Genomic DNA, 72,089 nt, shown 5'->3' with positions numbered 1-72,089 from the left:
ATATCTCAGTAAATTTAGAGATATTTATTTAGACACATAAATAAACAAAGTAACAACACATGTTTATTTAGACACACAAATAAACAAGGTAACAACACATGTTACAACATGGAGGAACCTTGAAGACACCAAGTGAAGAAGCCAGGCACAAAAGGCCAAATAATGTAGGAGACCTTTTCTTTGAAATAACCAGAGTGATGGGTGATTTTGTGTGTAAACTTACCTAAGCTATGGTGTTCAAATTCTTGGCCAAACACCAATCTAGATGTTGCTATGAAGAGATTTTTCAATGTGATGAGCTCTTTCATCAAGAGACTTTGATAAAGCCAATTATCCTCCATAAAGTGGGTGGGCCTCATCTAATCAGTTGAAACTCTAAAGAGTAAACACCAAGAATCTCCAAGGTAGAAGAAATTCTCCTTGGAAGACTACAACACAGACTCCTGCCTGAGTTTCCAGGCTTCAGCCTTGTGGAATTTAGGCTCAAGGCTGCAATAGAGTTCTTTGCTGAATTTCTGCCAGCCTGCCCCACAGACTCTAAACCTGCCAGAACCTACAACTATAAGAACCAATTCCTAAAAATAGTTGTCTCCTTCAAAGGTCTTCTCTTTCTCTCTCCTGTCATCACTCTCTCCCTCCCTCCCTCCCTGCATCAGAAAGCCTGTAACTGGACATTTCTGCTTTCTGACTTTGCTTTTCTTCTCTATGGGTCTATTTTCCCACCCTGAGCCCAACACCACACTCTCTTAATAGGTGAGAAGACATAAATGTTCTTGTCAGTTGAGAGAGCAAGTCCTCCACTGTTTTCCTTCTCATAGTAGATTTTATTTGCTACTCCTAGCCATTTGCATTTTGATAAACATTTAAACACTTAAAATCAACTTCATGCACAAACACCCAGACACACAACACACACACACAAAATACACATGCGCGCGCACATACCCACAAGACCAGCTGAGATTCGGACTGAATTTCATTTAACTTCTAGATTAATCTTCACTCTGTTGGGAATCAGCATTCATAAACTTGGTGTATCCTTACTGTTTTAAGGATTTAACTTCAATAAAAAACGGTCCGTAGGTTGTCCAGAGGGATTCAGGATACTTTAGTCTCCTGATTTCATTGTGAGTCAGAGTTCACAGTGTTTTTCAGATTTTAGGCATTTCATCAAGATTGTGACATTTATCACATTTATAACATTTGATTTTTCATCAAATAAATTCTTTAATAAATTCAGTGAAAGAGCTAATCTATGCCTCCCATTCCATTTCTGATATCGGGTTTGAATATTATCTTTCTTCTTTGGTGGCTCTTTTCCTGATTAACATACTATGATTCCCTTCTATATAACCAACTTTGACTTTCTGGGTTTACCTCCTGTTCACGTCTCCTCTCCTCTTTGTATTTCCTTCGTCATGTCTTTGGGTAGGTAAGCTAGTCTGACCTAACTTCCTGAATGCAGGCTGAGAAAATTTTCACCCTGTTCTGCTAGATGCCTGTAACGTGATATACTTTCACTAAGCACCTTTTCCGCTCCTTTCCCTGCACTTCTAACTTGCGGTAACCTCACATTCCTTAGACCTTACTGTTACCCAGTTTCTGCTGGGGCCTCTCTTCTGTGTAACTGGTTTAGGACTAGTTACTAAGAATGTGGGGATTTGCTGGTTCTCTCTCGAGTAGTGATTCTCCCTCCGTTTCACTGTAACAGAGAGGGAACGCTAGTACTGTCAGTCATGGCAGACTTGTGATGCTGGGGTATGTCACGGCATGAACCTGCCCCGCCACGCCCCGCCACCCCTGCTCCTGCCCAGACCTTCTGGAACCGTCTCCCCGCTGCGTGTCCCCTAACACTTTCGGGCGTCGCCCTCCGCCGGGCAGTCTGAGGAGACTGCCCCTGGGGGCGCTCCCACCCGCGAGCACGGCGAAACCTTCTGGAAGCCGCGCAAAGCCTGATGGGGAGGCCGCTCAGTGCTTCCGGGTGGAGTCTGAGCGGCCTGTCCTCACACGCCGGCGGCAGCTGCACTACCTATAGCCTGTGGAACCGCTGGAGGTCGTGTCCGGAAAGGTGCCAGAAGGTTTGGACAAGACAAGGGTGGGGTCGGGAGGAAGTGGAAGGGAAATTCCACGGTCTGGCTGGGACACGGGGGCGGGGAAGTTCCACGGTTCTTGGCAGGACGCGAGGATCAGGGAAGATTCCAGAAGGTCTTCGCAGAACACGGGGACTGAAGGCTCCAGAGGTCTGCCGGCACATGGGATCCCCCCTGGGAACGTTGGGGCCGCCTGGGAAGGACATGGAGCGCGGAGACGTCTCTAGCAGCACACGACAGCTGTAGCACAGAACAAGACGACGGGTGGAGCGTGAAGTCAGGGGCTTGTGGAGGAGCTAGGTCTCCGAAGCTCTGGGCCGGACACGGGGAGTGTTGAAGGTTCTGGAAGGGTGGGCAGCGAACGGGAGGTGGGGCTGTGCTACAGGCCCGGAGTCGGCGTGAGATCAATGTCGGCAGATTCTGGGATTTGGCCCTGGCCCCTGGCCCCTAGAACAAGGTTGCGGGATCCTGCTGGTGCCACTCACACCGCAGAACCCCAAAGCACCCGGCGCCCATGGGGTGCCCCAATCCATCTAGCAGCCTCGGCCCTGGGTAGAGGAGCCTCCTCCTGACACGTAGCACTCCCTTCCCCTTTCCATTCTCGGCCGTTTTGCTGTCAGGTCCTTCGTTTCGGGTTGAATTGGCTGTCACTTGCTTGGCTTTTGAGATGGAATATGGGACCCCGGGTCTGCAGCATTTCCGCATCGCTAATGTATGCTTGTCTCCCTACTTTTCCTGCCGGGTCTTGAGGCTGCTTGGGTCTGGTTTTGTTTTGTAATATTTTTATTATCGTGGTGCCCAAAATAGGTTCTGTTTTCTACGGGGAGTGAAGGGGGTGGGAACTAGGGAGGGCATTATTACTTTGGAACTGTGTTTTTAATTTGCAGACGGGGGAGGTGACTCCTATGTTGCTTAATATTCCTGTAGTTACAATGGTATTCTTGATTGAGGTTCAGGGTTCCTTATGGACATGAAATCGCCGTCCTCCTTCATCTCTTAGGGCCTTTTTTTCCTGTTACCTTTTTTGCCTGCAAGTTCACTCTGCCTGATTTTAATGGAGGCGTTTCCACATCTCAGTTCTATTACACCCTCTGCTTCGGGCTCTAGTTTCATGTGTTTTGTTTCTAACTGGGATGTGCAGTTAAGGTGTCTTGTAGTGGGACCTGCTGGTAAGTAGACAGGGAAACTCTTCTTGTGTTGAAGCATATTCATTTTACCTTCATTTTTGACGTATCATTTCCCTTCATTAGAGTAGAGGTCCTGGTGCACAGTGTCTTCACCCTACAGCATTTGGAAGCGATTGTCCCTGAGGGACAGAAGTTTCTCGTGGCTTTTTGTGGAAAGACCAGACATGGCTGAGGTGGTTGCTGCCCGAAGGTACTGCCTGGGTTTCCTCTGACTCACGTTCAGATTGTCCCTGACTAAGAATCGTGCTCCACAGTTCAGCTGTGGTCCGTCTCAGATTGATCTTCCTTGTGTGAGATTTCCTGTTGACCTGCCACACTGAACTTTTTGGGTTGTGGGCTGATGGCCCAAGTCGTCTTGGGAAATTGTCGCGTCTGGCATTATTTCTTCAGAGATTGGCGCTGTCTCTTTGTCCTCTCCTTCAAGGAATCTGGTTACATGGAGGCTAGGTGTGGGACTCTGACCCATGAGTCCCCCTTTGGCACTTCTGTTCATTCCTTTGTTTTTGTTTCTCTGGGTATCAATTTGGATATTTTGTGTAAACCTTTCTTCACATTTCCTATTGCTCTGTTTTCTAGCATCTGGTTAGCTGTCGTCCCATTCCGTGAGTTTTCATTTTCAGATATTCTGTGTTTCTGTTCATTTCTTTCTCTTAGTGGAGGTTGTAATGCCTTCCAGGTTCATTTGCCTGGTGTAATCAAGTCGATGTCAGCCATGATATTAACAGAAGGAAAACCAATTTCATTTTGTAGGTGTGGAGGCCCCACAGCGATAGGACTTAAGAAGTGACCACGGGAGGCTGTTTATGTAGCCTTTTAGATAAAGAATTAATTATTTGAGAAGAATTTATAAGAGTAGGATTTCTCCTTGGTGTACCACATTAATGAAGAAGTAACAAAGTTTGTTTATGCCCCTGCTCAGTCTCAATATCTTCCTTTCTTTGATGATAAGGATGCTCTCCATCCTCCTAAGGTAGGTGGCATCCCTTCCCTGGGAGTTTTGCCTCTTGCTTTGAGGGGAACAAAGTAGGGTCAGAGCATGTCCTCTTGTACTGGGTATTTCTTAAGTCATATTAAACCAAAGTAATCATTATGCAGAGTTTGTGTATTTTGTGAAGGCCTGCCTTGAGCCTTCTTAGTGTCCTCTTCACCTTGCCTGGAATGTTCACACAGTAAAGCTGAGGTGGTAGGTCTCCCTATTTTTCATTGAATTACACTCTTAGTCTTGAACAGAGGTCAGTTAAGTAGTTGTAAGTAATTGTGTCTCATTTTAGGATGCAGTGATGCAGCTGACATCCCAAGTTAGCCCTTCATTGTGGGAGAAGCCGGGTGGGTACTTGATGAGGCATTGCCATGGAAACAAAAGGAAGTAATGGTGAATGATGGGAGCCAATGATAAACCAGTTTCTGAGTGTTGAGGGCGGCCAGTATAGCAGAGCTGTCATATCAGATTTGAAGCATTTACCTTGAGGGCAGGTGGTGGCAAATTGACAGATTTTCCTGGTTTGCAGTTTGATGGTCTTGAGTGCTGGTCCTGAGTGGCCCACAAGGCAACAGGCACCATGACTGTCTATACATGAGCTGTGGTAATTTCTGAGAAGTGTAGACAGAGTTGTCCACCTGTATTGCATGGCATTCAAAACAGGGCAGTTTTAGTTCTTAATGACTGCAAGTCAAGAGGGTGGGAGGGAAACAGGAAATGTTAGTTTGGAAGGATGTAGCCAAATTTTGAGGAATGGGACTAGAAGAATTCAGGGTTTAGTCCAGTTTACAGTTCAGAAACATAACATAAAAGGTAGACAGCAGAAGCAGAACCTGATATTCATTCAGCTGTATTACCAAAACATAATATTCTCTCTCCTTGGTCACCCCCATTTCTATTGGAGACAACCATAGTGAGACCATGTTTGCCAGTTCGTCTAGTTGCAGTCAGCTTGGCTTGATCATTCCAATGAGTGCAACAAGAATAGAGGTTGACCATGTAGAATTCAAAACACTGTGTGCTGGAACTTTTCATGACGAGTGACTGATTGGACTTCTAAAGCTTGCTCGAGGCTGAGGAGCCAGATCAGATAATTGCCATCAGACGTCGTGTGCCGTACCTAAGGTTTGGGTGGATTTGTCCTTTCTCGTGGGTCCCAGACCATCCTGAGGTTCCTGTGCTTGTCAGGAAGTGACCTTCTGTAGTGACCTGGGAAGACTGCCAGGAAGCCTGTAAGCAAGCTGGGTGCGTGCTCAGTCGCTCTGGCACGTGTGACTCTTTGCAATCCTGTGGACTGTGGCCCACCAGGCTCCTCTGTTCATGGAATTTCCCAGGCAAGAATACTGCAGTGGGTTGTCATTTCCTTCTCCGGGGGATCTTCCTGACTCAGGGCCCAAACACACGTCTCCTGCATTGGCAGGTGGATTCTTTTCCGCTGAGCCACCGAGGAGGCCTCATGATTATCTCTAGTTCCATCCATCTCTATTGCTGAAGATGGCATTATTTAGTTCTTTTATTGGCTGAGTAATATTGCATCATCTTTTTCGCCTCTTCCTTTGTCAGTGGACATTCAGGCTGCTTCCATGTCTTAGCTGTTGTAAATAGTGCAGCAGTGAACATTAGGGTACATGTGTCTCTTTGACTTATGGGTTGTCCCAGATCTATGCCCAGAAGGGGGATTGCAGGATGATATGCAGGTGTGATTTTCATTTTTTAAGGAACCTCCATTCTGTTCTCCCGAGTGGCTGCATCAGTTTACATTCCCATCAACAGTGTAGGAGGCTTCCATTTTCTCCACACCCTCCCCAGCATGTATTCTTTGGAGATTTTTGTATGATGGCCCTTCTGACGAGTGTCTCGTGATATTTCTTCAGTAGAGTTTTGGTTTCCATTTCTCTAATAATTAGTGATGTTGAACATCTTTCATGTGCCTTTTGGCCACCTTTATTTTATTTTATTTTTTTTGGTAAATACCTATGTGGGTCTTCAGCCCATTTTTCATTTTTTAATATCCATATTGTGATGTTGATTCTGTTTGTACATTTTGGAAATTAACCCCTTGTCTGTCTCATTGTTTGCAAATGTTTTCTCCCATTCTCTGGATTGTCTTTTCACTTTGTTTATGGCTTAGGTTGCCGCGCGAAAGCTTTCAAGTTTAATGTGGCCTGGTTTGTTTAATTTTGTTTTTATTTCCATTAGTGTAGTAGACAGATGCACAAGGTATCGCTGTGATTGATGTCAAAAGTGTCCTGCCTCTGTTTTCTTCTGGAAGTCTTATCAAGTCTGGTCTCATATCTAGGTCATGAATACATTTTGCACTTATTTTTGTATATGGTATGAGAGAATGTTCTAACTCCATTCTTTTACGTGTAACTGTCCCGTTTGCCCAGCAGCGCTTAGGAAGAGACTGTCTTTTCTCCATTTTATATTCTTGCCTCTTTCACTGTACATTAATTTACCGTAGGTGCATGGCTTTATTTCGGGATTTTTATCCTTTTCCACTTATCTGTATTTCTGTTTTTCTGCCAGTGCGTTACTCTTTTTGAGGACCGTAGCTTTGAAGTATGGCCACAGTCAGGGAGTGTGGGAAGTCTGGGAGTATGATTCCTCCAGCTCCACTATTCTTTCTGAAGATTGATTTGGCTGTTCCAGAACTTTTGTAGTTCCATGCAGATTTCAAACATTTTTTGTTCTAGTTCTCTGAGAAATACCATTAGTAATTTTCTAGGGAGTGTATTGGGTACATAGATGGTCCTGGGTATGAGAGTCAATTTGACAATATTGATTCCTCCAAAGCAAGAACATGGTCATATCTTTCCCTCTGTTTGTGTCATCTTTGATTTCTTCCATCAGGGTCTTACAGTTTTCGAAGTAGAGGTCTTTTGTCTCCTTAGGTACGTTTATTCCTAGGATTTTCATTTTCATTTTTCTCACTGTTATGTTATTATTTATTTTTGACTGTACAGCGTCTTAGTTCCTGTGCAGACGTTTCTCTGGTTGCATCAAGGGGGGCTACTGTCTAGTTGTGGTGCATGAGCTTCCCATTACAGTGGCATCTCTTCTTACAGAGCACGAGCTCTTGGTCTGGCGGAGTTCAGTAGTTGCCGCTCCTGGTCTCTAGAGCACAGGTTCAGTAATTGTGGCACACACAGACTTAGCTGTTCTGCGGCATGTGGGATCCTCCTGGACGTGGGATTCATCCGGTGTCTGCTGCATAGGCAGGTGGACCGTTTACTCCGTAAGCCACCAGGGAAGCCCTGGTGTGTCTTGTCTTTTTTTTGTTTTGTTTTGTTTTATTAAAGGATAATTGCTTTACAGAATTTTGTTGTTTTCTGTCAAATCTCAACATGAATCAGCCATCGGTATACATAGATTCCCTCCCTTTTGAACCTCCCTCCCGTCTCCCTCCTCATCCCACCCCTCTACGTTGATGCAGAGCCCCTGTTTGAGTTTCCTGAGCCATAGACCAAGTTCCCGGTGGCTGTCTTTTTTACATATGGTGATGTAAGTTTCCATGTTACCCTTTCCATACATCTCACCCTCTTCTCTCCCGATGTCCATAAGCCTATTATTCTCTATGTCTGTTTCTCCATTGCTGCCCTGTAAAAAGTCTTCAGTACCATTTCTCTAGATTCCATGTATGTGTGTTAGGACACGATATTTATCTTTCTCTTTCTGACTCACTTCACTCTGTATAATAGGTTCTAGGTTCATCCACCTCATGAGAACTGACTCCAGTGTGTTCCTTTTAATGGCTGGATAGTATTCCATTGTGTATATGTACCACAACTCCTTTATCCATTCATCTGTCGAGGGACATCTAGGTTGCTTCCATGTCTAGCTATTGTAAATAGTGCTGCAGTGAACAATGGGTCCATGTGTCTCTTTCAATTTTGGTTTCCTCAGGGTTCACGCCTAGGGGTGGGATTGCTGGGTCATTTAGTGGCTTCATTCGTAGTTTTGTAAAGAATCTCCATGCCGTCTTTCATAGTGGCTGTATCAGTTTACATTCCCCCAACAGTGCAAGAGCGTTCCCTTTTCTCCACACCCTCTCCAGCATTTATTGTTTGTCGACTTTTTGATGATGGCCATTCTGAGTGGTGTGGGGTGATCTCTCAATGTAGTTTTGATTTGCATTTCTCTAATAATGTGAGATGTTGAGCATCTTTTCATGTGTTTGTTCGCCATCTGTACGTCCTCTTTGGAGAAATGTCTGTTTAGGTCTTTTTCCTACTCTTTGCTTGGGTTGTTGTTTTTCTGGTATTGAGTTGTATGGGCTGCTTGTATATTTTGGAAATGAATCCTTTTCCAGTTGTTTCATTTGCTGTTATTTTCTTTCCATTCTGAGGGTTGTCTTTTCACCTTGCTTATAGTTTCCTTTGCTGTGCAAAAGGTTTTAAGTTTACTCAGGTTCCACTTGTTTACTTTTGTTTTTATATCTGTTACTCTAGAAGGTGGGTCATAGAGGATCTTGCTTTGGCTTATGTCATTGAGTGTTGTGCCTATGTTTTCCTCTAAGAGTTTTATAGTTTCTGGTCTTCCATTTAGGTCTTTAATCCATTTTGAGTTTATTTTTGCATATGGTGTTAGGAAGTGTGCTAATTTCATTCTTTTACATGTAGCTGTCCAGTTTTCTCAGCACCATTTATTGAAGAGGCTGTTGGGGCCTCATTCTATTTTCTTGCTTCTTTGTCACAAAATAAGGTACCCATAGGTGCCTGGGTTTATTTTCTGGGCTTTCTAGCTTGTTCCATTGGTCTATATTTCTGTTTTTGTGCCAGTACCGTACTGTCTTGATGACTGTGGCTTTGTAGTATAATCTGAAGTCGGGAAGATGGATTCCTCCAGCTTCATTCTTCTTTCTCAAGACTGCTTTTGCAACTCGGGGTCTTTTGTGTTCCCATATGAATGGTGACATTTTTTGTTCTAGTTCTGTGAAAAAGTGCCATTGGTAATTTGGTAGGGATCACATTGAATGTATAGTTTGTGTTTTGCAGTACAGTCATTTTCACAGCATTGATTCTTCCTCCCCGGGAACATGGACTATCTCTCCATCTGTTTATGTCATCTTTGATTTCTATCATCAGTGTCTTATAATTTTCGGTATAGAGTATTTTGTCTCCTTAGGCAAGTTTATTCTGAGATACTTAATTCTTTTTGTTGCAGTGGTGAATGGGATTGATTCCTTAATTTCTCTGAGTTTTTCATTGTTAGTATATAGAAATGCAACTGATTTCTGTGTACTGATTTTGTATCCTGCAACTTTGCTAAATTCACTGATTAGCTCTAGTAATTTTCTGATACTATCTTTAGGGTTTTCTTTGTACAGTATTATGTCATCTGAAGACAGTGAGAGCTTTACTTCTTCTTTCCCTATCTGGATTCCTTTTATTTTTTTCCCTTCTCTGATTGCTGTAGCTACGACTTCCAAAACTATTTTGAATAATAGTGGTCAAAGTGGACACCCTTCTCTTGTTCCTGATTTTAGAGGGAATGCTTTCAGTTTTTCACCATTGAGAATAATGTTTGCTGTAGGCTTATCATATATGGCCTTTACTGTATTGAGGTATGTTCCTTCTGTGCCCATTCTTTGAAGAATTTTGGTCATAAATGGGTGCTGAATTTTGTCAAAGACCTTTTCTGCCTCTGTTGAGATGATCATATGATTTTTATCTTTCAGTTTGTTAATAGGGTATATCACATTGTTTGATTTGTATATACTGAAGAATCTTGGCATCCCTGGAATAAACCCAGCTTGATCACGGTGTATGAGCTTTTTGATGTGTTGCTGACTTCTGTTTGCTAAAATTTTGTTGAGGATTTTTGCATCTGTGTTCATCAGTGGTATTGGCCTGTAGTTTTCTTCTTTTGTCTTTATCTGGTTTTGGGATCAGGGTGATGGTGGCCTCGTAGAATGAGTTTGGAAGTGTTCCTTCCTCTGCAATTTTTTGAAAGTGTTTTAGAAGGATAGGCGTTAGCTCTTCTCTAAATGTTTGATAAATTCTGTGAAGCCATCTGGTCCCGGGGTTTTGTTTTTTGGGAGATTTTTGATCAGAGCTTCAGGTTCAGTGCTTGTTACTGGGTTGTTCATAATTACTCTTTCTTCTTGGTTCAGTCTTGGAAGATTGAAGTCTTCTAGGAATCTGTCCATTTCTTCCAGGTTATCCATTTTGTTACCATATAGTTGTTCATAATAGTCTCTTATAATCCTTTGTATTTCTGCATTGTCTGTTGTAACCTCTGCTTTTTCATTTCTAATTTTGTTGATTTGATTCTTCTCTTTTCTTTCTTGTTGAGTCTGGCTAAAGGTTTGTCAATTCTGTTTATCTTCTCAACGAACCAGCTTTTAGTTTTGTTAATCTTTACTATTGTTTCTTTCATTTCGTTTTCATTTCTTTCTGCTCAGATCTTTATGATTTCTTTCCTTTACTAATTCTGGGTTCTTTTTGTTCTTCTTTTTCCAGTTGTTTTAGGTGTAAGTTAGGTTGTCTATTCGAGGTTTTTCTTGTTTCTTGAGGTAGAATCGTATTGCTATAAACTTCCCTCTTAGATCTGCTTTTGCCACATCCCATAGGTTTTGAGTTGTGGTTTCATTGTCATTTGTTTCCAGAAATTTTTTGATTTCTCTTTTGATTCTTTCCAAAGTAACCTGTTGGTTATTTAGAAACATGTTGTTAATCTCTGAGTGTTTGTGTTACTTATAGTTTTTTTTCTTGTAATTGATATCTAGTCTCAAGCGTTGTTGGAGAAGATGCTTGATACAATTCAATTTTCTTAAATTTACTGAGGTTTGATTTGTGCCCCAAGATGTGGTCTATCCTGGAGAATGTTCCATGTGCACTTGAGAAGAACGTGTACTCTTCTGCATTTGGATGGAATGTCCTGAAGTTACTAGTGAGATCCATCTCATCTAATGTATCATATAAGACTTGTGTTTCCTTATTAATTTTATGTTTTGATGATCTGTCCATTGGTGAGAGTGGGGTGTTAAAGTCTCCTACTCTTCTTGTGTTCCTGTCCGTTTCTCCTTTTATGTCTGTTAGTGTTTGTCTTATGTATTGAGGTGCTCCTATGTGAGTGCATAGATATTTACAATTGTTATGTCTTCCTCTTGGATTCAGCCCTTGATCATTATGTAGTGTCCTTCCTTATCTCTTGTAATCTTCTTTATTTTAAGGTCTATTTTGTCTGATATGAGGATTGCTACTCCAGGTTTTTTTGCATCCCATTTGCATGGAATATAGTTTTCCATCCTCTCACTTTCAGTCTATATGTGTCTTTAGGTCTGAAGTGGGTTTGTTGTAGACCGCATATATGTGGGTTTTGTTTTTGTACCCATTCAGCCAGTCTGTATCTTTTAGTCCATTTACATTTAAAGTAATTATTGATATATGTGTTCCTATTGCCATTTCCTTAATTGTTTGGGGCTTTGTAGGTCTTCTTTCTTCTCTTGCATTTCTTGGCTATATAAGTCCCTTTAACATGTGTTGTAAAGCTGGTTTGGTGGTACTGAATTCTGTTAAGAAATGAGATCCTTGCTGGGTTTAGTAATCTTGGTTGTAGATTTTTTTCCTTTCAGTACTTTAAGTAGATCCTGCCCTTCCCTTCTGGCCTGCAGAGTTTCTGCTGAAAGATCAGCTGTTAAGCATATGGGGTTTCCCTTGTATGTTACTTGTTGCTTCTCCCTTGCTGCATTTACTATTCTTTGTTTGTGTTTAGTCTTTGTTAGTTTGATTAGGATGTGTCGTGGCCTGTTTCTCCTTGGGTTTATCCTGTATGGGACTCTGTGCCTCTTGGACTTGATTGACTATTTCGTTTTCCTTGTTGGGAAAATTTTCAACTATAATCTCTTCCAAACTTTTGTCATACTTTCTTTTTCTCTTCTTCTTATGGGACCCCTATAATTTGAATGCTGGTGAGTTGGATACTGTTTCAGAGGTCTCTGAGACTGTCCTCAGTTGTTTTCCTTCTTTTACTTTATTCTGCTCGTCAGGAGTTATTTCCACCTTTTTATCTTCCAGCTCACGAATTTGTTCTGCTTCAGATATTCTGCTCTTGATTCCTTCTAGAGTATTTTTAATTTCAGTAATTGTGTTGTTTGTCTGTATATGTCTATTCTTTAATTCTTCTAGGTCTTTGTTGTTCGAATCTTGCATTTTCTCCATTGTGTCTTCAAGGTTTTTGATCTTTACTGTCATTATTTGGTGTTCTTTTTCAGGTAGTTTGCCTGTTTCTTCTTCATTTATTTGGACTTCTGTGTTTCTAGTTTGTTCTTTCATTTATGTAGTATTTCTCTGCCTTTTCATTTTTTTTTTTTAACTTATTTTGTTGGAGGTCTCCTTCTCCCAGGCTTCAAGGTTGAATTCTTTCTTCCTTTTGTCTTCTGCGCTCTGAAGGTTGGTCAAGTGGTTTGTGTAAGCTTTTATTAGCGTGAGATTTGTGCTGAGTGTTTCTTTCATTTTCCTCTGATGGGCAAGGCTGAGTGAGGTGGTAATCCTGTGTGCTGATGGTTGGGTTTGTATTTTTCTTTTGTTTGTTGTTTAGATGAGACGTCCTGTTCAGGGTGCTACTGGTGGTTGGGTGATGCTGGGTCTTGTATTCAAGTGGTTTCCTTTGTGTGACTTCTCACTATTTGATACTCCCTAGGGTTAGTTCTCTGGTAGTCTAGGGTCTTGGAGTCAATGCTCCCACTTCAAAGGCTCAGGGCTTGATCTCTGGTCAGGAACAAAAATTCCCAAGTGGTTTGTTATGGCATTCAGTGAGATTAAAACAAATATCCCAAAACAAGAAACCAAAGATGAAGCCCAGACAGATGGGGATTGGCAGTTACAAAATCAGCAAATAAGGATTAAAATAATGAAATATATACATATACACCCATGAGCAAAGTAAAAATAGTGCAACAAGAATAATGTACAGTAGACTGACCCAGCTAACAAAGGAAATGAAAAATTTTACTTACCAGTTGAGAACAAAACTAACTATAGCACATAGTGGAAAACAAAACTAAACCAAGGTACCAAGTGGGGAATAAAGCAATGGAAATAGAGCTAACAATATGTTGAGAGGGAAGGAAAGAAAGAAAGAATAGCTGTGCAAGGTTAAATAGAGGTAGATGAAAAATATTTATATACATTAAAGATGAAGTGCAAGGGGAAAAGAACAGTAGGAAAAGGAAAGGAATAAATGGAAAAAAAAACAGGCTTAAAAAAGTAAAATTAAAAAAAGAGAAAAAAGGAAAACTCCACAGAACTGCAAAAGCCAAGTGTAGAGGGAGAGGTTTAGAACAACTATAAAAAAAATGTGACTGAGTAGAAAAAAAGCTCAAGAGGTTAATTAGATTTTGTAGTGCCAAAAAAATCGACAACTACAGTGGAGAGGGGGGAGGCAAAGAAAAAAGAAAAATCCAAAAGAATCTCGCTCAGACGTGTCCAACTCTTTTCAATCCCATGGGCTGTAGCCTACCAGGCTCCTCAGTCTATGGAATTTTCCAGGCAAGAATACTGGAGTGGGTTGCCATTTCTTTCTCCAAGGGATCTGCCCAACCCAGGGATCGAATCCAGATCTCCCACACTACAGGCAGACACTTTATTGTCTGAGACCCCAGGGAAGCCCTAAAAGAATCTACAGAAGAAGTCAAAACATAAAAATAATAAATGTTTTTCTTGAGTCTCTGCTGTCAGAGTCCTGTCCCTCACTGGGAGTCACAGTCCACCTCACCTCCCTAGGATGCCCTCCAACACTTCGCTGGTCTCTGGACCTGCTGTGGGGGCATCTCATATTCTAACCTGGTCCTACTCCTGTGTGTTGTTCTCTTCAATGTCCATAGCTAGCAGAACTAGTGCGTTTTCTCTTGTGGGAGCTCTCAGTGTCCTTTTATACATACCATAGACACAGAGTCTGCCTTGTTGGTCCTGTGGGTTTAATCTGCAGCTTGTAACGCTGGTGGGAAGGTTTTGGGTCTTCTTCCTTTGCCACACTGCCCCTGGGTTTCAATTGTGGTTTTATTTCCACCTCTGCATGTTGGTTGTCCATTGGGGTTTGCTCCTGAGGCTGCCCTGGAGGACTTGGGTTTGCCCCTGTGAGGTCCAGGTGTGGAGGTGGTGCAACTGCTTGGGTCACAGGGCTTCTGGCAGCACCAGGTACTCAGGGGAGTTGGCGGCTAGGGCAGCAGAAAATATAGTGCCCTGGAAGGGTATGGCAAGCAGTATTAGTCCATACGCTCCAGTATTCTTGCCCAGAGAACCCTCTTCCCTGACGGAGAAGCCTGGCAGGCCACAGTCTACAGGATGGCAAAGAGTTGAACACTACCGCAGTGCCCCTGTGTGCGTAGACGCAAGACTTTTTGTGCCTGCGGCAGCTCTGCCCCAATGACAGTTAACCGTGAAGATGGCACACCTGCGTGGCGTGCAATGACCCTGGAAGCGCCAAGTGTGCAGGGACATGGACTGCCTCTGCTGCAGCAGTTATGGCCTTATCAGAGTTTTTTTTTTTTCCCAAGCCTCTTGTAGCTGGTAATCAGAAGGCCTCTTTGGCCAGTCTTTGTCCGTAGCTCTGCCCATTCAGGCACTTAGAGGGCTCCCTTGTCTGGGGTCCATCTCTGTTGTTTGGTGCATCAGGCACATAGAAGGGCCCGCGTGGCAGGGGTCCTACTCTGTAGATCGGCAGATTAGGCACGTAGAGAGACAACCTGGGTGGGGTCCTACTCTGTGGTTCAGTGCGTCAGGCATTTGATGGGCCAGTCTCTCTATTGTTCAGCTGCCCGTGCTGGTGCGTGGAGAGAGAGAGGCTATGGTGATGGCTTCATCCGCTACATGTGACTCAGCAGTATTGCCTTGCTTCCATGGCTGCCTGGCTTTCTTCCACAGGCATTTCCCACCACAATCTCTCCCCTCACATCCCCTCGCTGTGTCTTGCACAGTCAACAGTAGCCCTCGCCCTGGGGTTGCTCCACAATCCCTAAGCTCCAGCTCCCAGCCGACGTGCCTTCCAGGGGACCTGTGTCCGTGTCAGGAGTATATATGGCTGTGGAAAGGACTGTCTGGTTCTCATTCCATTTCGGCGGCCACATATCAGCTGTTACACTCTCAACCTTAAATGTTGCTGCTCAGACATTTCCCCAGTGTTGGGATCAGACCCCTGCTTCAGTTTCCCCACTGGCTGAGGGCTGGTCCAGTCCTGCTCTTAGTCCTGTTTATCCCTCTAGTTCCTTTGTCCTACTGAGTTTTCCATGGCTTTGTATATTCTGTTCCACTGGTCGGGCGCTCCTGTCTGCTCTCAGCTGGTGTTCTGGACGCATTTCTGTGTCTAAAGGGCATTTCTGTGTCTAAGGGTGTATTCCTGATGTATCCGTGGAGAGAGACATACTCCACGGCCACCTACTCCTCCACCATCTTGTTCTCTCCCTCGCTGTCCTGATGAGATGGTGGATAGGACAGTCTCCTCGGTTTCTCTATCTGAGGCTGCTCTTCGGGAGCACTTGGGGTGGTTCTGGGTCTGAGCTGCTCTCGAGACTGGCAGTGGGAGTACAGGTGGCCTGAGGGAAGGGACAGATGTAAGAAGAGCAGACAGCACCAGGTGGGAAGGGGTCTGGACATGGAGAGGGTGGTACCACGTGGGAGGCTGACTGGCTGGGCAGAGCAGCAGCCCCTGCAGGACGCTGGCTCTGACCCCCTCCTCGGTCTTGGTCCCCTGCACCCGGTGCTTCGGCCCGAGTTCACCTCGAGTGGGAGGACCTTTGGCCATAAGCAGGTTGAGGCCCAGCCATCCCTGAGAGAGGACACGTGACGAGAGCCAGGGGCCGAGGGTCAGGACACTGATGGTCCCCACCCGAGGGGTGTGGCTGGCTGATGCACAGTCAGCCCCCATCCTGGGCCTCAGCTGGTCCCGAGGCAGGTACCTGTCAGGGGCTGCCCCCCACCCTGGGTCTCCTCAGGGTGACAGGCAGCAGCAGGCGAGGCATGTCCCTCAGACAGGAGCCCCTGAGCACAAAGGGCAAATGCCCCGGTTGAGAAGGGAGACGGGGCCCCTGGGGGCGGGGAGGGAATTTCTGGAAGGACCCTAGACATTGGCAGCTTCAAGGGTGCTGATGAGTCCCCACAAGGAAATGTTTCAGATGTGGGCACTGCCTGGTGCTGGGGGGCTTTCCCTCCAGCAAGTGCTGGTGTGTGGGTCGGGTGACGAGCCGCAGGGCCTCCCCCTTAGGAATGTGGGGCCATGTGATGCCCAGTCCCCGCGAGACATGATGGCATGTGGTCCACGCTTCCTAGCACAGGCACTGGGCTCCTGGCTGCTTCTCCACTAGTTCCTGCACTCTTGTCACTGCCCTCTGCATTTTTCTCGGAGCTCATACAAGTCAGAATTACCGAATGGAGCATGTTCCAGCTCTTCACACAGGTCAGCCTTGAGGTCGGGACACCTCAGGGAGATCAGGGGGTCCATGCGGAGTGTGAGGGTCACGTGGAGACAGCCACAGACCATCTGAGCCTCGTGCTCTGCCTGACGGAGAACAGGAGCATGTTTTCATCTAGCATGAAGGCTTGAGCGGGGCGAAGCCACTGTGTGTGGGAAAGGGCTGCAAGCCCGTCACTGCCCAGAGCCATGCTCAGCCGAGAGCCAGAGGTGCCGGAAGGTGGGAAGGGTGGCCAGGACTCGTGCTATTCAGATGAGACACCAGACGTGGCTATAAGAGCCACACACTTGCTGACTTGTGCCCTGGCTTCCCTCACCTACAGGTTCAAGCCCCCACAGGGATGATGCTCCTCTTTGCCTTCCTCCTCTTCATGGGATGGCCACTGGGCTTCGTTGAGCCCTGTGAGTATCAGTGCTTCTGTTTCTTGACGAGGACGAGACCTGACTTAATTGGGGTCATTTTAAGGGTCTGAATGGAATTTTTGCCATCTTAGCCAGCTGAGATCTCCATCTTAGCAATTGTGCAGTTGGTGAGCACAGGGTGTCCGGGAGCAGGGGGAGGGTCAGGGTGGAGGAAGGCTCCTCTAAGGACCAGTGGACTCAGGGGCCGCAGAGTGGGCCCGGGGGAGTCTCTGGCTGTGGCCCTTCCTCACTGGAACAGGCAGGCATGGTGGGTGCAGGGAACTCAGGGAGCCTGTGGCCCCTCATGACTACAGGCTCTGCATGAAAAGGTGGGTCCCTCCACAAAGCAGAGGCTCACACCCCTGAGACACCGGGACCTTTCCTGAGAGCCTGTCTCTGAGAAGGAGAAAGCTCCTGGGTGTTCCTGGCATCCTGGAGTCCAGGAAGCTCATGCTGCCCCGGCTCAGAGCCCACTGTGGCCTGAGCTGTGCATCTTCAGGGAATCCTTGAGGCTGAGGGAAGGGGCCGGCTGTGGGCAGATGCGGTGAGTGCCAACGAAGGAGGAGTCTGACTCTTCTCTGTTTATTCCAGGGACCTATAACGTACAGTGCTATGAGTGTTTGGTGAAAAACACATTCGATTGTCCACATCTTAGAATATGCCCTTATCATATTAGGCGCTGTTTTACTGTCTCCATGCGTAAGTACCAGATTACCTTCTTACTCCAATAAACAAGTCACCCCACCTAGGCAGTTTCAGGGGACAGGGCCACACTTTGCTCTCTCTGTTCCGATCCTGAGAAGATGTTTCCAGGACGAGGCTCAGCCCCAGGAAAGGGCAGGCAGTAATAGCCTCTTGCAGAGACACATAGCCTGCCACGTGGGCCCTTTTGTCCTCAGGTGTCCTGCTGTGTCTCCAGGGCTGGAAGAACTGCTGCCACTCAAGGCCTCCGCTCCCTGGCCATCCCTGGTCAAGTAGGTAGATTCCCCAGTGCAGCTTAGGCAGTTCCTTGTTTCCCACAGGAGCATGGTCCTCTGACAAGGTTTTCCAACAAAGCAGGCCTAAAACATGGATGCACCTTAGGTCCCTCAGGAAACTGCTTACCACAGAAGGGGCTGATGTAGAGGTCCATCAGCTGAAGGCCATACTATAGGGGCTTTCTGGTTGAGGGTCTGTGTGATCTTTGGGACATCAGCAAAAGCGTATTTCCTGGTCTCCATTCATTTCTGGGTCCCTAGATTCCTTACGACAGATAATGAACAGAGCGACTCCTTTGTATAGCTTCCTGACAAGGGACTGTAAAATTACTTAGGGCTGCCAGATGCCTAGATAAGTTGGCAGTGTAGATGGAAAATCATCCCTAGGTGAAGGCGTTCATGGAGTAATGAGAATTCTAGTGGACTTGAATATTCTTGCTTACTCAAGAAGTTTAGGCACTGGGGACTTCCCTGGTGTTCTGGTGTTGAGAATCTCTCCTTCAGTGCAGGGGACATGGGTTCAGTTCCTGGTTTGGTGAAAGGTTGTAGCTGAACCATGAAAAGAAGCCGAGATTCTTGGCCTCCGGATGAGAAGAATTCAATCCGGGGCCAGAGACGAGGCTTGATCGCTCAGAGCTTTTGTGTAATAAAGGCTTATTAAAGTATAAAGGAGACAGAGAAAGCTTCTGACATAGGCATCAGAAGGGGACAGAAAGAGTACCCCCTTGCTAGTGTTAGCAGTGGAGTTATATACTCTCCAATGAATCAAAAGAATGTCTGGAGGTAGTAAAGACCTCACCAGACCTACTCCCATAATTCACATTTTAAGATAACAGGATTAGCCAGAAGGTTTAATCCAGAGACTGTCCTGAAGCATGATACTTTATTGTTATATAATCCTAAGGAATGTAGAGGAACAACAAAAAAAAGTTTGTCCTTTCTTCCTCCTTGAGAATTCCAGACCCCTCTGTCCTTGGGGACCCCTAGACTTCTTATCAAACTGCCTAGGAAATGACTCTCTCATGGGGAACTGAGATCCCACAGGTGGCAGGGCAATTAAGGGCATCTTCTACAACTACTGAGCCCTCATGCTCTGGAGCCCATGGGCCACACTGAGAGAGAAGCCTGGGTGCTGCAAGGAAAGCTCCCACATGCTGCATCTAAGACCGGATGTGGCCAAAACTATGTTATACGTAAACATTTTTCAAAAAGATTTAAGGCCTTGTGATAAATAAAGAGGAACAAGGGATCAAATTGCCAACATCTGTTGGATCATTAACAAATAAAGAGTTCAGAAAAATATCTACTTCTGCTTTCTTGACTATGCCAAAGCCTTTGACTGTGTGGATCATAGCAAACTGTGTAAAATTCTTAAAGAGATGGGAATACCAGACTACCTGACCTGCCTCTTGAGAAATCTGTATGCAGGTCAAGAAGCAACAGTTAGAACTGGACATGGAACAACAGACTGGTTCCAAATCAGGAAAGGAGTATGTCAAGGCTGTGTATTATCACTCTGCTTATTTAACTTATATGCAGAGTACATCATGAGAAACGCTGGGCTGGATGAAGCACAAGCTGGAAACAACACTGCCGGGAGAAATATCAATAACCTCAGATACCCAGAAGACACAGCCTTACGGCAGAAGGTGAAGAAGAACTAAAGAGCCTCTTGATGAAAGTGAAAGAGGAGAGTGAAAAAGCTGGCTTAAAACTCAACATTCAGAAGACTAAGACCATGGCATCCGGTCCCATCACTTCATGGCAAATAGACAGGGAAACAATGGAATCAGTGAGAGACTTTATTTAGGGGGGCTCCAACATCACTGCAGATGGTGACTGCAGCCATGAAATAAAAGACACTTGCTCCTTGGAAGAAAAGCTGTGACCAACCTAGACATCATATTAACAAGGAGAGACATTACTTTACCAACAAAGGTCCATCTAGTCAAAGCTATGGTTTTTCCAGTAGTCATGTATGGAGATGAGTCATGTATGGACTATAAAGAAAGTTGAGCGCAGAGGAATGGATACTTTTGAGTTTGGGTGTTGGAGAAGACTCTTGAAAGTCCCTTGGACTGCAAGGAGATCCAACCAGTCCATCCTAAAAGAAATCAGTCCTGAATATTCATTGGACGGACTGATGCTGAAGCTGAAACTCCAGTACTTTGGCCACCTGATGTGAAGAACCAACTCATTGGAAAAGACCCTGATACTGTGAAATATTGAAGATGGCAGGAGAAGGGTACGACAAAGAATGAGATGGTTGGATAGCATCACCGACTCAATGGACATGAGTTTGAGTAAACTCCGGGAGGTGGTGATGGACAGGGAAGCGTGGCATGCTGCAGTCCATGGGGTTGCAAAGAGTCGAACATGACTGAGCAACTGCACTGAACAAATAAAATTTTGTGCGCACCAGGACTCATGTGAAAGGAGCTGTGACCCCACAAGAGAACAAGGCAGACTTGCCTGTGAATGTTTGAGTCTCTGGCAGAGGCGTGGGTTGACAGTGGCCTGCTGTGGGGTCGGGGGCACAGGCCGCAGCAGTCCTGAGAGGTGTAGCCTGTTGGCATAAATCCTCTTGGAGGAGATCACCATTAGCCTGGCCATAGAGCCTGCAGCCTATCATAGACACTACAGACTCCAGGACTGGGCTGCCTTAGGCCAAACTACAGTGAGGGTGCACCACCCCACCCATCAGCAGAAAATCGGATTAAAGATTTACTGAGCAAGGCTCTGCCCACCAGAGCAAGACCAGGTTTTCCCCACAGCCAGTCCTTCTCATCAGGAAGCTTGCACAAGCCTCTCATCCCCATCTATCAGAGGCCAGACAGAATGAAAACCATAATCACAGAAAACTAATCAAAAAGATCACATGGATCACAGCCTTGTGTATCTCAATGAAACTATGAGCCATGCAGTGCAGGGCCACCCAAGGCGATGGGTCATGGTGGAGAGTTCTGATAAAAACATGGTCCACTGGAGAATGGAATGGCAGACCACTTGACCATTCTTGCCTTGAGAACCCCATGAAGAGTATGGAAAGGCAAAGATATGATACTGAAAGATGAACTGCCTAGGGTAGTATCCAATATCCTACTGGGAAGAGCAGAGAAATATCTCCAGAAAGAATGAAGAGGCTGAGCCAAAGCAAAAACAACCCTCAGTTGTAGATGTTTGGTGGTGAAAGTCTGATGCTGTAAAGAACACTATTGCATAGGAACCTGGAAGGTTAGGTCCATGGATCAAGGTAAGTTGGATGTTGTCCAACAGGAGATGGCAAGAGTGAACACTGACATATTAGGAATCAGTGAACTAAAATGGACGGGAAAGGGAGAATTTAATTCAGATGACTGTTATATCTACTCCCGTGGGCAAGAATCCCTTAGAAGAAATGGAGTAGCCCTAATAGTCAACAAAAGAGTCCGAAATGCAGTACTTGGGGGCAGTCTGAAAAGTGACAGAATGAACTTGGTTTGTTTCCAAGACAAACCATTCAACATCACAGTAATCCAAGTCTATGTCCCAGCCACCAATGCCAAAGAAGCTGAAGTGGAACGGTTTTATGAAAACCTACAAGACCTTCTGACATGTGTGCGTGCTAGTTGCTTCAGTTGTGTCTGACTCTCTGCAATTCTGCAGACTGTAGTCTGCCAGGCTCCTCTGTTCATGGGATTCTTGAGGCAGGAATACTGGAATGGGTTGCCGGAGCCTCCTCTAGGGGATCTTCCCGACCCAGGGATCAAACTCACATCTCTTACATCGCCTGCATTGGCAGGCAGGTTCTTGACCACTAGTGCCATCTGGGAAGCCCCACAGGACCTTCTAGAACTAACACACAAAAAACGATGTCCTTTTCATCATGGGGAATGGAATGCAAAAGTAAGAAGTCAGGAGATATGTGGAGTTACAGACAACTTTGGCCTTGGAGTACAAAACGAAGCAGGGCAAAGGCTAACAGTGTTTTGTCAAAAGAATGCACTGGTCATAGCAAACACCCTCTTTCAACAACACAAGAGGTGAGTCCACACATGGACATCACCAGATGATCAATCCCAAAATCAGATTGATTATATTCTTTGCAGGCACACTTGGAGAATGTGAAGTCGCTCAGTCGTGTCCAACTCTTTGCGTCCCCATGGACTGTAGCTCACCAGGCTCCTCCATCCGTGGAATTTTCTAGGCAAGAGTACTGGAGTGGGTTGCCATTTCCTTCTCCATGGGATCTTCCTGACTCAGGGATTGAACCCGGGTCTCCCACATTGCAGGCGGACGCTTTACTATCTGAGCCACCAGGAAGGAAACTTGGAGAAGCTCTATACCATCAGTAAAAACAAGACCCAGAGCTGACTGTGGCTCAGATCATGAATTCCTTATTGGAGAATTCAGACTGAAATTGTAGAAACTAGGAGAAACCACCAGGCCATTCTGGTGTGAGCTAAATAAAATGCTTCGTACAGTGGAAGTGACAAATAGATTCAAGGGATTAGATCTGAAAGACTGAGTCCCCTGAAGAACTGTGGTCGGAGGTTCATAGCATTGTACAGGTGGTGGTGACCAAAACGATCCCCAAGAAAAACAAATGCAAGACGGCAAAATGGTTGTCTGAGGAGGCCTTACAAATAACAGAGAAGAGAAGTGAAAGACACAGGAGAAAGGGAAAGATGGATCCATCTGAATGCAGAGTTCCAGAGAATAGCAAAGAGAGATAAGAAAGCCTTCTTAAGTGAACAATGCAAAGAAATAGAGGAAAACAATAGAATGGGAGAGACTAGGGATCTCCTCAAGAAAACTAGAGATGCCAAGGGAACATTGCAGGCAAAGATGGGCTCAATAAAGGACAGAAATGGCAAGGATCTAACAGAAGCAGAAGAGACAAAGAAGAGGCATCAAGAATACACAGAAGAATGATACAAAAAAAGTCTTAATTAGCCGGATAACCACAATGGCATGGTCACTTACTTAGAGACAGACATCCAAGAGTGTGATCACGTGGGCCTTTGCAACCATTACTACGAGCAAAGCTAGTGGAAGTGATGGAATTCCAGCTGAGCTATTTCAGATCCTGAAAGATGATGCTGTTGACATGCTACACTCAATATGCCAGCAAATTTAGAAAACTCAGCAGTGGCCACAGGACTAGAAAAGGTCAGTTTTCACTCCAGTCCCAAAGAAGGGCAACACCAAAGAATGTTCAAATTGCTGCACAATTTCAATCATTTCACATGCTAGCAGGTTGATGCTGAAAATCCTTCAAGCTAGGCTTCAACATTACAGGAGCCCAGAACTTCCAGATATACATGGTGTATTTAGAAAAGGCAGAGGAACCAGAGATCAAATTGCCAACATCTGTTGGATCATTGAAAAAGCAAGAGAGTTTCAGAAAACCATCTACATCTGCTTTACTGACTACACCAAAGCCGTTGACTGTGTGGATCACAGCAAACTGTGGAAAATTCTTAAAGAGATGGGAATACCAGACCACTTTACCTGCCTCCTGAGAAACCTGTATGCTGGTCAAGAAGCAGCAGTAGAACCAGACGTAATAGTGAACTGGTTCAAAACTGGGAAAGGAGTACATCATGGCTGTATATTGTCACCCTGCTTATTTAATTTCTTGAAAGATTACATCCTGTAAACTGCCAGGCTGCATGAATCACAAACTGGAATCAACGTTGCCAGGAGAAATAGCAGCAGCCTCAGATATGCAGATGGGACCAGCTAATGGCAGGAAGTGAAGAGGAACTAAGGAGTCTTGATGAAGGTGAAAGAGAAGAGAGAAAAGGCTGGCATAGAACTCAACATTCAAAAATGAAGATTATGGCCTGCGTCCCATCACTTCATTGCAAATAGATATGGGGGATATGGAAACAGTGACAGATTTTATTTTCTTGGGATCCAAAATCGCTGAGAATGGTGACTGCAGCCATGAAATTAAAAGATGCTTGCTCCTTGGGAAAAAACACACGTAAAACAGCATGTTAAAAAGCAGAGACATCACTTTGCTGACAAAAGTCCTTCTAGTCAAGGCTATGGTTTTTCCAGTAGTCACGTAGTCCAGTGGGAGCTGGACCATAAAGATCGCTGAGCACAAAAGAATTGATGCTTTTGAACTGTGGTGGTGCAGAAGATCTTGAGAGTCCCTTGGATGGCAAGGAGATCAAACCAGTCAGTCCTGAAGGAAATCAACCCTGAATAGTCACTGGTAGACTGACCCTGAAGCTGAAGCTCCAGTACTTTGGCCCCCTGATGCAAAGAACCGATTTCATTGGAAAAGATCCTGAAGCTTGGAAAGATTGAAGGCAGGAGGAGAAAGGGGATACACAGGATGAGTTGGTTGAATGGCATCATCAGTCAGTGGACTTGTGTTTGAGTGAACTTCAGGAGATAATGAAGGACAGGGAAGCCTGGCATGCTGCCTTCATGGGGTCGAAAAGAGTCAGATATGACTGCATGACACAACAACAACAATATTTAGGGATGGAGCTAGTTAACATAGCTGTGCTTTGATATTTGGATGTTTAACGCATGAAATCTGTGATTTTCATTTCTGTTTCTTTTTAGGTTTGAGTCCTCGGGAAATACTCGTTTACAAGAACTGTACATTTAACTGCACATTTATGTATAGATCCGAAGAGCCTCCGGAAGCCCCCAGAAGAAAGTCAAGTCATAGAAGTAACAGTTTCTATTTTGTTAGTTGTTGTGGTGCGAACATGTGCAATTTAGCAGGACCTAGTAATCTGGAGAGGGACTTCACAGGAGATTTAACACTTGAAGAGGATATAGAAGATAATGCACAATTGGTGCAATCAGCTTTGTTCCTGAGCATCGTCTCCATTCTAGTCAGGAACACGCTGACCTGAGAAGCCCCCTTGGGAGGGGCTGATCATCTCCCCATCTCTCACAAGTTAGCTGTCCTTTACTCTCCTGTCAGCCACACTCACAAGAACACACTCTCTTGTGTCCTTTACTATTACTCTCCCTGACCTCTAGAGCCCCTGGTTGATGAGTTCCCCATTTAGCACCTGTTGCAAGAGAGAAATAAACACCAGACTCGTTCAGGTACTGTGGACTCAGAGATTTCTTTGTGGTTTTAATGTTTGATCTTTCTTCCCCTCAGTAGGTGTCACTTCACACATAGTCAACAACCTCTTGCCACTTTAGGAAGCAGAGGCGGAGTATTTTAACAGCAAAAGCGTCACAGGGCTTAGTCTACATGCCCACCTAAAGAGTGGCCCCAGGTTCGCTCAGACCACATGCCCCTGAGGCACCCGAGCCTGCACGCTCCCAGTGTTCAGGTGGGGACGGCGCAAGTCCAGAGTGTGCTTGGCGATGCAGTGGAATGAGGACAGGCAGAGCTGCCATGGAGACTGTGCATCGCCCTGCGTGGTGCCGTCAGACACCTTCTGCAGGACTCGAGCCGTCTCCCACGGTGGCGCCTGGCTTCCTAAGAGTGACAGAACGTTTCTCCAGATGCTGCCTACTTAGGAGGGTGAGGGCCCTAAGGCCAGCTGTTGACAGACTTGAAGTGGTAGTGTTTTTGAGAAAGTATGTGTGTCAGTCTGGCTGCTCGCTGCTCAAAAGCCGATAAACAAGCCAGGTCGGTGGAAAGGAAAGTTTGCTTTATTTCAGATGCCAGCAGCTCAGTGGAGGAGGTTGGCAGACATCTATCCAAAGGCTGATTCCCACCCCCCACACCCACATGCAGCGGGTAAGAGCTTTTAAGGACAGACTGAGAGGAGGGTCTTACATGCAGAAAAAGCATAGTCATCTCTAAAGTCAACTTCAGATTGGTCATCAGTGGTCTGACCAGCATCATCTTGATTGTTTTAGGAACAGTTAATCTTCATTTCCTGGGTCCGCTTGTTCCCATTTCTTTGCTATCAAGTCTCAGAATCATGGCAGATCGTGTCCTGGGTACAGTCTGGTCATCATGTAGTTTACTTCTCTACCTGGTGTTTTGGTATGTACCTAGTTTTGTACAGTTCACAGGATATGGCTAGAATATTATCTATAGCCTTTTAGAAAGAACTAAATGTCCTTGACTATGCTTCATGACTGCATTATTGTTATTTAGTCTCTTTAAATATTATTTTCTTTTGTTTCAGCATTTGTCACTTCTCTGATTAAACTTAATTATTTTACTAAGGTTTTCCACAGACAAAAGGCAGGTAGAGGACATGGTGGGGGATGGGGGGTGGGGCAAGGACCACATAGTCCTGCTCCTTTTCAGTAGGGACAGAGGTCCAGGGGGCTGCTGTCCTGCTCCACAGTCTCGTGGTTCTTAAGAAGCTATTCTCCAGCTAGGGGAGGCACTGGCATCAAATGCCTCATGGGGCAGGGTAAAGGGGCAGGAGGGGAGGGATGAGAGAAGCACATTTCTTACTTAGTACTTTGAGCCTCTTGCTGCACTGAATTCTAAGCTTCATATCAAAGCCAGGTGAATACCTAGAAGAGTGCAATGGTCACCTTTGTTGAAACCTTCTCAAAGGCAGATGGAGTGGTGACCACCAGGATGAGGTTGCCAAAGGGTATCTGTGTTGTCTCTGCTGCCACACTGCCACACCCTGACCACTCCCTGACCACTGCTTCAGTGTCGACAGGCCCTTCCTGCCTTCCTAGATGGGGATCACTTCCTGGGGGGCTGTTAGTACACCCTGTCCTCCTCCTGGACTAGGGCTCTTACAGAAATGGGGACCTTTTCCAGGGCTCAAAAGTAGGCTCTTTATCTAACACTGAGCAGTGGACTCTCTGAGGAGACATAGGTGCTGACAAAGCAAGAGACTTTATTGGGAGATTGCCTGGATGGGGAGCAGGTGGGTAAGGGACTCCAGGAGAGCTACTCTGCTATATGGCTCACAGTCCCAGGTTTTATGGTGATCAGATTAGTTTCTGGGTTGTCTTTGGTCAATCATTCTGACTGTTCTGACTCAGGGTCCTTCCTGGTGGTACACATATTGCTCAACAAAGATGGATGCCAATGAGAAGGATTCTGGGAGGGGGTAGGACACATGGCATCTTCATTTGACCTTTCCCAAACTCTTTGGGTTGGTGCTGGCTTATTAGATCTGTGTTCCCTGCCAAGACTTCCGGTGACAAAATAGCTCATGCAGATGGTTACTATGGTGCCTGTCCAGGGTGGGCAGTTTCAGTCAGTGTTTCACCTAATGACCCACCCTCCCCCACCGAAAGACTCCATACTCATGATGCTTCTTGGGAATTGGGGTGGAGGTCTCTATCTTCTGTAACTACTTCCTGCTCCGGTGGGCATAGTCCTGCCTAGCACAGCAGAAATCTCTATCTGATCTAAGTCAAGGCATTCTGTATGTGAAACCAGCATTCACCCTTGTAATAAAAGCAGTTTAACCTGAAACTGTTGGACCCTGCCAGAGATTAAACAGAACAGAGGCCAAACAGGTCAAACAGGATGGTCATCACCAGGCCCAGAAAAGGCAGCAAATGTGGGGTGAGGGCTGCAGCATCTGTGACTTTCTTCTGATTGGTTGGTGGTGAGGTAACAGGGCAATGCTCCTGGAAATCTTGTGCTCAGCTTGAAATATCATCCTCCCCTTGGATGGGTGCCCCGATTCTGCAGAAGGACTCAAAGGTATTGTTATGCATGTTCCTTGAGTAGGAACAAGGACCCTACCACAAGTTTGTACCACAACTTGACTGCTCCCCCTGTTTCTGTATTCCCTCCCTTCTCTGATTAGCAACTGTTTGAATTTGCCCTTAAGAACTCAGGGAAGGTCAAGGAAGCTGAATGAAGCCTACATTGGTTTCAGTGTGTTTCCCCTAATAAGGTCAGTGCCTGGTCTGGACCATTCTGAAACACCAGGGCCCCTAGTGCTCATCTGGCTCCCTGTGATTGGGGTTCACTGCTCCCCCAGTGGAGGGCTGCTGATTCATGAGTGCCTTTCCCTCCTGCCACAAGGATCAGCCTTGCTTATTCTGGAATCTTCTGTGGTGACTAAGCAAGCCCCAGCTGGAAAATCACTTCTCAACTGAGAATGAAATGCTTGTCAAGTTTTCATGAGGTCACATGCTTTTCTTTCTTCTACTTGTGTATCTGGAAGGGGAACTACTGGGATGTAGGGTGGGATGGGGGGTAGGGAGGGTTGGTTTTGTGGTGGAAGCAGCCATACTGGCCTCCAAAGCAGTTTGCCATACCCCCACGCAAAGCACACTGAAGGGGAGCCAAATTTGTCACTCAAACATGTCTCCTTGGCATGGGGATTGATTACCTTGAGCTGGTTATTTTTAAGAATCTGCAGATGAACGCTCTGAAAACTCAGTGTGAATTGCCCTTTTGTAAAAGACATTTACATTTGTAAGAGCAATCTCCATTTGTCTGGGCATCTCCCTCTCTGCACCAAGAAAAGCAGAATTACTAAATCTCTAGAAACTCTTGTCAATGGAGAAGGCAGGGCCTTAAATCTGCAAAACTACCTGACAACCATTCACTGTGATTCTCCTGGTAACAGCCTCATAAAAGCATCCCCAGCAACTTTTGTCTTTAGCTGGAGATGGAATTTAAGGAGAGGACTTGGGTCTTTTCAGGGAGTTATTTAGTCTTCCTGGGTCTCTCCCAAGTAGAGGTGTACAAGATGTGTACATGTACCTAAACTTCACTTGGTTCTTCTCCAATTAGTCTGTCTTTCATTACAGTGTTCTCAGCCCAGAACCTGGAAAGGGAGGAGAATTATTTCTCCTCCCCTGCAATCTGTTCCAGTTGCTGCACATCAGTCCAGTGCTTGGGAGAGGCAGCTGTCTCTAGATTGTAGGGGACCCTGGGTCTCTTCTAGGCTCTGAGGGCCTGGGGATAGTGTTGCCAAGTTTAGCAAAAATAAGGAAACTGGGGGACTTCCCTGTGGTACAGTAAGACTCTGCACTCCTAATGCAATGGGCCCGGGTTCAACCCCTGGTCAGGAAACTAGATCTCCCGTGCCCCAACTAAGAGTTCACATGCTGCAACTGAAGATACCACGTGCCCAAGTGAAGACTGAAGATCCCACATGCCACAACTAAGACCTGGAGTGGCCAAATGAATAAACATGTTTTTTTAAATGATCAAAATAAACTGGGGCACTCCATTAATTTTGAGTTTTTAAAATGTGTGACACACTCATACTAAAAAGTTGTCTGTTGTTCATCTGAAATTCAAATTTAACTGGATGCCTCATCTCTGACCACCCGGCTTGTTAAAGGCAGCACTCAGGGGGCCACTCAGTGGTCCCAGTCCTCAATCCTTGCAGGAGGGGGCCCAGGAGCTAAGTCTTGAAGGTCAAGGCACAGAGGCACTCTCCATTCCCCAGGCTCTGCCCCACTTGGCCAAGGCCAGCCCCCATGGTTTCAGGACTTGCATGTTGGGGCATATGGCACAGAAAGGGGTATGAGAACAGACAGCTCAAATTCTTGAGCTTGCCTTTCACAACAGCCCTCTGTGAGGCTGCGCCATGACAGGCAGCCTAGATTAGGAGTAGGCCTGGTTTTCCAGGGTAACATGATTATCAGGCCACCTGGAGCCAGCCAATCAATATGCGCCCAGTAAGGAAAAGGGAACCTATCAGGGGAAAGCTGAAAAGCCTGCGAACGCCCAAGTTTGAAAAAAGCCCGCGAAGGTTTGAGCCAATAAGATTACTTTGCAAACATGTAACCAATCCACTTAAGCCAGCTACCAACTGCTTATGCACACCTTATAAATTGGGTAACAGCCCGGGCTCAGCGCTTTCTGACCCTGCACCACTGCGTTGGTTGCGGCAGTAAGCCCTGACTCGAGCCAGCAATAAACTTCCCTTTTTTGCGAGTTGCATTGTCTTGGAAGCCTTCTCTCTTCACGCTCGGGGATTCGGACATCGGGCATAACACCCTCTGCTTGTAACCTGTCTTCACTGATTAAGCTCACATTAACTATTTTTTCCCTGTCTTTAATAGCACACCCTCCAAGTTTCAAGTAGCCTAGGTAATAATATATCACAAGACTCCTTAACTACCCCAATAGATAACACTTCTGACATATGTTTGCTGTAGTAATGGGGCTTAAGTTGTTCTTTAGGAACTTAAGAGTCAGCTTTTGACCAGTTTGAGCTGGCTAAGACTGGTTGGCGCCACAGGCCCTAAAACTGGGTCTGCATAGGTGTCCAGAGAACAATCTTTTGATATCAGAGGGTAAAAAACTCCACCTTTGGATAAGGCTAAGTGAAGTGAAGTCGCTCAGTCGTATCCGACTCTTTGCGACTCCATGGACTGTAGCCTACCAGGCTCCTCGGTCCATGGGATTTTCCAGGCAAGAGTACTGGAGTGGGTTGCCATTTCCTCCTCCAGGGGATCTTCCCGACCCAGGGATTGAACCTGGATCTCCAGCATTGTAGGCAGACGCTTTACCATCTGAGCTACCAAGGCTAAGTACCTCCATTTGTAAGCATGCATCCCACGAAAAAGCAAGTAACTCAGATACACCTGTGCAGAGCACCCACCACCTCACCTTTTCCCTGCCTCCATCACCTCTCCCCACACCTAAGACCAGCCTGTTTCTTCACTCCACAAATACCCCAACTTCCTTACCTTTGAGGAATGTGATCTGAGACTTACCTTCCCATCTCTTCACTTGGCTACCTTGTGGATAAACTCTTCTCTGCTGCAAACCTTGGCATCTCATTGTTTGGCTTGCTGTATGTCAGGTGTTAACACAGGGTTCTGTCAAAAATCAAACTCAGCGCATAGAATAAAATAGAGCAGAAAGATGAGTTTACTGCCAAGATTTTGACCTGCGAGCCAAGAGATTCAAGGGCACAGGAGCCTTGAGCTGTGAGTAGCTCACAAGCTGAGAGACTTTTGTGAGGTGAATATGGAAGTTATTTGTCTTTTCCAGCTAACTGGCTGCCTAATGGCTTTCTTTCTTATTGGGATCAGGTTCGCTGAGTCAGGGAAACAGGAGACCCAATGGCATGAACAGACTTGGTGTTGGGGATTGGCTGATGTCCTTTGTTGATTCCGGGGAGAGTTGTAAATTCCTGCAACTTACATCCAGTGAGATGAAGTTTCATTTCTTTAATGTACCTGCACTGGCCAACTCCGTTTTAACCCTGACACAAATGACTCCTTCTTAGTTTGGTTCTGCAACCAATGTCCCTGGTCCAGGGGCCCCTTTAGAAGGAAGCCCACTCCTGCCTGATGGGGGCCATTCTTGTGAACAGGTGTCTTGGACTCCTGCCCAGAAGAGCAGACCCTGAGGAAAAAAGCACCCGCCTGGGAGGTCCCAGAGGCAAAATGCCCCACCTGCAACCTCTGTTACCAAAGCGTTTGCCTGACATACAGCGAGCCAGTTGCTGAGCTGCTGAGCTCCACAGCCGAGAAAGGGACTTATTCACTAGGAGACAAGAGAAAAAGCTTCAAACCCACCTCCCTGAAGGTGAAGAGGCTTGGGGTGTGTTCTCCGTGTATTCTCTGAGAGCAGAAATAACTGCAACAGAAGTAGACAAGAGTAGCCTTAACACTAGTGGCTCAATTAAGTGTTCCACATGTACCAGTAAGGTAGAAATTACTAGGCAGTCAGTGTAGATCTCTGAGACCTCGGTCTTGTTTTCCGTGAACATCCTGCTCCATTGTCCTGAATTCCTGGAATGTGTCTTTCAGTTCAGTTCAGTCACTCAGTCATGTCTGACTCTTTGCTACCCCATGGACTGCAGCATGCCAGGCTTCCCTGTCCATCACCAACTCCTGGAGCTTGCTCAAACTCATGTCCATCGAGTTGGTGATGCTATCCAACCATCTCATCCTCTATGATCCCCTTCTCTTCCCACCTTCAATCTTTCCCAGCATCAGGGTCTTTTCTCTTGACTTCCTACTTTGCATTTCATTCCACTATGATGAAAAGGACATTTTTTTTTGGTGTTAGTTCTAAAAGGTCTTGTAGGTCATCATAGAACTGTTCAACTTCATCTTCTTCAGCATTAGTGGTTGGGGCATAGACTTGGATTACTGTGATATTAAATAATTTGTTTGCCTTGGAAATGAACCAGGATCATTCAGCTGTTTTTGTGATTGCACCCCAGTACTGCATTTTGGAATCTTTTGTTGACCATAAGGCTTACTCCATTTGTTCCAAAGAATTCTTGCCCACAGTAGTAGATATAATGGTCATCTGAATTAAATTTGCCATTCCAGTCCATTTTAGTTCACTGATTCCTGAAATGTTGATGTTCACTCTTGCCATCTCCATCTCTCGGACCACTTCCAATTTACCTTGATTCATGGACCTAATATTCTAGATTCCTATGCAGTATTGTTCTTCACAGCATCAGACTTTACTTCCATCACCAGTCACATCCACAACTGGGCATTGTTTTTGCTTTGGTTCCATCTCTTCATTCTTTCTGGAGCTATTTCTCCACTCTTTTCCAGTAGCATATTGGGCACCTACTGACCTGGGGAGTTCATCTTTCAGTGTCATATCTTTGCCTTTTCATATTGTTTATGGAGTTCACAAGGCAAGAATACTGAAGCTATTTGCCATTCCTTCCTCCACTAGACCATGTTTTTTCAGAACTCTCCATGACCCATCCTTCTTGGGTGGCCTTATACAGCATGGCTCATAGTTTCATTGAGTTAGACAAGGCTGTGATCTGTGTGATCAGTTTGGTTAGTTTTCTGTGGTTGTGGTTTTCATTCTGTGTTCCCTCTGATGGATATGGATAAGAGGCTTGTGGATGCTCCCTGATGGGAAGGCTGGCTCTGGGGTAATCTGGGTCTTGTTCTGTTGGGCAGGGCCATGCTCAGTAAATCTTTAATCCAATTTTCTGTTGATGGGCAGGGCTGTGTTCCCTCCCTGTTGTTTGCCCTGAGGCCAAACTACGGTAGGGGTAATGGTGGTAATGGCAACCTCCTTCAAAAGGACTTAGGCCAGCACTGTTGTATTTAGTGCCCCTGACCCCACAGCAGGCTACTGTCTACCCATGCCTCTGCCAGAGACTCTTGGACACTCACAGGCATGTCTGGCTCAGTCTGTTGTGGGGTCACTGCTCCTTTCTCCTGGATCCTGGTGCACATGAGGTTTTGTTTGTGCCCTCCAAGAGTCTGTTTCTCCAGTCCTGTGGAAGTTCTGTAATCAAATCCCACTGGCCTCCAAAGTCAAATTCCCTGGGGGGTTTTAGTCCCTTTGCTGGATCCCCAGGTTGGAGAATCTGTTGAGGGCCCTCGAACTTTTGTAACAGTCTGAGAACTTCTCTGGTATAATTGTTCTCCAGTTTGTGGGTTGTCTGCCCAGTGGCTCTATGGTGGGGCTAATGGCAATCTCCTTACAGGACTAAAAAGACTAATGCCACATGCTGTGCCTCCCGGGTCTGCTATAGACCTGGGAGAAGATATACAGGACAAAGTTCTCACCCTGAGAGCAGAAACATCACTTTCCCAGCACATCAGTGGGTTCAACAACCAGGAAGGTCTCCCAACTACAACCTCAATAAAACTGGAGATTTTATTGAGGTTTTGTTACACACACATGATTGATTAACTCGTTGTCATACATTTGAGCTCAGTTTCTGGTCCATCTTCTCTCCCCAGAGGTCAGGAATCTGGTTAAAAGCTGTGACCCTTTAACCATGTGCTTTGCCTTCCTGCGGTGGCCAGCCACTTGCTTGAAACTATCTAAGGGCCCACCATAAGTCATCACATTAGCACAAACTCAGGCATGATTGAAAAGAGTTCATTATGAATAACAAGGCACTCCTATCACTCAGAAATTTCAAAGGTTTTTGAAGCTCTGTGCCTGGAACTGGAGCCAGAGACCAGATATATTCTTTCGTGTATCACAGGCTACCTTATCTTTGACCATGGATCTCTTATGGCAAAAAGAACATACTTGTGAGAGCATAATAGACAGAGCAACATTTGGTGAAGGCAGGAGGGGTAGGGCTAGGAAGCCTTTACTTCAGTTTCCTAATACATTTGACTATCAATATTCATATTATAATTTTACAACAATACCAGTATAATGCTATATTGCATTATGTTAGATGTGTTTAAAAAAATTATTCTGATGCTTGTTAAAATGGCAAGGAAGATTTTATTTAAGACTATTGCAATAAGGGTTAAGAGATGGAATTCAGCTTCAAATGTAGCAAAGAGAACTGGAGATTTATAGTCAATGAGCTGAGTGAGGGGGTCAGTAGATGGAAAATTACTAAGATTCTGAGGGTAGGGGGATTCTTGCTAAATGAGCTTACCATGATTCTTTGGTAAAACGACTTGACAGGCCAAAGACAAGACTAGGGTCAGAGTGAGGCCTGGTCTAGAATTTGGTCAAGGACGGAGTCTTTTTGAGATCCTCCTCTTGTTCAAAGAAGAAGAGACATTTTTCTTTCCTCTGAATACTGTGTACCCATTTCCCATTCAATGATCTTTTGTTTATTAAGGATCAGCTAAGACTGGCATGTTGAGACTTTTAGTAGGGAATATATGATGGGTGGCATGAGCCATCAGGTATTTAATGAGGAGGATCTCTATGAAAATAAAAGAAAAAAAAAAAAAAGGCTGATGATTTTGAGAGGGTAACAGGCAGGAAGGCCAGGGGTCTCCAAATGGAGGAAAGAGGCTGTAAGTGCCAGACATTTTTATCTCTCTTAAGCGGCAGGAAGAAACAAACCAGCGATCTGTTTTTCCTTCTCTATACAAATTTAAAAGGAGGTTTCTCTTAACATTCTGTGTTGCCATGACACCTGGTCTCACCTAAAGCTAACTACTCTCAGACTTTGAGTTAACCAATACATTCCTTTTTCGTATGGAAATGTTGTCTTAAGCTATGTTAATGAACCCCAGACTCTACCTTCAAGTTGGTTCCGCCAAACGGCCTAACTTACTTACTCAGGTATTGTTCCCCTAATCTATGTAAATGGAACTATTTTTTGGTATTCTGCCCTTCTACAAGATTCCAGTCAATCGTTTTATGGCCTGGGATGGATTATCTGATGCCATTCTAAATTTTATGACATTCCTTTCATTTCATTAACAGACTGTGAGTGACTATATAACATACAGCTAAACACTAGGAGGGGGGTACTCTTTTGCCCCCTTCTGATGCCTATGTCAGAAGCTTTCTCTATACTTTAATAAAACTTTATTACACAAAAGCTCTGAGCGATCCAGCCTCGTCTCTGGCCCCGGATTGAATTCGTCTCCTCCGGAGGCCAAGAATCCCGCGTCTTATCGTTCAGCAGCAACCTTTCATCTTGGGGGCTCGTCCGGGATCCTTCAGGACAAGGTAAGGATGCTTGGAGCTCTAGTTCTTTGTTCTCCTAGCGAACACGTTTTCCGCTGTACTTTACTAACTCTATGGTGTGCTTGTGTGAATGAATGAAACGCCCTGAGTGAAGCAAGTGAGGAGCCCTGCTCTGCGGTCCCGCGGTGACCTCATAAGCTATGGCAGAAACCTGTCGGGGGTTTATACCAACCTGCCAATGCCAAGAGGCAACCAATGTCTCCTTCGGGAACTGACCAGAAACGGGCAAAGCGTGTGGACCGAACTCTCCTTTCTCGGTCAAACTTTTCAGTCTCTTTGACCATTTCATAACTCCTTGGGAATTAGAAGTACTAACCTAATCTATCGGATCATAGACTTTCCAGGGACTTGTAATCTATGTTGCTACTGTACTGTGGTCTAGGTCTCAAACTTGAATTGGTAGTCAGGAAGCGCCTAGCCTCGCTAGGCATGGAAAGTTCGGAAGCTGGATGGAGCTCCAACTCCCAGAGCATCTCTGAGGTTAAAGGTTACTCGGATTGGAACTGCAATGGTTTTTTCCTTTGGTAACGCTGGCTCTTAGTGGACCAGAGGAGGCTCTTATACCGGTGTGGTGACGCTTGGAAGGAACATCTCAGTTTCATGTTTGTATCGGTCTTATTGCGGTCAGGAATGTACTCAGGGTCGTGCACAGGCACTTAGGTGACGAATGTGTCCCCCAGAGGTCTTAGCTTGGGAGGCATTCCGAAAGGTTACTCTGATTGCGCCCCGGGTGGCATCAAAGGCAAGCGAGGTGAAGAGCTGGACGTCAGTCAGGGATGCCATCAGGTCTACCCCTGGTGCAGCCCCACCCTGTCTCAGTGGTAGAACCGGGAGGGACGAGTGTGACGCCTGCGTCGGTAAGGGACAGACTAAGTCCGACCAGGAAGGAAAAGCTTTTGGTGTAACGTCTGTCTACACCCCCATCTAGAGCAGGGAGGGACGCCTCCGGTAGAAAAAATGGCGCTGGTCGCTTTTTTTCTCTCTTACAGATGGGAGCTAACAATTCCAGCCTCACTCCTTTGAACTGTATCCTGAAAAACTGGGATAGATTTGATCCCCAGGGCTTAAAGAAGACACACCTGGTCTTCCTATGTGATACTGCATGGCCGCGGTACCCACTGGAGGACGGCGAACGGTGGCCAGTTGGAGGGTCTCTTAAGTATAACACTGTTTTACAATTAGACCGGTTCTGTAAAAAGCAAGGGAAATGGGTAGAAGTAGCGTATGTGTTGCCCTTTTTCTCTCTGCGAAATATGCCAGACTTATGTCCTAAGGGTATAGATTTGGGTGTGAAACCTTCCGCTCCCCCCTGTCCTCCTACTTTGCCCCCGTATCCGGGTCTCCGAGATGAGGTTCAAACTGCTTTAGTCTCAGTGGAAACACAAACTGAGACTCAAACTGCCTCGGTCTCAGTGGGAACCCAAATTGAGATTCGAACTGCTCATGTAGAGGTCCAAACAACTCCTGTCTCAGTACGACTTCAGACTACTCTGGTTTCAGTAGAAACTCAGACCATCGAAGTAGGAGATGAGATAGAGGACAGGAGGCAAAGAGATAAAGAAAAGCAGGTTTCTCCAATCTATCCCTGGGATGTGTGCAGAGCAGCCAGAGAGACTGAGGGACAGCCACTCATGCTGTTGCCCCTTCATGAAGTACCCACCGGGAGAAATTATCAGTCTATGAGAGTTAATAAGCCTTTTTCTTATCAAGAGATACAAAGAATTAAGGAAGATCTGGGAGACTATTTAGAAGACCCAGAAAAGTATATTAGAGCTTTTAAAGGTGTTACTCTGCATTATGACCTCACTTGGAAGGATGTGATTGATGTATATCTTGGGACAAACGTTGACTCCCGACTCAAAGGCTCGAGTTTTGGGAAAAGCGGTTGCTTATGGAGATGAGTGGGTTGGTAATGAATCAGTGGGAAAGAGGGAAGACGAGATAACTGCCCTCCCCACTGGGAGTCAAGCGGTCCCAGCTACAGAACCAGACTGGGACTATAACACTGCTAAAGGAAGATGGGATCAGAGTCATTTTGTCAGATGTATTCTTGAAGGACTCAGACAGGCGCGTTCTAAGCCTTTAAACTATGGCAAACTGGCAGACATAGAACAGGAGGAGAAGGAAGCTCCTGGTAAATTCCTAGATAGACTGAGAGAAGCCCTTCGCAGATTCACTGAGATTGATCCCGAAAGTGAAGAGGGGAAAGTGATCTTAAAAGATAAATTTCTCACTCAGTCGGCTCCAGATATTCGCCGTAAGTTATCAAAACGGGCGTATGGACCAAATCAGTCTTTAGATAATCTGTTACAACTGGCTCAGACAGTCTATTACGGTAGGGAATATGAGGAAAAGAAAGAAAGGCAGAGAAAGACGAAGGAAAAGGCGGAAGCCCTCGCAATGGCTATGAAAACCGTTCTTAAGCAGCCTGAGAAAAATGCCCAGAGGGACCCAGGTGAAAAGAGATGGGCTTGCTATTGCTGTGGAAAGGAGGGGCATCTCAAGCGGGATTGCCCTCAGGCATCTAAGCCGCCCCCGGCTCCATGTCCGGTCTGCAAGGGACCACACTGGAGGAGAGACTGCCCCCAGAGGCGTAGGTCTCAGGGGTCTGACTCTCAAGACAATCAGGACTGAAGGTGCCCGGGGGTCCCCACACAAGCTCCCGTCCTAATTACACCTGAGGAACCCCGGGTATTGATAACGGTGGGAGGCCAATCCGTCAATTTCCTTTTAGATACTGGGGCAACTTACTCCGTGCTTACTGAAGCCCCTGGCCCACTTTCTTCCCGATCCGCTTCCGTAATGGGACTGTCTGGACAAGCCAAAAGGTATTACTTCAGTTATTCTCTATCGTGCAACTGGGATTCTGTGCTATTTTCACACGAGTTTCTTATCGTGCCAGAATCACCCTCACCCCTTTTGGGGAGGGATATACTGAGCAAGGTCCATGCCTCTGTTTTCATGAATATGGAGCCTTCCCTTTCTCTACCTTTAGTTGAACAAAATGTGAATCCTAGAGTATGGGCTGATGGAAAATCTGTGGGTCGAGCACAAAATGCTATTCCTGTGGTTGTCAAGCTCAAAGACCCACACTTATTCCCACATAAGAAGCAGTATCCCCTGAAACCTGAGGTTAAGGAAGGGTTAAAACCCATCATTGAGAATTTAAAGGAGCAGGGACTATTAGTTCCCTGTAACAGTCCATGCAACACTCCTATTTTGGGTGTAAAAAAATCAAATGATAAATGGAGATTAGTTCAAGATTTACGAATAATAAATGAGGCTGTGGTTCCTTTACACCCCGTGGTGCCTAATCCTTATACTTTATTGTCTGAAATTCCTGAACGAGCCAAATATTTTTCAGTAATTGATTTAAAAGATGCCTTCTATTCAGTGCCTTTGGCAGAGGAAAGTCAATTTCTATTTGCCTTTGAAGACCCCACACAGCCAGCTTCCCAGTTAACCTGGACAGTTTTGCCCCAGGGATTTCGTGACAGTCCTCACTTATTTGGACAAAGTTTGTCACGGGATCTACAAAACTTTAATAGCTCTGAAGCGGTAGTGTTACAATATGTAGATGATATTTTGCTCTGTGCTGAGACAGAGGAAGCTTGTTCACGAGCCTCAGAAGATTTCTTAAACTTTCTGGCAGGCTGCGGTTACAAGGCATCAAGAGAAAAGGCTCAGCTTTGTCAACAATCTGTTAGATATCTGGGCCTAATCATCTCAAAAGGGACTAGGGCCATAGGCCCTGAAAGAATTAAACCTATACTAAACCATCCCCTACCTACGACTTTAAGACAATTGAGAGGATTTTGGGGAATCACAGGCTACTGTTGTATTTGGATTCCAGGCTATGGGGAACTTGCCCGGCCTTTATATAAACTTATAGCTGAAACTCAGCAGGCCCAAACCAACAAACTGGTTTGGTCTCCAGATACTCAAAAGGCTTTTAAGGTTCTTCAGACTGCTCTCCTGCAAGCTCCGGCTTTGAGTTTGCCCACAGGGTCAGAATTTAACCTGTTTGTCACTGAAAGAAAAGGTATGGCCTTGGGAGTTTTAACACAACCCCGGGGGCCTCACCAGCAACCTATTGCTTATCTAAGCAAAAAATTAGATGTAATTGCACGTGGGTGGCCCCACTGCCTAAGAGTAATTGGGGCAGCGGCTTTATTAGCACCTGAAGCTTTAAAAGTAATTAATGGACGAAACCTTACTGTACTGACTTCTCATGATGTGAATGGAATCTTAAATTCTAAGGTTAATATTTGGATGACAGACAGTAGGCTTCTTAAATATCCGTCACTGTTGTTAGAAGGACCAGTAACTAAGCTTAAAGTTTGTGGAAATTTAAATCCTGCCACCTTCCTTCCTGAGAAGGAAGATGAAACACCTGATCACGATTGTTCCCAATTCCTAACTTTAAACTATGCAGCTCGGGAGGATCTAATGGATACCCCATTAGACAATCCTGACTTGGAAATATTTACAGACGGCAGTTCTTTTGTTCGGGATGGAAAGCGCAAAGCAGGTTACGCTGTGGTGACTGCTGAACAGGTTTTAGAAGCAAAATCTCTCCCCCAGGGAACCAGTGCCCAGTTAGCGGAGCTCGTGGCTCTTACCCGAGCTCTAGAGTTAAGCAAAGGGCAACGAGTGAATATCTACACTGATGCTAAGTATGCTTATTTGACTTTACATGCTCATGCTGCAATATGGAAAGAAAGACAGTTTAAAACAGCAACAGGAGAACCTATTAAGCATTTCAGAGAGATTGAGAGACTTTTAACTGCTATCTATTGTCCTAAAGAAGTAGCGGTTATGCATTGCAAAGGGCACAGCAGGGATGGGAGTAAAGTAGCTGCCGGTAACCTGTTAGCTGACTCTCAAGCCAAAAAAGCGGCACTTTATGAAACCCCCTCCTTACAGACGCCTTTGATCTGGACAGGTCCTGTGGAGCAAGAAAAGCCACAATATACTGAGGAAGAATTAGAAATATATGAGAAAAGAGGAGCAAAGATTACTGATAAAGGATGGTTACAGTCCGAGGATGGACGATTAATAATTCCTGAAAATGCTCAGTGGAAAATTCTTAAGGGTTTACATCAGAGTTTTCATTTGGGTGTAGAAAGTACTTACCAGATGGCTTCTCGTTTGTTTGAAGGTAAAAATATAATGAAAACTCTAAAAAACATTATCAAACGGTGTGAGGTATGTCAGAAAAATAACCCAAAGACTGAAAAGCTAGCAAAATCTGGATTACAACGAAAGGGAAAGTATCCTGGAGAAGACTGGGAAATTGATTTTACTCATATGCCAAAAGCTAATGGATATTCTTGCTTACAAGTTTGGGTGGATACTTTTACCGGATGGATTGAGGTGTTCCCCTGTCGTAGTGAACAAGCTAAGGAGGTTATAAAGATTTTAATCCATGAAATTATCCCCAGGTTTGGGCTGCCACGGAGCCTTCAGAGTGACAATGGCTCTGCCTTTAAAGCTGCTGTAACTCAGGGGGTGTCTAAAGCTCTAAGAATAGAGTATCACTTACACTGTTCCTGGAGACCCCAATCCTCAGGAAAGGTTGAAAAAGCTAATGACATTATCAAAAGACATCTGCGCAAATTAACTCAAGAAACGCAGGACAACTGGATTAAAGTCCTACCCATAGCTTTAATGAGGGCTCGAACTGCCCCAAAAAAGGAGGGACTGTCCCCCTTTGAATGTATTTATGGAAGGCCTTTCTTACGCACAGACATTGTTATAGATCCTGAGGCCTTAGAGTTAACTAATTATGTAACTCAACTCTCAGCTTTTCAACAGGCATTAACAGAACTCCGGGAGACGACTCCTGACCCAGCCTCTGAATCCAGCAAGCCTCTATTTGAGCCAGAAACCGAGGTCCTCATAACAACATTGGGATCTGGGGGCTCATCCCTCGAGCCCCTCTGGGAAGGCCCTTATCAGGTTATTCTTTCTTCTCCCACAGCTGTCAAAGTCCCAGGAATTGATTCGTGGGTACATCACACTCGAGTCAAGAGGTGGCACCCTGACCAGAACTAAGTGATGTCATTTTATGTTTTTACTTTCTATGCTCTGACTTTGTATGTTTCAGATGGGCCTGATAATCTATGTGAGCCTACTTCTGCTGACTCCAGAAATCCTGAGTCTGCCCTTTGATCCTCAAGACAATGCCTTCCTGTCCTGGGCTCACTCCTATGCTGCATTCCACAATCGGTCTAACTGCTGGGTTTGCGGAGCACTCCCCTCTTCATCAGTGGAAGGCTTCCCGTGGTGGACATCTCCACTTCAAGGAAAAGACTTTCTCCAAGTCTGCGAATACATTCGACAACAATCATATGTGATGCCTCTTCTTCGTCTGATGACATCTAACAACCCTAGAATGGACTGGTGTAATACTTTGTACCTTAACTATGGACATAACGTGACTTTTAATTTTGATTATACACTGTCTCAGTTTAATCACTATTTTGCTGCACATAAGACAAATAGGTCTAGATCTGATGGTTTTTTACCTGACGTTTATCAAATATGGGATGAGGTTATATGGCTAACTCCTGAAAAGGGACGTCTAATATCTACTGCCCCTATATGCTGGGAACAAACAGAGCCATCCCCCAAAGTTAGCCAACAACTTAATTACACTGATTGGAAACAATTGGGATTTTTGCCTCAAAAAATATGTAACGTAATCATTCCCGTGTTTTCCAACCCCAGTTCAGGACCTCCCTTTGTCTGGCCAGGCACTAATTGGGACTGGGCATCTCAGTCACGCTGGCTTGCCCCAAACGGGACTTATTGGATATGTGGCTCTTACCTATGGGCTTGGCTTCCCCCTGGCTAGATAGGGAGATGCACCCTGGGTCTAGCCTTTACTCATGGTTTTATATTTTCAGAGCTTCCAGAAAAGCCTGCTAATTTACCCCACCTTAAAACTCGGTGGGCAAGGTCTGTATTTCACTGGTATGATTATTTGGCTGCAGTGTTTGTCCCCTCTTTGGAAACTACAGATGTTATGTTACGAGTAGACGCTTTGACTAATTTTACTCAACAGGCATTACAAGATTCTCAAAAAGCTATTTCAGCTCTTAATGCTGAACAAGCACAAATTAGAAAGGTGGTTTTACAAAACAGATTGGCTTTAGATATTCTGACAGCTGCACAAGGAGGAACTTGTGCCATCATTCATACTCAATGCTGCACATATATACCTGATATGAGCACTAATGTTACTCATTTTACTAAACACATGAACAAGATGATTGGGGCCATGGATACTCCTGAAGCCTCAATTGCCTCACTTTGGGAGACGTTAACTAGTTCCCCATGGTGGAAACCTGTCTTAATTACAATAATTCTGATTGTTTTGTTTTTGCTCTTTGCTCCCTGCATTTGTAACTGTGTGACTGGATTTGTTTCTAGTCGCATGAAAGCTTTTAAGTTACAAATGGTTGCTCAAACTCCTGCTATCACTGCAGCTTCTTCTGACTACTATTTGGGGCCCCTGGATCAGACATCCTCACTATGAGGATTAGGAGAATATGTTGCCTCACCAATTTAGGGACAACGCCCCTTGTCAGCTCGGAAGCAGTTATGGAATGAAAACGACGCCCCTTTTCCCTAGGCAACATAATTCTCCTAAAAGAAAAGGGGGGAATGAGAGGGTAACAGGCAGGAAGGCCAGGGGTCTCCAAATGGAGGAAAGAGGCTGTAAGTGCCAGACATTTTTATCTCTCTTAAGCGGCAGGAAGAAACAAACCAGCGATCTGTTTTTCCTTCTCTATACAAATTTAAAAGGAGGTTTCTCTTAACATTCTGTGTTGCCATGACACCTGGTCTCACCTAAAGCTAACTACTCTCAGACTTTGAGTTAACCAATACATTCCTTTTTCGTATGGAAATGTTGTCTTAAGCTATGTTAATGAACCCCAGACTCTACCTTCAAGTTGGTTCCGCCAAACGGCCTAACTTACTTACTCAGGTATTGTTCCCCTAATCTATGTAAATGGAACTATTTTTTGGTATTCTGCCCTTCTACAAGATTCCAGTCAATCGTTTTATGGCCTGGGATGGATTATCTGATGCCATTCTAAATTTTATGACATTCCTTTCATTTCATTAACAGACTGTGAGTGACTATATAACATACAGCTAAACACTAGGAGGGGGGTACTCTTTTGCCCCCTTCTGATGCCTATGTCAGAAGCTTTCTCTATACTTTAATAAAACTTTATTACACAAAAGCTCTGAGCGATCCAGCCTCGTCTCTGGCCCCGGATTGAATTCGTCTCCTCCGGAGGCCAAGAATCCCGCGTCTTATCGTTCAGCAGCAACCTTTCAATTTGAGCAGACTATAAACCCAGTTCCAGAGGACACTTGTAGAGACGATTTCTAGATGCTGGGCTCCAACTCTCTTTAGATGGTGGGATAAGCATGCCAGTGGCAAACTGGCAGATTTACTTGTTTGCAGTTTGAATGCTTTTGGTGGTGGCAGAAACATCAGAGAGGTTTTGGTAGAATTGCCCGCAGTCCCAGGGTTTTCCTGGAGTGGAAGGCAGAAGATGTGGTGCATTCCCAGAGGTCCACACAGCAGAAGCTAAGGATGAAAGGTGCCCATCCGTGACTGGCTGCGGTGCTGAGCTCTTGGCATTTAGCTGTCTGGCCTCCTTCACAAGGCTTTGCTAGATTTTGAGGGAAAAGTTTAACTCCAAGACAATCTAGAGTCTTAGTAAGGATCTGGGCAGTCAGCTTTTAGTTCTCAGAGATGAGAGAGGGAGAAAAATTGGAAATGTTTGAAGAACTGTACCCAGATATTGAAGGAAACTAGAAAAATCGAGACTGGTAGGGTCTGACAAACTTGGCAGAATTCCATCCAGGTAGCAGGTAACTTTCAAAGCCTCAAAGACAGTGAGCAGGACCAGAATCTGATAACCCACAGTGTGTGATATAGTTCTACATTGAAATATGAAATTCTCCAAGCCACTCCCCTTCTCAATCAAAGATAATCAAAGTTAGATTATTCTCATTTACAAAAGAGTCTGCTCTTGTTAGATTTGGCCTTATTCACAAAAGTACAGCAAAAATGGTAACTGGTCACATGGGCCTGTTGGGGTTTGCTTTGCTGGAAACTTCCACATGGGATCTCAAATTGAACTTTTAAAAACCTCTTGAGGCTAGGAAGCTAAGCAAAGAACTTGATGTCAGGGGATGTACCTGATGGTCCAGTGACTAAGATTTTGCACTCCCAGTGCAGGGGACCCAGGTTCAATCCCTGGCCACAACTAAAAATCCCGTGTGCTGCAATGAAGATCAAAGATCCCACATGCTGCAGCTAAGATCCGGCTCAGCCAAATAAAAATAGATAGAATACATATTTTTTTTAAAGAGAAAAAAAAAAAAAAACCAAACCTGACACCAGAATTTGCCTGCAGTACCTGTATAGCTGGGTGAATCCTTCTTTGAGAACCCCAGAATATCCTGTTTCCTTGGCCTCCCAGGAAGTGATCTCCCCTCCAACTCTGTGAGCTGGGGACCAGGCAGGTTCTCCCAAGAGGGCTTCGTGAGCATTGGTCCATAAAGTCAACCTTGTGTGTGTGCTTAGTCACTCAATCATGTCCAACTCTTTGCAAACCCATGGACTGTAGTCTGCCAGGCTTCTGTGTCCATGGGGGTTCTCCAGGCAAGAATACTGGGGTGAGTTGCCATGCCCTCCTCCAGGGGATCCTCTCAACCTGGGGATTGAACCCAGGTCTCCTTCACTGCAGGCGATTCTTTACTGTCTGAGCCACCCGGGAAGCCCAAAGTCAATCTCAGTTCCTTCAAATTGGTCACATGTGAATCTGAGCACATTATTTCATATGACATTCCAGTCAGTGTCTTGACTTGTTCTGTAACCAATGTTTCCAATTATGTCCTGTTACAAAGAGGATAGAATCTTATTGAACCTATGTAAATAATTATCTTGCCATGAAAATAAGAATATCTGACAGGAGTTTTTGCAGTCTGGGAAGACCAGGCAGGAATAAAACAATAAACGTTTCATTTCTGTTTATATAAGTACAGTCTACCAAATTGTTACGAGACACAAATAAAGAGGAAATATAAAAGTTCTTCCTTATGTCTAGAAACAAAACCATAATCATTTTTGTTTTTCCACTCTGTCCCATGTCATAATTTTTAATATATATATTTATTTATTTGGTTGTGCTGGATCTTAGTTGGGGCATGTGGGATCTTTAGCTTTGGCATTTGAACTCTTAATTGTGGCATGTGGGATCTAGTTCCTTGGTCAGGGATCGAACCTGTGCTCCCTGCATTGGGAGCTCGGAGTCTTAGCCACTGGACCCTCAGGGAAGTCCTCATGTCGGAGTTTTTGCTCTGTTTGCTCTTGCCTTAGACATTTTATAAACCCATCTGCTTCTCCACAAGAATTCTGGAGAGCTCCACTCGGCCACATGGTACCATCTCCATTAGGCAAGTGATGCCTTCAGACGACTACCCAATGCAACTGTCAGAGTCCTTTCCACGGATTTCTGATGCCATGGTTTTTATTGAGGACAAAGCACTTTGGCCTGTAGTTGATTAAAAATGCTTTCAGGAAAGAATAGAGTGAAATAAAAACTATCAATGGAGGATAAAGACTTAGAATGGATATTGGAGATCTGATCAGAGTGCATTACAAAAACTGACACAAATGACAGGAAAATGTAGTTATTTTTGTGGCATAAAACCTTTAAAAATAATAACAGGAATTATGACTGATAAGATTGTATTGTAGTTGTCTAATAGGCAAAGAAGTACTGGGGCATGTAACAGACAGGTAAGTAATTTCCTGGCAAGTTTCTAGGAATATCAGACAATTTCTAAATTATTTATGTTAATAACATTTTATCCATACAGATATAACCTAGGGTAGGTTAAGTATCTCTTTTTATTTGGCAATGCTTTCATGCAACTTAACATATCAAATAAATCTCATTATTTTTGGCATTTCTCTTTTTATGATGTGAAAGGATCAACTCACTTTGATTTTTCTGAGAAATTGCAATGTCTGTTTGAGAGCCACAGGATTTCTTTATGATTCGATTAAAAATGTCAAAAGGATTGAACACTTGACTAACTAGGCTCACAAGTCTCTGTGAAACAATACTTAGTTACCTGTTTAAACAAAGTGACTACTCAAGACTTCTCAAATTTATTTATAGGAAGTAACACAAATGTAAAGAAAAAAACCTCCCATGTGTGAAACAGTCAGTGAGAACCTGCTGTATAGCACTGGGAGCTCAGCTCGGCACCCTGTGGTGACCGAGGTAGGTGGGATGGGGCAGGGTGGAGGGAGGTCCAAGAGGGAGCTATATGTATAGATATGACTGATTCACTTCTTTGTACAGCAGAAACAAACTCAATAGTATAAAGGAACTATACTCCAATTTTAAAAAAGAAAGAAAAAAAAACCTAGCTCTTAAAATGAGACTTCATTCTCTTAAATAGTGAAGAATATGATAAGGTCAGAAAACTAAGATCATGGCATCTGGTCCCATCACTTCATGGCAAATAGATGGGGAAACAATGCAAACAGTGGCAAACTTTATTTTGGGGGGCTCCAAAATCACTGCAGATGGTGACTGCAGCCATGAAAATAATAGCTCCTTGGAAGAAAAGTTATGACCAACCTAGACAGCATATTAAAAAGCAGAGACATTACTTTACCAGCAAAGGTCCATCTAGTCAAAGTTGTGGTTTTTCCAGTAGTCATGTATGGATGTGAGAGTTGGACTATAAAGAAAGCTGAGCGCAGAATTATTGATGCTTTTGAACTGTGGTGTTGGAGAAGACTCTTGAGAGTCCCTTGGACTGCAAGGCGATCCAATCAGTCCATCCTAAAGGAAATCAGTCCTGAATATTCATTGGAAGGACTGATGTTGAAGCTGAAACTCCAATACTTTGGCCACCTGATGTGAAGAGCTGACTCATTTGAAAAGACCCTGATGCTGGGAAATATTGAAGGTGGGAGGAGAAGGGGACGACAGAGGGTGAGATGGCTGGATGGCATCACTGACTCAATGGACATGAGTTTGAGTAAACTCCAGGAGTTGGTGATGGACCGGGAAGCCTGGTGTGCTGCAGTTCGGGGGGTTGCAAAGAGTCGGACACGACTGAGCAACTCAACTGAACTGAACTGATAAAAGTCAACATCCAGCACAGAAAATTATACTGATAAAACACAGAATTTTTGTTTCCTGGGTGGATTACAGATTCCTCAGATGGTAAAGAATGTTCTTTTACAAACCAATAAATAAATAAACTGAGAAGATGTCATCTTTTTAACACAGGAAAAACCAACTTCTAGTTTTACATTAGTGTATTACTGATACTAAAGTTCACTTTAAATGTTATAAATAAACCCATCCATCCTTATTAGCCAGCCTTGACTATGCAACATAAGATATCTTTTGTTGTACACAGACAACTGTGCATAGAATTCTGTTTTGTAACAGTCTGTTCAAACTTACTTACAGTTAAAAGAAAATTTAAACCTATCTATATTTACATCTATACAATTTCTTTTCTACAAACCTGACATGTTCAGCACTCACCCAGGTTTTGTCTTACATTTTCCTCCTCTGTCTGGAACAATTAGACTTTTACTGTGGGGCACATTGCTTTTTACTTTCTCTTAAAGCATCTTACTTTCCTTGTGTACTTTTCCTTATCAAAGTCCATCCTACTTTCCATGCATACATTGTATAAGAAATTAATTCCTTTCATCCTTATTGTTTCTAATAGTTTCATTTATATATATTGATCATTATTTTTAACCTCGTAACTTTTATTGTACAGAGAAAATTAGGGAGTAGACAATTGTGAGCTGGCCATCATATACTAGTCTTCCGTAGCAGGATAGCAAATTTCATGACCATACATACCATCTCACAACTTTTATAGGTCTATGCTTCTTCACAGTGCAATTATTCAATGAAGCAAAAATTATTTATTAACAATAAAATATATATATATATATGTAACTTCTGTAGTATTTAAAAGCAAGAAGTCAAAGTATACAAAAGCAAACTTATGCTTAGGCCTTAATATGTCAGCAGTTTCTACTTAAAAATAATCTGAGTACGTAATGAATATCTATTACTTAATTCAGCATGAGTCTAAAATTCCAAAGTGCCAAAAAAGTTTTGGAAACTTTTTCAAGCAGACATTCTATAAAACATAATTTTTAAAAAGTTAATTCATAAAATGAATTGTTGAAAAAGTTCATTCATAAAATTTTATTTTATTTACATCAACTTAATACATGTGGTATTGACAAATATAATTGGAGTAATCATGAAAATATCATAAGACATTAAACTAAGCTCACCATCAACTCAGTTTATTTTCCTGTTAACCATTTTTACAGCACATGCATGTTAGACACGTACCTCCAAAATCTCCAAAACAGAAAAAAGTTAAATGTAAAATATATACTTTTTGTTTTACTGCTGCATTTGATATACATGAACTAATGGACAGCAAGAAATTCATTTTTAAAAACTAATTTTATTTATTTTTGGCTGTGCTGGGCCTTTGTTGCTGCATGGGTTTTTCCCTGGTGGGGCTACTCTAGCTTCAGTGTGCAGGCTTCTCACGGCGGTGGCTTCTCTCATTGTGGAGCAGAGGCTCTAGGCACATGGACTGCAGTAGTTTTTGCTCATGGGCTCAACAGTTGCGGCTCACAGGCTTAGTTGCTCCATGGTGTGTGGGATCTTCCCAGACCAGGAATCGAACCCATGTTCCTGCATTGGCGAGCAGATTCTTTACCACTGAGCCACCAGGGAAGCCCAAGTAATTCATTTTCAGTGCATCTTTACTTTGTCCATTTGTTGAATGTATGATTTTTGTCATCTTAAACGTCACTGGCTTGTGCTGTGCTGTGCTGTGCTTGGTCGCTCAGTTGTGTCCAGCTTTTTGCAACCCCACGGACTTCAGCCGGCCAGGCTCCTCTGTCCATGCGGATTCTCCAAGCAAGAATACTGGAGTGTGTTGCCATGCCTTCCTCAACATTAGCTTATTTGACTAGCAAATCTAAATAGAATAAAAATGTATGCTCATGTGAACCTTAATGCTGATAACTCGGATGACACAGCTATTTTTTCTTTTTCAATTAAACCAACTTGTCTTCTTTACCAAAGATTTATTTAAATCACATGAATTCAAACAGCATTTGGGTTAGTTTCTATATTTATGAGATTTAGGAATATTTCATTTATGTAAGTATTGACTGGATCTTCCCTGTAGCTCAGATGGTAAAGAATCTGCCTGCAATGCAGGAGACCCAGGTTCAATCCCTGGGCCGGAAAGATCCTCTGAAGAAGGGAATGGCAATCCATTCCAGTATTCTCGCCTGGAGAATCCCATGGACAGAGGAACCTGGCGGGCCACAGTCCATGGGGTCGCAAAGAGTCGGACACAATTGAGCGACTACCACTGCTACTACTATGAAGTATTGATACTTATTTATGTCTAAGTCAACTGTACTAGAACAAGCTTCTTTATGGAGTTTTATAAATTAATTAACAAAGTAATTTAATAAATAATATCATCTGGAAGTATGGAAATACCATGTACACCCAGGGATCAAACCACAGTCTCCTGTGCCGCAGGCAGGTTCTCTACTCTCTGAGCCACCAGGGAAGTCTCTATATGTAGCATGCTACACACCAAAGCATGCAGGAAGATACAAATAGAATCTTTGAGCTTTTATTCTGAAATCCTAGCTATGAATCAGGCATAAACACAGGGATGCAGGCTTCACTGGTTATAAAAAGCACTGGCTCTTGTCACTACTTTCTATTTTTTACATGAATTGTGTTTCTGGAAGATGAGACCATCTGAGATGAGACCACCTGCTTCCCATGAGGATTAGAGCTTCCCACCAATGCTTGTGGAAGAGACTTTCAAGATTTTCTTTTGCGTAGTGTGTAGTCTTAAGGGGCTATGGGCCATATTTTGGTCAAGGTGCTGAGGGAGATCCCAGGCAGCTTCTGGATGCCCCCAGAGCCCCTCCAAGGGGATAAAGTACTCACTCTGTTTCACCTCCTCAGCTGGAGGGGGTTGCTTTTAGGGCCCCTGGTTCCTTGAGAGCCCTCACTGGAGACAGGCAGCCTAAAATTTGAGAGACTGTAAGGAACTAAGGGCTGGAGTGGGAAGGGAAAGGTTCAACAGGTGAAGAAAGGGATAAAGGAGGTTAGGGGTTGAAGAGGGATTTATGAGGTTTCAAGGAGCCTGAGGGAAGGGAAAAAAGGAAAGGCGGTGATGGGAAGGGAGAAGACTTGGATGAGCTCCGTGGGAGACCTTGTGTTTCCCAATGAGGACATTGAGGTTTCAAACCATTCTTAGTAAAAGTTAAGGTTTTTACTAATGAAGGATTTGTTAACAGGAGGGCATTAGACTGGTTTCGCACCATAATGGCCAACCATGTAGCCAGTGGGAATCTGCAGAGGAAGACAAAAGAGTGAGAATTGCCATGGAGAAGAGAGGTGTGAAAGTACAGCACCAGGGAAGACAATTCCAGCAACGTGTCTACAAACAAAGAACAACCTAAATAACAAAGAACCGAATCAAACCAAATGAGATGCCAGTGAGGATTTCCCATGGTCCAACCTATGTTGCCCTCAATTCATATGTACCTAACCTTCAGTACCTCATAATGTGACTATGTGGAGAGAGGGTCCTTAAAGAAGTATTCGAGGTTAAATGAGGTCATATGGATGGATCCTAATCCAATCAGAATGATGTCCTCCTAAGAAGGGGCAGTGTGGAAGGACATAGAGACACCAGAGGTGCTTGGGCACAGAAGGATGACCACATGAAGAGCATGGCCATCTGCTGGCCGAGGAGAGAAGCATCAATGGAAAATAACCTGCTGTATATTGTCACCCTGCTTGTTTAACTTATATGCAGAGCACATCACGAGAAACACTGGGCTGGAAGAAGCACAAGCTGGAATCAAGATTGCCGGGAGAAATATCAATAACCTCAGATATGCAGATGACACCACCCTTATGGCAGAAAGTGAAGAGGAACTAAAAAGTTTCTTGATGAAAGTGAAAGAGGAGAGTGAAAAAGTTGGCTTAAAGCTCAACATTCAGAAAACTAAGATCATGGCATCTGGTCCCATCACTTCATGGCAAATAGATGGGAAAACAGTGGAAACAATGTCAGACTTTATTGTGGCGGGGGGGGGGGGGTCCAAAATCACTGCAGATGGTGACTGCAGCCATGAAATTAAAAGACTCTTACTCCTTGGAAGAAAAGTTATGACCAACCTAGACAGCATATTAAAAAGCAGATATTACATTGCCAAGAAAGGTCCATCTAGTGAAGGCTATGGTTTTTCCAGTGGTCATGTATGGATGTGAGAGTTGGACTGTGAAGAAAGCTGAGCGCTGAAGACTTGATGCTTTTGAACTGTGGTGTTGGAGAAGACTCTTGAGAGTCCCTTGGACTGCAAGGAGATCCAACCAGTCCATCCTGAAGGAGATAAGTCCTGGGTGCTCATTGGAAGGACTGAGGCTGAAGCTGAAACTCCAATACTTTGGCCACCTTTGCGAAGAGTTGACTCATTGGAAAAGACCCTGATGCTGGGAGGGATTGGGGGCAGGAGGAGAAGGGGACGACAGAGGGTGAGATGGCTGGATGGCATCACCGATTCGATGGACATGAGTTTGAGTAAACTCCGGGAGTTGGTGATGGACAGGGAGGCCTGGCATGCTGTGATTCATGGGGTCTCAAAGAGTCGGACACGACTGAGCGACTGAACTGAGCTAAACCGAACACCTTGATCTTGGACTCCCAGGCTCCAGGACGATGAGAAAATAAACTGTTATTTAAGCCACCCAGCCTGGGTGTGGTATTTTGTTATGGTGTCCCTAGAAAATTAATGCCGTACCTTTCAAAGAAAACCTTGGGATCTATCCCAGCCTCAAGAGAATCCTGAGAATCAGACTTTGTCCCCACCCAGTTTTGATAGCCCATCATCCACAACACCAACTCTCCATCTATATGGACTCACTGTTGGACCCCTCCCACCCCCATCAGCCAGCCAGGAGTGAGGCAAAGTCTCCCCAGGTGCACACGTGGGGTTGGGGTCCAATGATGCAATGGATTCTTTCAAGTCATGGCCCCAGACTGTTACAGACAAAGTAGTCTGACAGCTGTTTAACTGGCGAGAAAGACTATTCAAGAGCTAGACCTCAACTCCTAATATAGTAGAGATGGCTGGGGCTTTATATCCAACTATATATAGAGTGAGGGGTCAGAGGATGGGAGCAGAAACATCAAGGGTGGGGATGTTCTTGCCAATGACAGCATGAGTACTTAGACATGGAAAGTGGAACTTGATCAGATGTCAAGGGTGGGAGGAGTCTCACTAAACTGATACTGTGGATTCTTTGCTAAAATGAGGTGACAGAGACTGAAGACAGGACTGGGGTCAATGTCAAGGCCCAGTTGAGAAGCGGCTCAGAGGAGCCTGGTGTGAGTTTGGGCCAGGAGGGAGTCTTTCTCAGATGTAAACTGAAAATAAGGGAATTGAGGCTGGCATGTAACTAGAGTACTGCTCAGTTACAAAGTGATTAAATTTGCTTTTTGGAACTGTCCCTGGGAAAAGATGGGTGTGGCTACCTCCAGATTTTTTTTTTTTTCAATTAGACCAACAGCTTTATTGAAAGACAAGAGCAGACGCCTCCAACCCCCAGGGTCCTGGCAGCACAGGCTTCAGGCTCTGAGCATTAAGGTGTCCTGGTAGCCTGAGAGCTGCCTCCAGTTTTCACACATGAAAAAAACAGCTCACCAACAGCGCAAGAGGGCTCCCTTTTCTCCACACCCTCTCCAGCATTTATCGTTTGTGGATTTTTTGATGATGATCATTCTGACCAGTGTCAGGTGATATCATTGTTGTTTTGATTTGTATTTCTCTAATAATGGGCAATGTTGAATATCTTTTCATGTGTGTATTAGCCACCTGTACGTCTTCTTTAGAGAAATGTCTGTTTCGGCCTTTTTTCTCACTTTTTGATGGGCTTGTTATTCTGGTATTCAGTTGTATGAGCTGCTTGTATATTTTGGACTGTTGGTGGGAATGTTAATTGATACAGCCACTCCAAGACAGTATGGAGATTCCTCAAGAAACTGGGAGGTAGAACTACCATATGACCCAGCAATTCCACTACTTGTCATATACCCTGAGGAAACCAAGATTGAAAAAGGCACATGTACCCCCAAAGTTCACTGCAGCACTATTTACAATAGCTAGGACATGGAAGCAATCTAGATGTCCATCATCAGATGAACAGATAAAAAAACTGGTACATATATATAATGGAATAGTATTCGCCATGAAAAGGAACACATTTGAGTCAGTTCTAATGAGGAGGATGAACCTAGAGCTATTATACTGTGTAAAGTAAGTCAGAAAGAAAAACAAATATCTTATATTAACATACATGGAATCTAGAAAGATAATACTTAAGTACCTATTTATAAGGCAACAACGCAGACACAGACATGAGGACAGACTTGTGGGCGCGGGCTGGCAGGGCGAATGGAGAGACACGGAAGCATAGACACTCCCATGTGTAACACAGGTAACCAACGGGGATTTGCTGTGACTCAGAGAACTCAAACTGGGGCTCTGTAACAGCTCAATGGGGTGGGAATGGCTGGGAGGTGGGAGGGAGGTAAGAAAGGGAGGGGACACACGTATACCTATGGCTGACTCACCTTGATGTATGGTAGAGGCCAGCACAATATTGTGAAGCAACTTTCCTTCAGTTAAAAATAAATAGGTTTGGAAAAAAAAAAAAAAAAAACAGCTCAGAGGGTTGAAGCCACTACCCTTCTCCGATGACCAGCATTTCCTCTGCTCGGAGTTTGAGGGCAGAGTCCCTTGAGGACTGGGTTCAGAGGCAGCTGGACCTCCTGGGGGCGGCTGGTGGTCCTTTCGGCTCCTGCTGCCCCTCCCCCGGGTTAGGGAAGGCTAGGAGGCCCAGATTCTGCAGGAGCGGAGGGAGGCTACCGAGGGAGGCTGCAGGAGCGGAGGGAGGAGCGGAGGTGGGGCTGGGCGGGAGGAGGAGCCCAGGGCTCTGAGTTTCCATTTCCCACAGCCCGAGAGAGGGCAGGTAGGGAAGGGAGGGGCCGGGGAGCCCCAGGAGCGGAAGGGGAGAGGAGGGGAAAGGACGGCATCTCTCGGGCTCTGCTCAGGACTGTCTCTCCCCCTGGCATCTGCCCAGGCGCAGCGCTGTCCAGTCCAGGCACACTCTGGTCGGGAGTCGGGACTCCCCAGTCTCAGCGCTCGGGAACCCGTGTGATGCCTGCGTTTACCTGCAGCCAAACTCAGCTCCGTCCGGTCCGGCCCCGCCCTGTCGCCTGCCCCTCCCAGGGAGCCCTGAACCCGCTGGCCGCAGGGAGGCGGACGGTCCTGCCCAGGGTCTGGCCTCCTCTTGTTACAAAACAAGGGGACACAAGAGGATGATTATATGCCAGGTCTTGGGTGGGTCCCTGGTTCGGGGTCCTGAGTGAAGGTCCTTGGCTTCACACAGGAAAGAATTCAAGAGTGAGCTGAAGTGGAGTGGAAGCAGATTTACTCACAGAGAACACGGAGTGTGGGCAATCTCAGAAAGTTAGAGTGGGCCCGCGGTTGTCGGGGTAGTTAGTTCTTAAGGGGCTGGGTAATTTCATAGGCTAGCTAGTGGGAGGAGTATTCCTGCTATTTTGGGGAAGGGGTGGGGATTTCCAGTACCTGGGCCGCCACCCACTTTTTGGCCTTAATGGTCAGCCTTGGAACTGTCTGGCGCCTGTAGGGGTGTCAATTAGCTGAAGGAAGGAGCTTTAAATGAGGCTCAAGTCCACTGGAGGCTGAATCTTCCACTATCTTGGGCCAGTAGGTTCTGACCAGTTTTTGTTGTATCCTCAAGGGCTCTGTGTTCTTTTAGCGGTTGTGACCTGCCCCCTTCCTTCCCGTCCTGCTCCCAGGGCACTTCTGAGTGCCTGTGGCCCAGGCCAGGGGGCGCTGTGCCTCCTTCTTCTCAGCTCTCAGCGTCACCCACATTGCTGGAAGAGGGGCCCCTGCTAGTGCCCAAGAATGAGCTCCTGTCAAACACTCAGAAATGAATCGTCTAAAGAGTCACGTGCTGACAAAGCAGCAGAGTTTCCTGGGAAGGGACGCCAGGGAGGGAGGGCAGCCATCTCAGGGAGCCCAGGGGCGCTGCTCTGCCACATGGCTCGCAGTCCGATGCCGTTAGTTCCTGAGCTGTTTCTGGCTGGCAGCCTGCTTGGCCCATACTTGATGTGCTAGGACCCTTCCTGGTGGCACGTGTGTCTCTCAGCCAAGGTGGACACCAGGACGAAGGACTCTAGGAGGCTGGCTGTCTCCCCTGTTTTGGCCCCTCCTGAATTCTCCTGGTTAGTGTTTGGTGACAACACCTTGCTCTTCATCAGGACCTCTCATTGTGACACAGCTCGTGTAAGTGGCTGTCCTCATGCCTGAACCAAGGTGGGCAGTGTTGGTCCATGGTTCCCTGTCTGCCCTCCTGTGACTCCAGGCCCCCAGCCTGCTGGCCCAGGCCCACATGGGTTGGAGGACACCTCTTGATAAGTGGTGAGAAGAGGGCAGAGCTGGGATGGGGGCAAGGAAGAGCCAGGAACACGACACGGCAGCTTCTTCATGGCTCAGGCCTGCAGAAACCTAAATGCTCTGCTGGTCACTGGGGGCACAGCACAGGGCCACGGACCCTGAGGGGTCAGGCCAGCAGGTCAACTGTGAGTGGAGTGACTCTGCTTACAGCCGCAGTGTTCAGATGTCTCACGTGGAAAGAGCCTGTCCAACATCCTAGTGATGCCTAAAACAAATGTAACAGGATCAAATAATAGGGGTGTTAAATGGGATCTTGCCAGGGATAGAGAGACAAGTGGCATAATATTTTTCAATCTTTAAAAATAATTTCTACCCTGGCCCAGAATAAAAAAACTATATTTTGCATGGCAACCCAGAGCACACATGTGCACAGACTATGTGAATACATCTCCATGTAACTGAAATGAGGGCTCCGCAAAGCAGTAATCCCCCTTACTTCATGAAATGAGCCCTGATGTTTTCTATTGTATCTGAGGAAGTGTTGGGTATGTCCCACTTGTTTGAATTTGCAAACTTTTTTTTTTTTTGGCTATGAATGGTGGCGTTTGGAATCTTAGCTCCCTGACCAGGGACCCAACCCATGCCTCCAACATTGAAAGCGTGGAGTCTTAACCACTGGACTGCCAGGGAAGTCCTGGAATTCACAACCTTCTAACTCACGCAGTCTGCAGTTTAAGAATGTACAAGTGGATCATTTCCTATTGTTTCTTTGCCTGCCAGAAAGTATTTCTCCTCCCGAATGCTCGGACATCCGTTTGGAAGAATCAGCCTTCCCTGCTGGTGTGGTCCAGCTGCCTGCGCTCCTGAGTAGGGAGCAGAGGGGTCTGTAAAAAATCTGTTGTAACTTGTCTGTTCGGCACCCCAGCTGAGCCTCCACAATAGAAAGAGTGAAAAATGTGGAAGAGAGGGTAAGAAATATGCCAAGCAGCAAAGCAGATACCCAGATACTTGTGAGATGCCCAGTATTTGTGAGTACAAATACTGAGTTGATAATAGTTTAGACATTTTCAGAACTGACAAAATATATCCTATTCAAGATCAAGCAGCCCTATAGATTACAAACAGGATAAAGAAATGAATCTCCACACAGACTCATGAGGATGTAGAAAACTGAAGACAAAAAGGAAGTCTTGTCATTGGCTAGAGAAAGACAGGCCACCTTCTAAGGAGTGACACTGGGATTGACACCTGACTTCTTGACAGCAGCTGTGGAAGCCAGAAGGAAAAAAATGACACAACCTTAGAATCTACATGCAGCAAAAATATCATTTAGGAATGAAGGTGAAAGGAAGACAAGGGAAAGTTGACCATCAGCAACTGGCACGAAAAGACATCCAGGAAGTATTCTTCAGCCAGAAGGAAAGGGATCCCACTTGGAAGGTCAGTTATGCTGCCAGGAATGAGGAAATCATGTTAAATATTTGGTGAATCTGAATTCTGTAAGACAATTAATAAGCATGTCTTGTGGGAAATTTAAATGTATTTAGAGAATTAGAATTCATGAATAAAAGGTGAACCTTGAGCAAGGTAAATCAAAGTCAGTGTATTGAGTGCTTAGGTGTCTGTGGAGACGTTAGACTTTGGATTTCCCATGTTTTAGGGGTAATCACTCTGTCAATGGAGGATTTCAACTTCCAAATGAATAAAGAGGGGAAACCCAATGATAAAATAGATTCAATAGGACCAAGAAAGATGGCATTAAAAAAGGAAAAAAAGAAAAGAGAAGAAAGGAATAAAGATTCATCAGAGATGGGTCATAAAACTTGTATAATATGGTAAACTTAAACTCAAATGTATCACTGTGATTTTATTTTCAATGGATTTCATGTTCAAGTCATAGGACAAAGCTTATCTGACTAGTTTCATATCTAATATATGCAATTCTCAGAAACACACCTAAACCATAAGACCACATGGAACATGGTAAACCATGAACTCACCAATGAAAAGACATCTCATATATACTTATTACCAACAGATGAGAGAATATAAAGCATTAAGCATTCATTGCAATAAAGAGGTTTACTTTGAAGTGATAAAAGTTACAATTAGTAGTTGCAAGAAGGTGCAGAATTCTAAGTTTGTATACATCTGTTAAATGGCCAGAAAACCATTAAAGGAAAGTTGATGATAAAGGGCAAGAAATGTGTGTACTCAGAGTGAGACTCCCAGCTCTCCTGTGAGTAATCAGTAGAACAAGCAGGCAGGTATCAGGGTGGCTGGGAGCTGAGACGTGATTTACAAAACAAAGTCTGTGGTATTTTGTCAAAGCAGCCCCAACTTATGGAGGCAGTATCTACAGAGGTTTAAAACTTAAGAGGATTATACTACCAATGAATGAGAAAATCTGGAAGAGTAAATGAATGAGCTACATTACTCATCAGAAGCTAAAAAGTTATAAAAATAGGGGACTTCCCTGGCAGTCCATTGGTTAAGACTCTGCACTTCCACTGCAGGGGGCATGGGTTCCATCCCTGGTGGGTAGAACTAGGATCCTGCATGCCACACAGCATGGCCAAAAAAAAAAAAAAAAAAGACCATTGACTCTCCAACTGATCAGGTGGGAGCGTCCACTCAGTGACATTTTGACATCAGAGGGCCCAAGTCTCCACTCTCATTTAGGAACGAAGGTGTAAGGAAGACGAAGGAAAACAAGAGTCAACCATCAGCAACTTGCATGAAAAGACGTCCAGGAAATATTCTTCAGCCAGAAGGAAAGGGATCCCCCTTGAAGATCAGTTATCTCAGAACATGCCAGTGCCACCATTTCCCCTACGTATGTCCCATGAAGAAGCCTAGAGTGTAGTTGCTTCTGGGTCGAATGATCTCACATTTGTCTTATTGTCATTCACCTTCCCCTGAGCTCCACAAACCTCAGTTTGTGGGCTTTCCTGGGAGTTCTGTAGTAAAGAATATGCCTGCTAATACAGGAAACCCAATTTCAATCCCTGGGTTAGGAAGATCCTCTGGAGAAGGAAATGGCAAACCACTGCCATATTCCTGCCTGGAGAATTCCATGGACAGAGGAGCCTGGTTGCCTACAGTCCATGTGGTCACAAGGAGTCAAACATGACTAAGCAACTAAACAACAACAACAAACTAGTGAGATGGGAATCCGAGTTCTTGTCCATGGAGCCAATGAATGGAATCCACGAATATGCAAACACTCAGAGTAGTAAGCGAATAGGATTTATTGAAGAGGAGGAAAGTACAAAGCTCTCGACACAGACACTGAGAGAGGGTAAAGAGTCCTCTCAAGGTGGGACTTACAGCAGTTTTTATGTCCTTCCTTAAACCATATTATTTCTAACCAATTAATTTAAAGGTCAAGATTCTTAACATCTTTATGGCTTCTCTTGATCCTTCAAATAAGTCAACAGCCTTTTTCATGCCCTCTGGCCATTTTACCATGGACCAGATTGTATGGGCTTAAGAATAATGATCACTAGTTGTTTTTCCTTCAAGCATATGGAACAGACTTTAGTTAGTGCTCAGTCGTGTCCAACTCTTTGCGACCCCATGGACTGTAACCCACCAGGCTCCTCCATCCATGGAATTCTCCAGGCCAAGAATACTGGAGTGGGTTGCCATTTTCCCTGAATCTGAGTGCTGATAATTTATCAGACTAAAGAGCAGTGGTGTCTGCTGCCTAACCTGGAAAATGGCAGAGTAGAAGGATGTGCACTCATCTTCTCCTGCAAGAACTCCAAAACTACAACTTGCTGCTGAACAACTGTCGACTGGAGAATGTTGGATCCCACCAAAAAAAGATACCTCGCATCCTAGGGCAAAGGAGAAGCCCCAGCAAGATGGTAGGAGGGATGAAATTGCATTTAGAATCAAACCCCTTACCTGCCAGAGACGCTTAGAGGGCTCAAACAAACCTTGTGAGCAGCAGGACCCAGAGACCCCCACAGACACAGAGACAGAGCTGTGCTTGAATGTCTCCTGCGAAGGTACAGGTCAGCAGTGGCCTGCCGCAGGGGCAGGGACTCTGGGTGCAGCAGACCTGGGTATGGCATAAGCCCTCTAGGAAGAGGTCGCCATTAACCCCACCAGAGAGCCGCCAGAACTTACACAGGACTGGGGAAACAGACTCTTGGAAGGCACAAACAGACCCTTGGGTGCACCAGGACCTAAGAGAAAGGAGCAGTGACCCCACAAGAGACTGATCCAAACTGCCCGTGAGTGTTCAGGAGTCTCTGGCGGAGGCGTGGGTCGGCGGTGGCCTGCTGCAGGGTTGGGGGCACTGAGTGCTGCAGTGCTTGCATGGAACCTTTTGAAGGAAGTCCCATTATCTTCATTGCTTCCACTATAGTTTGGCCTCAGGCCAAACAACAGGAAAGGAACACAGCCCCGCCCATGAACAGAAAATTGGATTAATGATTTACTGAGCATGGCCCCACCGATCAGAACTAGACCCAGTTTCCCCCTCAGTCAGTCTCTCCCATCAGCAAGCTTCCATAAGCCTCTTTTCCTTACCCATCAGAAGGCAGACAGAATGAAAACCATGATCACAGAAAATGAACCAAACTGATCACATGGACCACAGCCTGTCTAACTCATTGAAACTATGAGTTGTGCCATGTAGGGCCACCCAAGATGGACAGATCAGGGTGGAAAGTTCTGACAAAACATGGCCCACTGGAGAAGGGAATGGCAAAACACTTCAGTATTCTTGCCTTGAGAACCCCATGAACAACACGAATAGGCAAAAAGATATGATACTGAAAGATGAACCCCCCAGGTTGGCAGGTGCCCAATATGCTACTGGAGATCAGTGAAGAAATAACTCCAGAAAGAAGGAAGAGACAGAGCCAAAGCAAAAACAACACCCAGTTGTGGATGTGACTGGTGATGGAAGTAATGTCTGATGCTGTAAAGAACAATATTGCATAGGAACCTGGAATGTTCAGTTCAGTTCAGTCACTCAGTCATGTCCAACTCTTTGCAACCCAATGAATCGCAGCATGCCAGGCCTCCCTGTCCATCACCAACTCCTGGAGTTTACCCAAACCTGTGTCCATCGAGTCAGTGATGCCATCCAGCCACCTCATCCTCTGTCATCCCCTTCTCCTCCTGCCCCAATCCTTCCAAGCATTAGGGTCTTTTCCAATGAGTCAACTCTTCGCATGAGATGGCCAAAGTATTGAAGTTTCAGCTTCAACATCTGTCCTTCCAATGATCACCCAGGACTGATCTCCTTTAGGATGGACTGGTTGGATCTCCTTGTAGTCCAAGGGACTCTCAAGAGTCTTCTCCAACACCACAGTTCAAAAGTATCAATTCTTCAACACTCAGCTTTCTTGACCGTCCAACTCTCATATCCATACATGGCTACTGGAAAAACCATAGCCTTGACTAGATGGACCTTTGTTGGCAAAGTAATGTCTCTGCTTTTAAATATGCTATCCAGGTTGGTCATAACTTTCTTTCCAAGGTATAAGCATCTTTTAATTTCATGACTGCAATCACCATCTGCAGTGATTCTGGAGCCCAAAAAAATAAAGTCTGCCACTGTTTCCACTGTTTCCCCCATCTATTTCCCATGAAGTGATGGAATGTTAGGTCCATGAATCAATGCAAATTGGAAGTGGTCAAACAGGAGACAGCAAGAGTGAACATCAACATTTTAGGAACCAGTGAACTAAAATGGACTGAAATGGGTGAATTTAACTCAGATGACCATTATATCTACTACTGTGGGCAAGAATCACTTAGAAGAAATGGAGTAGCCATCATAGTGAAAAAAAAGAGTCCAAAATGCAGTACTTGAATGTAATCTCAAAAACGACAGAATGATCTCTGTTCATTTCCAAGGCAAACCATTCAATATCACGGGAATCCAAGTCTATGCCCCGATCAGTAATGCTGAAGAAGCTGAAATTGAATGGTTCTATGAAGATCTACAAGACCTTCTAGAACTAACACCTCAAAAAGATGTCCTTTTCATTACAGGGGACTGGAATGCAAAAGTAGGAAGTCAAGAGATACTTGGAATAACAAGCAAATTTGGCCTTGGAGTACAAAAAGAAGCAGGGCAAAGGCTAATAGAGTTTTGCCAAGAGAACGCACTGGTCATAGCAAATAACCTCTCCAACAACACAAGAGAAGACTCTACACATGGACATCACCAGATGGTCAATACCAAAATCAGATTGATTATATTCTTTGCAGCCAAGAAGGAGAAGCTCTATACAGTCAGCAAAAACAAGACAGGGAGTTGACTGTGGCTCAAATCATGAACTCCTTGTTGCCAAATTCAGACTTAAATTGAAGAAAGTGGGGAAAACCACTAGACCATTCACTTCAGTTCAATTCAGTCGTTCAGTCGTGTTCGACTCTTTGTGACCCCATGAATTGCAGAACGCCAGGCCTCCCTGTCCATCACCAACTCCCGGAGCTTACACAAACTCATGTCCATCGAGTCGGTGATGCCATCTAGCCATCTCATTCTCTGTCGTCCCCTTCTCCTCCTGCCCCTAATCCCTCCCAGCATCAGGGTCTTTTCCAATGAGTTACTCTTCGCAAAGGTGCCCAAAGTATTGGAGTTTCAGCTTCAGCATCAGTCCTTCCAATGAACACCCAGGACTGACCTCCTTTAGGATGGACTGGTTGGATCTCCTTGCAGTCCAAGAGACTCTCAAGAGTCTTCTCCAACTCCACAGTTCAAAAGCATCAATTCTTTGGCGCTCAGCTTTCTTCACAGTCCAACTCTCACATCCATACATGACCACTGGAAAAACCATAGCCTTGACTAGACGGACCTTTGTTGGCAATCATTCAGGTATGACCTAAATCAAATCCTTTATGATTATACCATGGACATGACAAATAGATTCAAGGGATTAGATCTGATAGACAGAGTGCCTGAAGAGCAATGCATGGAGGTTCGTGACATTGTTCAGGAGGACATGATCAAAACCATCCCCAAGAAAAAGAAGGGCAAGAAGGCAAAATGGTTGTCTGAGGAAACCTTACAAATAGCTGTGAAAAGGAGAGAAATGAAAGGCAAAGGAGAAAAGGAAAGATATACCCATCTGAATGCACAATTTCAAAGAATAGCAAGGAGAGATAAGAAAGCCTTCCTCAGTGACCAATGTGAAGAAATAGAGGACAATAATAGAATGGGAAAGACTGGAGATCTCTTCAAGAAAATTAGAGATACCACGGGAACACATCCTGCAAAGATGGGCACAATAAAGGACAGAAATAAGGCAAGGACCTAACAGAAGCAGAAGATATTAAGAAGAGGGAGCAAGAATACACAGAAGAACTATACAAAAAAGATCTTCATGACCCAGATAACCACGGTGGTGTGATCACTCACCTAGAGTCACATCCAGGAATATGAAGTCAAGTGGGCCTTAGGAAGCATCACTACAAAGCTGGTGGAGGTGATGGAATTCCAGTTGAGCTATTTCAAATCCTGAAAGATAATGCTGTGAAAGTGCTGCACTCAATATGCCAGCAAATTTGGAAAACTCAGCAGTGGCCACAGGACTGGAAAAGTCCGTTTTCATTCCAATCCCAAAGAAAGGCAATGCCAAAGAATGATCCAACTACCACACAATTGCAGTCATCTCGCACACTAGCAAAGTAATGCTCAAAGTTCTCCAAGCCAGGCTTCTACAGTACATAAACCATGAACTTCCAGACGTTCAAGCTGGATTTAGAAAAGGCAGAGGAATCAGAGATCAAATTGTCACCATCTGTTGTATCATCAAAAAAAGCAAGAGAGTTCCAGAAAAAAACATCTACTTCTGCTTTATTGACTATGCCAAAGCCTTTGACTGTGTGGACCACAACAAACTGTGGGAAATTCTGAAAGAGATAGGAATACCAGACCACCTGACCTGCCTCCTGAGAAATCTGTATGCAGGTCAAGAAGCAGCAGTTAGAACTGGACATGAAACAACAGACTGGTTCCAAATTGGGAAAGGAGTACGTGAAGGGTGTATATTGTCACCCTGCTTATTTAACTTCTATGCAGAGTACATCAAGCGAAATGCCAAGTTGGATGAAGCACAAGCTGGAATTAAGATTGCCAGGAGAAATATCAATAACCCCAGATGTGCAGATGACATGACCCTTATGGCAGAAAGTGAAGAAGAACTAAAGAGTTTCTTGATGAGAGTGAAAGAGGAGAGTGAAAAAGCTGGCTTAAAACTCAACATTCAGAAAACAAAGTTCATGGCATCCAGTCCCATCACTTCATGGCAAATAGATGGGGAAACAATGGAAACAGTGAGGGACTTTATTTTGGGGGGCTCCAAAATCACTGCAGATGGTGACTGCAGCCATGAAATTAAAACATGCTTGCTCCTTGGAAGAAAACCTAGACAGCATATTCATATTAAAAAGCAGAGACATTACTTTGCCAACCAAGGTCCATCTAGTCAAAGTTACGGTTTTTCCAGTAGTCATGTAAGGATGTGAGAGTTGGACTATAAGGAAAGCTGAGCACCAAAGAATAGATGCTTTTGATCTGTGGTGTTGAAGACTCTTGAGAGTCCCTTGGACTGCAAGGAGATCCAACCAGTCAATCCTAAAGGAAATTAGTCCTGAATATTCATTGGAAGGACTGATGCTGAAGCTAAAGCTCCAATACTTTGGCCACCTGATGCGAAGAACTGACTCACTGGAAAAGACCCTGGTGCTGGGAAAGATAGAAGGCAGGAGGAGAAGGGGGTGATACAGGATGAGATGGTTGGATGGCATCACTGACTAAATGGACATGAGTTTGAGTAAACTCTAGGAGTTGGTGATGGACAGGGAGGCCTGGTGTGCTGCAGTCCATGGGGTCACAAAGAGTCAAACACAAATGAGTGACTGAACTGAACTGATCTATCTCCTCCTGTTGGCTGATCCTGAGTTGTATACTTGTAATGTAATAGTAGTCTAAGTACAGAGCTTTTGGTGATTTCTCTCACTTGTTCTATGAAATCACTAAAACTGAAATGGGGATGGAGGTCAGGGGATGTCCCAAATTTGTAGCCAAGTAGGACAGAGGTGCAATACTCCACTTGTAGTTATTGTCTGAAATAGGGCTGTCTTGTTGGGGACTTTCCCTTTAAGCTGTGGGACCTGTGCCAGCTCCAGACAGTTAGTTCAGGAATTGAAATGTAGGACACCGGGCTGAGTGCTGAGAACTGAGCAGAGAATGGTAGAGAACTGAGATGCAGTAATAAATAGATTGAAAGTAAATGAATGGAAAAGATATAAATGTAAACTATAAGCATAAGGAAACTGTCATTGTACTTATACTCCAAAGCAACAAGTATAACTAAAGTCAGACATTTCATAATGATAAGGTAGCAATTTATCAGTAAGACATAGCAGCCCTTAGCATGTATTTCCTGTCAACTAAAACACATAAACAGCTTAAACAGCTTAAAAGCTGAGAATAATGTTTTATTTATTTTACTTTCTGAGGACTTCAGAAAAGTTCAAAAGACAGCTTCACAGCTAGCTGTGAGAGACTGCTCTGAAGAGGAGCCAGGATATATAGGAGTTTTTGCAACAAAAATCAGGTAGTCAGAGTATCAAGAGATTATTGTTCATTAAGGAAGACCTGGTATCTCAAGTTAATGAATTTAGCTCTTTTCTATATATCAAAAGATGCAAAAGTCTGGGCTCACTGAAATCATTCCTTTGAACATGCACCTCAAATTTTAGGGCCAGTATCCTGTGCTTTCTCCTCCTGAGTCTCCTCAGGGTGCACCTTTGTGGGGAAGGAACTGCATCAGCTGAGGGCTGGGCAACTGGCAGCCCATTTGCCTCCATCCTGAGTTGGCTCACCGTCCAGAATGGCTAAAGTGGTTGAGGGCTGCAATATCCTTTGTTTACTGGTATGGCAGGTGACATTTTTTATTCACAGCATCTTATAACAAAATTTCAAAATACCAGAAACAAAAATAAATAGACATAAAGGGAGACACATACAAATACACAACACCTCTTTCTCAAAGACTGATAGAACAAGAGGATTTTTAAAAATATTTCAGTAAGAATACAAAAGATGTGAACAATACTACTAGCCAACTTGACCTAATTGACATTTACAAGACATGATGTCAAATAACCACAAAACAAGCAATCTTTTCAGGTATGTATCAAATATGTTCAAGACACACATATCCTGGTCCATAAGAACACCAGTCAACCTCAAAAGATGAGATTCTTACAGAGTAAGATCAAAGTCAGTAACACAAAGATATTTAGAATAGAACAGTCTAATAAAAATAGAATGGAATTTACAAATGCAGTTTTAAACTTTCTGGTAGGTGCACTAAAAGGTTAAAAGAAATTTTAAATTAACGTTAGTAATGGGGACTTCTCTGGTGGTCCAGTGGCTAAGACTCTGACCAATTAATGCAGGATCCTGGGTTCAATCCCTGGTTAGGGAAATATATCCCACATGCTGCAACTAAGACCAGTGCAGCCAAATAAATAAATAATATATTTTTAAAACATATCAGTAATATAATATACTTTACTTAAGCCAATATATCCAAAATACTATCATTTCAACATTAATGATATTTCCAAACATGAGATATCTCATGTTTCTTTTTTTTTTTTTTTAATTGTCTTAAAAAAATCCGGGGGGGGGGGGTGGGCAGTCCTAAGATGGTGGAGGAATAGGATGGGGAACCTGCTTTCTCCCCAATAAATTCATCAAAAGATCATTTGAACGCTTAGCAAATTCCACGAAACAACTTCTGAACGCTGGCAGAGGACACCAGGCACCCAGAAAGTCAGCCCATTGTCTTCAAAAGGAGGTAGGACAAAATATAAAAGATAAAAAGAGAGACAAAAGAGTTAAGGACAGCGACCTGGCATGGGGAGGGAGTCGTGAAAGAGGAGAGGTATCCAAACACCAGGAAACCCTCTCACCAGCGGGTCTGCGGGAGTTTTGGAACCTCAGAGGGCAACATAACTGGGAGGAAAAATAAATAAATAAAACCCACAGATTACGTGCCTAACGGCAGCTCCCAGAGAGGTAGCCCAGATGCTCGAATCCGAATCCACCGCCAACAAGTGGAGGCTGAATAGGGAGGTGAGGGCTGCATTGCTTGAGGTAGCGACTGGGCCTGAATGCCCTGAGGACAATCTGGGGGAGCTAACGTGAGATGGCAACCCAAACTGTGGGATAGCCAGAGAGAGAGAAAGAAGAGAGAGAAAGAACTTGCCCGTGAAAAGCTCTAACCTAAGGCAATGCCAGGCCACTCACAGAACAAAGGACTGAGCGAATACCAGAGGAGGGCTAGCAGACTGTGGACTGGCCCATCCCCCACTGGAGGCAGGGAGGCAGGCGGGCGACAGCCAGAGCTGGAAAGGGGCAATCTCTGCCCCAGAGATGGCATCCTCTACCAAACTGCGAGCAGGCTCCCAGTTGCTAACCAAGTCTTCCTGGGATCCTGGATGGTTGACATCCGTCAGGAGGGTCACGGCCAGAGATCAGCTCCCCAGAGGAGACACACGGCACACCTGAGACGGTGCTCCCACTGCACACCCAGGAAAAGGAGGGGCTGGGACAGGGGAGGTGATAAGATGCACCGCCCACCTGGGGAGTGTGTGCTCATCAAGTACCTGGTCGCCTGAGCTGCTCGGACCTGGGAAGGCACAAAACGCCGGCCCAACCAAGTCTGTGCCTTTGTGGAATACCCAAGAACCTGAACCTGAACGGCTTAGACCTGGGAAGTGCACGCAACCCAGGGCCCGCTTTAGACAGTTCCCCTGCAGAGCAACCTGGAGCCTGAGCAGTGTAGACCGGGAAAGCACACACGCTGTGAGCAGGGGCAAATCCAGTGTGGCCCAGACACTGCAAGCACTCCCCACGCTCACCAGTGACATTTGTCTGCAGTGTTCCCCCCTCCCCACAGCACGGCTGAACAAGTGAGCCTAAATAAGTGACCACCTTTGCCCCCTGTGTCAGGGCGGAAATTAGACACTGAAGAGACCAGCAAACAGAAGAAGCCCAAAGAAACAGAGGGAAACTCTTTGGAAGTGACAGATGCAACAGATTAAAACCCTGTAGTTAGCACCAACTACATTGGAAAGGGCCTATAAACCTTGAGAAGTATAAGCTGGAACAAGGGACTATCTGAAACTGAACAGACCCCACACTGCCCGAAACAGCTCCACAGAAATTCCTAGATATATTTTTACTATTAACATTTTAAAATTTTTTTATTTTTTTATTTTTAAGTCCTTTATTACCTCTTTAACTTTCATTTTTATAACCTACTATTACCTTGTTTTTAAAAAAGACCCTATTTTTTAAAGCAAATTTCATATATATATTTTTTATAATTTTTGTGATTTTGGTTTTTTTTTAAATATTGTATTTTTGAGAATCTAACCTCTACTCTAGATTTTTAATCTTTGCTTTTTGGTATTTGTTATCAATTTTGTGCATTTAAGAATCCAATCTTCAGTATCCATTGTTACTTAAGAGTGTGATTACGGGCTTGATTGCCCTCTCCCCCTTTTGACTCTCCTTTTTCTCCCCTAGGTCACTTCTATCTTCTCCCTCCCCCTCCTCTTCTCTACCCAACTCTGTGAATCTCTTTGGATGCTCCGGGCTGTGGAGAACACTTAAGTCACTGATTACTGGCTAGATCTGTCTCTTTCTTTTTGGCTCCCCTTCATCTCCTCCTGGTCACCTCTATCTCCCTCCTCCCTCTTCTCTTCTCCATGTAACTCAGCGAACCTTTCTGGGTGTCCCTCACTGTGGAGAATCTTTTCTCCATTAACCTAGATGTTTTATCATCAGTGCTGGATGGATAGAGAAGTCTCGAGACTACTGTAAGAATAAGGCTGAAAACCACAGGCAGGAGGCTAAAGTCCAAAACCTGAGAACACGAGAGAACTCCTGACTCCAGGTAACATTAATCAACAAGAGCTCATTCAAAAGCCTCCATACCTACACTGAAACCAAGCTCCACCCAAGAGCTGACAAGTTCCAGAGCAAGACATATCACACTAATTCTCCAGCAATGCAGGAACATAGCCCTGAGCTTTAATATACAGGCTACCCAAAGTCACACCAAACCCACAGACACCTCAAAACTCACTACTGGACACTTCATTGCACCCCAGAGAGAAGAAATCCAGCTCCACCCACCAGAACACTGACACAAGCTTCCCTAACCAAGAAATCTTGACAAGCCACTCGTCGAATCTCACCCACAGGGAGGAACCTCCACAATAAAGAGGAACCACAAACTGCCAGAATACAGAAAGGCCACCCCAAACACAGCAATCTAAATAAGATGAAAAGGCAGATAAATACCCAGCAGGTAAAGGAACATGATAAATGCCCACCAAACCAAACAAAAGAGAAGGAGATAGGGAGTCTACCTGAAAGAGAGTTCAGAATAGTGATAGTAAAAATGGTCCAAAATCTTGAAAACAAAAGGGAGTTACAGAAAAATAGCCTGGAGACAAGGATTGAGAAGATGCAAGAAATGTTTAACAAGGACCTAGAAGAAATAAAAAAAAGTCAATCAACAATGAATAATGCAATAACTGAGATAAAAAACACCCTGGAGGGAATCAACAATAGAATAACTGAGGCAGAAGATAGGATAAGTGAGGTGGAAGATAGAATGGTGGAAAGAAATGAAGCTGAGAGGAAAAAAGAAAAAAGAATTAAAAGAAATGAGGACAACCTCAGAGACCTCTGGGACAATGTCAAACACCCCAACATTTGAATCATAGGAGTCCCAGAAGAAGACAAAAAGAAAGGCCATGAGAAAATACATGAGACAATAATAGTTGAAAACTTCCCTAAAATGGGGAAGGAAATAGCCACCCAAATCCAAGAACCCCAGAGAGTCCCAAATAGGATATACCCAAGGCAAAACACCCCAAGACACATATTAATCAAATTAACAAAGATCAAACACAAAGAACAAATACTAAAAGCAGCAAGGGAAAAACAACAAATAACACACAAGGGGATTCCCATAAGGATAACAGCTGATCTTTGGCAGGACATACTTAAAGTGATGAAAGAGAAAAACCTACAACCCAGATTACCATACCCAGTAAGGATCTCATTCAAATATGAAGGAGAAATCAAAAGCTTTACAGACAAGCGAAAGCTGAGAGAATTCAGCACCACCAAACCAGCTCTTCAACAAATGCTAAAGGATCTTCCCTAGACAGGAAACACAAAAGGTGTATAAACTCAAACCCAAAACAAGAAAGTAAATGGCAACAGGATCATACTTATCAATAATCACCTTAAATATAAACGGGTTGAATACCCCAACCAAAAGACAAAGACTGGCTGAATGGATACAAAAACAAGACCCCTATATGTGCTGTCTACAAGAGACCCACCTCAAAACAAGGGACACATACAGACTGAAAATGAAGGGCTGGAAAAAGATATTTCACACAAATGGAGACCAAAAGAAAGCAGGAGTAGCAATACTCATGTCAGATAAAATAGACTTTGAAATAAAGGTTGTGAAAAGAGACGAAGAAGGACACTACATAATGATCAAAGGATCAATCCAAGAAGATATAACAATTATAAATATATATGCACCAGCATAGGAGCACCGCAGTTATGTAAGGCAAATGCTAACAAGTATGAAAGGCGAAATTAACAGTAACACAATAATAGTGGGAGACTTTAATACCCCACTCACACCTATGGATAGCTCAACTAAACAGAAAATTAACAAGGAAACACAAACTTTAAATGATACAATGGACCAGTTAGACTTAATTGATATCTATAGGACATTTTACCCCAAAACAATGAATTTCACCTTTCTCTCAAGTGCACACGGAACCTTCTCCAGAATAGATCCCATCCTGGGCCACAAATCTAGCCTTGGTAAATTAAAAAAAATTGAAATCATTCCAAGCATCCTTTCTGATCACAATGCAATAAGATTAGATGTCAACTACAGGAAAAAAAAAATATATTAAAAGTACCAATATATGGAGGCTAAACAACACACTTCTGAATAACCAAAAAATCACAGAAGAAATCAGAAAATAAATTAAAATATGCAAAGAAATGAATGAAAATGAAAACACAACAACCCAAAACCTATGGGACTCAGTAAAAGCAGTGCTAAGGGGAAGGGTCATAGCAATACAAGCTTACCTCAAGAAACAAGAGAAAAGTCAAATAAATAACCTAACTCTACACCTAAAGCAACTAGAAAAGGAAGAAATGAAGGAACCCCAGTGTTAGTAGAAGGAAAGAAATCATAAAAATTAGGGTGGAAATAAATGCAAAAGAAATAACAGAGACCGTAGCAAAAATCAACAAAACTAAAAGCTGGTTCTTTGAGAAGATAAATAAAATAGACAAACCATTAGCCAGACTCATCAAGAGACAAAGGGAGAAGAATCAAATCAACAAAATTAGAAATGAAAATGGAGAGATCACAACAGACAACACAGTAATACAAAGTATCATAAGAGACTATTATCAGCAACTATATGCCAATAAAATGGACAACTTGGAAGAAATGGACAAATTCTTAGAAAAGTATAACTTTCCAAAACTGAACCAGGAAGAAATAAAAAAAATCTTAACAAACCCATCACATGCATTGAAATCGAAACTGTAATCAGAAATCTTCCAGCAAACAAAAGCCCAGGACCAGATGGCTTCACAGCTGAATTCTACCAAAAATTTAGAGAAGACCTAACACCTATTCTACTCAAACTCTTCCAGAAGATTGCAGAGGAAGGTAAACTTCCAAACTCATTCTATGAGGCCACCATCACCCTAATTCCAAAACCAGACAAAGATGCCACAAAAAAAGAAAACTCCAGGCCAATATCACTGATGAACATAGATGCAAAAATCCTTAACAAAATTCTAGCAAACAAAATTCAACAACATACTAAAAAGATCATACATCATGACCAAGTGGGCTTTATCCCAAGGATGCAAGGATTCTTTAATATCTCCAAATCAATCAATGTGATACACAACATTAACAAATTGAAAGATAAAAGCCATATGATTATCTCAATAGATGCAGAGAAAGCCTTTGACAAAATTCAATATCCATTTATGA

General features: G+C 44.4%; 1 protein-coding gene and 1 long non-coding RNA gene across 2 annotated transcripts; one reads left to right on the top strand and one right to left on the bottom strand.

The window, feature by feature from the left end:
- Window positions 1–17,011: 17,011 nt before the first annotated feature.
- On the top strand, window positions 17,012–24,912 carry LOC133042479 (glycosyl-phosphatidylinositol-anchored molecule-like protein). Its single transcript, XM_061123083.1, has 3 exons — window positions 17,012–17,069; window positions 17,661–17,768; window positions 24,614–24,912. Exons 1-3 carry the CDS (start codon window positions 17,012–17,014, stop codon window positions 24,910–24,912), a joined length of 465 nt encoding a protein of 154 aa, XP_060979066.1.
- Window positions 24,913–48,829: 23,917 nt separating this feature from the next.
- Window positions 48,830–54,182, bottom strand: LOC133042489 (uncharacterized). The gene is made up of 3 exons (XR_009689502.1): window positions 54,114–54,182; window positions 50,417–50,495; window positions 48,830–49,415 (listed from the first exon to the last, which is right to left on the bottom strand). It is a non-coding gene; the product is annotated as an uncharacterized LOC133042489 (long non-coding RNA).
- Between the last annotated feature and the right edge of the window lie 17,907 nt (window positions 54,183–72,089).

The sequence above is a fragment of the Dama dama genome, chromosome 21, assembly GCF_033118175.1.
Source record: "Dama dama isolate Ldn47 chromosome 21, ASM3311817v1, whole genome shotgun sequence".
Lineage (NCBI taxonomy): Eukaryota > Metazoa > Chordata > Mammalia > Artiodactyla > Cervidae > Dama > Dama dama.
The sequence above is the reverse complement of the archived record's forward strand: the minus strand, read 5'-3'. Positions and strand labels throughout refer to the sequence as shown.

Coding starts and splice junctions, on each gene's coding strand:
- LOC133042479 (XM_061123083.1), top strand. CDS start 17,012: ATGCTCCTCTTTGCCTTCCTCCTCTTCATGGGATGGCCACTGGGCTTC. Junction 17,070..17,660: donor ACTGGGCTTCGTTGAGCCCT/GTGAGTATCAGT, acceptor TGTTTATTCCAG/GGACCTATAACGTACAGTGC. Junction 17,769..24,613: donor CTGTTTTACTGTCTCCATGC/GTAAGTACCAGA, acceptor GTTTCTTTTTAG/GTTTGAGTCCTCGGGAAATA.